The sequence below is a fragment of the Brachyistius frenatus genome, unplaced genomic scaffold (assembly GCF_029030835.1).
Source record: "Brachyistius frenatus isolate BFR_SWC_R1_liver_20210118 unplaced genomic scaffold, ASM2903083v1 Contig_400, whole genome shotgun sequence".
In the NCBI taxonomy this organism is placed as follows: Eukaryota; Metazoa; Chordata; class Actinopteri; family Embiotocidae; genus Brachyistius; species Brachyistius frenatus.
The window spans coordinates 107640-166081 of NW_027210999.1; the positions used below are offsets into that span (position 1 = coordinate 107640).

The 58442-nt window shown below is 43.5% G+C and overlaps 2 protein-coding genes and 1 long non-coding RNA gene across 4 annotated transcripts in view; 2 read left to right on the forward strand and 1 right to left on the reverse strand.

Moving 5' to 3' along the window:
* The window catches only part of cd28 (CD28 molecule), a 5738-nt gene extending 5411 nt beyond the window's left edge, over positions 1–327 (forward strand). For both annotated transcript variants that reach the window (XM_069724856.1, XM_069724857.1), the window contains one exon: positions 1–327. This exon is cut by the window's left edge and continues 7 nt beyond it. In XM_069724856.1, the coding sequence (XP_069580957.1) occupies positions 1–68 (68 nt within the window). In that variant the 3' untranslated portion in view covers positions 69–327.
* A 12991-nt stretch (positions 328–13318) lies between these two features.
* LOC138636710 (uncharacterized) lies at positions 13319–15944 on the forward strand. The gene is made up of 4 exons (XR_011312318.1): positions 13319–13384; positions 13732–13849; positions 15207–15412; positions 15893–15944. It is a non-coding gene; the product is annotated as an uncharacterized lncRNA (long non-coding RNA).
* A 1120-nt stretch (positions 15945–17064) lies between these two features.
* Positions 17065–56335, reverse strand: parp4 (poly (ADP-ribose) polymerase family, member 4). The gene is made up of 36 exons (XM_069724854.1): positions 56230–56335; positions 55179–55306; positions 54842–55076; positions 53538–53652; positions 51951–52029; positions 51759–51863; positions 50049–50207; positions 49398–49535; positions 49089–49256; positions 46139–46284; positions 42836–42967; positions 41651–41749; positions 41308–41491; positions 39869–40010; positions 39376–39515; positions 38641–38772; positions 36346–36432; positions 36078–36242; positions 35829–35875; positions 34016–34097; positions 33737–33874; positions 33458–33659; positions 33275–33345; positions 32153–32340; positions 31529–31628; positions 29820–29990; positions 28010–28090; positions 27608–27688; positions 27424–27519; positions 25383–25547; positions 25163–25219; positions 23411–24036; positions 23159–23225; positions 21640–21742; positions 20973–21105; positions 17065–18904 (listed from the first exon to the last, which is right to left on the reverse strand). The coding sequence occupies exons 2-36, from the start codon at positions 55302–55304 to the stop codon at positions 18667–18669; spliced, it is 4998 nt and encodes a 1665-aa protein (XP_069580955.1). The 5' UTR covers positions 55305–55306; positions 56230–56335; the 3' UTR covers positions 17065–18666.
* Positions 56336–58442: the final 2107 nt, after the last annotated feature.

A 58442-nucleotide genomic window follows, 5' to 3' on the forward strand; every position in this document is an offset into this window, starting at 1 on the left:
CATGTGAGCGGGGGAGGAGGGAGACTGTTGGAGCGACGCCTGGCGAGATTCACATGCAAGCTGTGTGAAAACTGACAAACACACGTGATCACTGATATGACTGAGCTTCTTTTTTTACACCACAGATACTGTGTGTCTGCAGACTTCACTTATTAAGTGTTAAAATAATGTTTACATTGTTGTAAACACCCACTGTGTTAAAAAGCTGCAGCTTTGATTGAGTTTATATTGACTTGATTGTTTCAGGTACCTTTATTAAATACAATGGAAGAAAAAACAATGCTTTGAGTTATAAAGGTACATTACACATGTTTGGAGTTATTTGTCTGTGACTGTAATTACATTACATCTGCATATTTTGCTGATATTATTGCAAATATTCATGTTGGATGTTTTTTTAAATAAAGTTTCTGAACTTTAAATGGTGCCTCATTTCAGAATCAGTCACTTTATTGGAATTGACTCCGGTTATAGCTTCACTCTCAGCATCCAAACCCCCCCCCCCCAAACAGACAGACATAAATAGACATATTTACAGCATGAATGAATATATACATATATACACCTAAACAATGATGAAATTGCGCCTAGTGCAAATTATGCTGATGGTGCTAAGGCTGTTGGGTGTCATGCAAAAAGGTCCAGTGATGTAAAACAACTGTTGAGCAGAGTGACAGCCTGCAGATAAAATCTGGTTTTGCTTCTGGTGGTCTTTGCACACGGTGATCTGTAGCGCCTCCCAGAGGGAAGGAGGTGAAACAGCAAGTGTCCAGGTAGGGATGGACCTGCAGAGATGCTACCGGCCCGTTTCCTGTTAGTGTGGAGGGTGAGTTTAGTGTGGAGGTTGAGTTTGGTGTGGAGGGTGAGTTTAGTGTGGAGGGTGAGTTAGTATGGAGGGTGAGTTTAGTGTGGAGGGTGAGTTAGTGTGGAGGGTGAGTTTAGTGTGGAGGTTGAGTTTGGTGTGGAGGGTGAGTTTAGTGTGGAGGGTGAGTTAGTATGGAGGGTGAGTTTAGTATGGAGGGTGAGTTTGGTGTGGAGGGTGAGTTAGTATGGAGGGTGAGTTTAGTGTGGAGGGTGAGTTTAGTGTGGAGGGTGAGTTAGTATGGAGGGTGAGTTTAGTGTGGAGGGTGAGTTAGTATGGAGGGTGAGTTTAGTGTGGAGGTTGAGTTTAGTGTGGAGGGTGAGTTAGTATGGAGGGTGAGTTTAGTGTGGAGGGTGAGTTAGTATGGAGGGTGAGTTTAGTGTGGAGGGTGAGTTTAGTATGGAGGGTGAGTTTAGTGTGGAGGTTGAATTTAGTGTGGAGTGTGAGTTAGTATGGAGGGTGAGTTTAGTGTGGAGGTTGAGTTTAGTGTGGAGGGTGAGTTAGTATGGAGGATGAGTTTAGTGTGGAGGGTGAGTTAGTGTGGAGGGTGAGTTTAGTGTGGAGGGTGAGTAAGGGTCCAGCAGAGGGTCCACCAGGGGTCCAGCAGCGGGCCTGTAATGTCCTTCAGGTGGGACAATACCAGTCTTTCAAAGGACTTCATGTCTCCAGACGTCATGGCGAAGGGTCTGTACTCATTCAGTCATTTACAAAATGGCAGTCTGGTTCATCCCCACGTAAAAATCAGTTAAGATTTATAAAAACTAACTTGATGGAAAATGTGGCACCTGTAGAGGAGGGACTGATCAGCTGATGAATGCAGGATGATGTTGGGATGTGACAGATTCTGGAAAAAGAAAACTGATCATCATCGTCTTATGTGAAGATCCAAGTTAACTTCCAACAGCATCCGGCTGAAGACCTGCAGAACAGAGCGTCACTTCTCTTTTTCTTTAAGTGTATTTGTGTGTTTTTTCGTATTCTTTCCTGCACTGGTCTCCATTGCTCATCTGCGTTTATGGATGTGCAACTAGTGAGAGTAGTTTTTTGGTTTTTGCTTGTTTGTGGACTTTTAAAGACTTCTTCAGGAACTTTGTTTGGCCCTGGCGCCATTATTTACACTCAGGAACAGCTGTTGGCGCTGCTCGACTCTCGGATACTCTCTGAAGAAAGACCTCAGATCCCCGAAGAATTAAGGAGGTGGAAGCGGGGCTGCAGAGCTGGAGTTAAACAACAGCAGAGGAACAGACGTTATAAACCGTCTATTCTGTCTGTTATTATGGAGAATGTAAGATCTTTCCCTGATAAGATGGAAGAGCTGTTGGCGCTGACCAGCCTGCAGAGGGAGTACTGGGAGTGTAGCATCATGTGCTTCACGGAGACTTGGCTGAACGAACTCACCCCGGACTCACTGGTTTCACTCAACGGATTCTAACTGGTGAGAATGGAGAGGGAATTTAAGGAGAGCGGTAAGAGGAAGGGTGGAGGAGTAGCCATGTCACCCTAGTCCGTCCTGCCCCGTGCCCGTCCTCCGTCCACCTAGGTTTCCCTTCTCGTGTCTTGTGTTGTTGTGGTCCTCCATCCCTCCTCCGGTCCCCCCTCCTCCCATCCGGTCCGGTCCGGTCCAGTCTGGTCACCGAGAGGCTCCCTTTGAGGGGAGATACTGTCAGGATTCCTATTTTCCTCTGTTTGACCCCCGATCACCTCTCCTCCTGTGTCCTGTCATTCCTCTGCTTGTTATTGTCCTCCCATGTGTTCTGTGTCCTCCTCTCCTCACTTCCCATGGCCACGCCCCTCACCGGTCCCAGCAGCTGCTTTCACTCTCCCCAGATCACCACCTGCAGGTGGCTCGTTTACCCGATCACCTCCCCGGACCATATGTACCCTGCCCCTGCACTCTTCTGGTTGTGCATTACAACTAGAGACTTCTGGACTGCGCTTTTCGGCTAAACACCGCAAGGACCGCCAGTCACCTGTCCGTCCTTCGTCCGTCTGTTCCCGTTCCTCCTGCTCCTGCAGCAGAGCTACCAGTCGGGGCGACCAGTCGGTTGAGTTGCCCTCCCAACTCTGAGGAGAATAAACGCTGTAGGTACCACCTTTTGTTACCACCAATCGGTTGAGTTGCTCTCCCGACTGTAAGTGCCACCTTTTGTTTGTTTGTTGGAATAAAGACTGTTTTTGAATTGATACCCGAGTCTGTGAGCCTGAATTTGGGTCCTGTTATACCCCACCACCTAACACCCGTTAACGGAGAACATCCCCCCGTTAATGGTGAACACCCCCGTCTGATCAGGTGAGGAAGGAACTGAGGAGGGTGAAGCTGAGGAAGGCTACAGGCCCGGATGACATCAGCTCCAGGCTGCTCAGGGACTGTGTAGATCAGTTCTGTGAGGTGCTGCTGCACATTTTCAACTTGAGCCTCAGCCTGGAGAGTCCCGGTCCTCTGGAGAACCTCCTCAGCCTGGAGAGTCCCGGTCCTCTGGAGAACCTCCTCAGCCTGGAGAGTCCCAGTCCTTTGGAGAACCTCCTCAGCCTGGAGAGAGTCTCGGTCCTCTGGAGAACCTCCTGTGGTTGCAGTCCCAAAGACTGCACAACCCAAGGAGCTAAACCACTTCAGACCTGGAGCCTTAACCTCTCACCTGATGAAGACGATGGAGAGGATCGTTCTTGGCTCCCTCAGACCCCTGGTGAGCACTTCACTGGACCTCCTGCAGTTCGCCTACAGAGCAGGTGTTGGTGTGGATGACGCAGTGATCTACCTGCTGCACAAATCCCTCTCTCACCTGGAGAACACTGGCAGCACTGTGAGGGTCATGTTCTTTGATTTCCTCAGGGTGTTCACAGCCATCACTGCTGGAGGGAGCTGCAGTGGACGGCTGCCTGACAGCATGGACCATCGACTATCTCACCAACAGACCGCAGTATGTGAGACTTCACAACTGTGTATCTGATGTGGTGATCTGCAGCACAGGGGTCCCGCAGGGCACTGTGCTCTCCCCCTTCCTGTTCTCCCTGTACACCTTAGACTTCAGAAGTAGTCGGACCCTTAGCAACCACCTAGCAACAGAGAGGATTTCTAGTCTCCAACTGAATAAATACAGAACATAGAAACACTAAACTGATCAGCTAGCTCAGTCTGGTTGGAACAAAGATATCTGATGAACAAAGATATGTGATGAACTAAAAGATCTGGTGAACAAAGAGATCTGATGAACAAAGATATCCATGGACTCATGTGTTTTTAACATTTTAGCATTGTATCGTGTGTTCAAATCAAACCGGTCCAGCTAGCCACCGCTAGGATTGTGATTGCGTGACTATCCGTGGTGTTACGGTACGGGTGCTCGGAGCGTGTGTCTGCAGCACGGGGGTCCCGCAGGGCACGGTGCTCTCCCCCTTCCTGTTCTCCCTGAACACCTCAGACTTCAGGTACAACACTAACAGCTGAAACATCCAGATGTTCTCTGATGATACAGCCATCGTTGGACGTGTATCAGAAGGGAACGATCTGGAGTCCAGGGAGGTCATCGCTGACTTCGTCCACTGCTGTTGATCTCAATCACCTCCGGATTAACGCCAGGAAGACGAAGGAGATGCTGATTGATTTCCACAGGAAGGAAACACCAATTCCACCGATGAACATCCAGGGAATGGACATAGACATTGTGGACACATGTAAATTCCTGGGTGTTCACCTCAACAATAAACTGGACCGGTCGGACAACAGGGATGTCCTCTTCAATTAAGAAGGACTAAAGTCGACTCCATCTGCTGAGAAGACTGAGGTCCTTCGGAGTCTGCAGGACTCTGCTGAGGACGTTCTACGACTCTGTGGTGGCGTCGGTCATCTTGTATGCAGCGATCTGCTGGAGCTGTGCAGGAACAGAGAGGGACAGGAGACGACTGAACAAGCTGGTCCAAAGGGCGGCTCTGTCCTGGACAGTCCTCCGGACTCCATAGAGGAGGTGGGGGAGAGGAGGATGTTAGCCAAGCTGACATGGATCATGGACAACATCTCTCATCCTGAATGAGGCTGTAGGAGCTTTAAGCAGCTCCTTCAGACTGCTGCACACTCACTGGAAGGAGCGCCACCTGCAGGTCGTTTGTTCCGATGGCTGTCGGACTTTTCAATACCACAATAAAATAATGCTGCACTGGTCATTTCATTCCACAGCACCTGTCACTTTACATTCATCATTCCAAACTGTATTTATTTATATTCATTTTTATTTGTTTTTGTGTGTGTATTTTTTATTCATTGCTCTTATTTATTTAATTTTTTTTCTAAAATAATTATTTTTTACCTATCTTATTTCCGATTTATAGTGAAGTATTTGTAAATTTGTTCATATTTTGTGCACTTTTTTGGTCTTTTTCTATGCTGCTGTGATGAGTAAATTTCCCCACTGTGGGATTAATAGTCTCAAATTAATGAAGTTAAATCTTCTATCTTCTCACATTGTGTAGTTTACTGCAGGTGTTGTGTGTAGACGTGTTTCCATGGCGACACGGCAGTGGAACTTCTACCACTGCAGCAGCATCACGTCACCATGCTGCATTATATTCTGTTTGGGACCCCACATGACCACCGAACAGTCTGAGCTTCACATCCTCCAGCTGGTCCACAAACACCTCCATCTCTGTCAGAACACTTCTATTTCCTGGTTTCCCTCTCCGTTGACCCGGTTCACCACAGAACCACTGAGCCACATGGATCCTTTTATATGCATCAACCTTCATAATATTCTCTGCGTGGACCGTTGATGGTTGAATGTGGATGTGTTGGAGGCGGATATGAGGCTCATCTACGTGTACATTTCCACCTGGATTGTGATTTATGAAGGGAACACTGCCTGCAGGTGTGTGTGTGCACGGCTTTATACATCGCAGTCATTCTGGGTTTTTGTGCGTACGTTTGGATCCTACCTGGTGTTTTATAAATGAGCCCCCTGTGAGGCTGCAGATTGTTGGCTCAGGATTCGGTGTCAGCAGCAGTTGGACCCAACCGGACTTGTGCCAACAGTCCAGGCTGCTGCTGGTCCTGTAATCATGTGGGAAATGTTTGTCGGTGCTCCTTCCCAAGACAGAAAGCTCTGTCGTCCATCTGGCCAACACTGGGCTGAGCATCAAACTCGATGGCACCAACCTCAGGCACCTCGCCGTCACACTTGACCGAAGCCTAACCTTCAATGCACAAATAAAACAAGTTGCTGCCGAAACCATTGCCCGCATGAACCTCCTAAAGAGACCTGCTGGCACCGGTTTCACCCACCACCTCCACCCTTGCATACTCTGCTGCTGAGTATGCTGCACCTGTAAGGAGTCACAGCAGGCACACGGCCACCGTTGATGTAGTGCTGAACGCCGCCATGATGCTCATCAGTGGAGCCCGTTGAGTTCCTCCCCATCCTGTCCAGCATCCCACATGCAAGAGTCCAGGACTCCCCCGCCTGCTGACTACACCCCTCACAGAGTCACGCAGACACTTCTCTACTGAAGCTGGGCGACTCCCCACCATGAGCCCTCCATTCTCATGTCAGATCCTTGACTCTTGAAATCAAGCAACGGTCCACTTCAACATCCGCACTGAGGAAGGTCATCGACTGTCCACCAAGCCATCGACCCGCCGTGGGATGTCTGGCTCAACCTCAACAGACAAGACCCGACGCTATCTTTATAAGATCGGAGTATCTGCCACGGATCTCTGTGAATGTGGGAAACCACAAACTGTCCAACATGTCGTCGATGAATTCTCAATCTTCAAACACCCCCATGGGGTCAGCTGCCTTCTTTTTTTAAAAATATTTTATTTTTTATTTTCCCCAAATATTTTAACAATGCAAGAGAACGTGCAGAGCATACTGAATACAAAACATTAAACATTACAGAAAATTACATAAATTAAGAAAGGAAAATTCACAAATAAATTAAATAAAATTAAGTAAGCAAAAACAACAACTAATAATAATGATAATAATAATTCCCCCCACCCAAACAAAACAAAAACAAACAAAAAAAGAAAAAGGTCAGTGCATAGAGTGGCACAACACTAAGAGATCCTGCAATGACACAGTGTACATTATCGCGCAAAGCTCCAAATAGTTACAGTCCTATGGCACTGTTAGTGTTGTAATCCAAATAAGGCTGCCAGATTTCCAAAAGTAAATTATGTCTTTTCCTGAGACCGTATGTCATTTTCTCAAAAGGGATACAATTGTTCATTTCCACAGACCATCTGTCGATGAGAAGAGGGGAATCAGACTTCCATGTCATTGCTTTACATTCCCTGGCCACACACAAAGCAATTTCTGCAAGTTTAATTTGGGGCTTCGTTAAAGATCTGTTAAAAGTTGTGAAATTTCCCAGTAGACACAGCTCAGGGTCTAACGGGAAGGTGACCGCTGTGATCGACAGTCAAGGTATTCCAAAAGTCATGCCAGAAGGTTCTCACCTTTGTGCAAAGCCAGGTACAGTGTAGGAAGGAGCCGACTTCTAAACCACATCTGAAACACATTTCTGATAGTTCAGGTTTGGATTTATGTAGCTTCTGAGGAGTGAGGTACAGTTGATGAAGAAAATTATAATGACCAAGTCTGTACCGAGCATTAACCGTAACTGTTCTGACATAAATCTGACCAGAGTTGTTCATCAATTGTTATATTCAAGTCTGACTCCCATCTCATCCTGGATCTGCGTAGTCCTGGCTTTGGGCCCTCATTCAGCCACATGGAGAACATTTTAGAATTACATTTGTACACATTTCCCTCATGAAGCAATTTTTCCACGTTAGTTAAGACAGGTCGAGTCATTCCAGGGTCCAGGTTGGTTCTCAAAAAAGATCTGAACTGGAGGTAACAAAAGAAAGTTCTACTGGACAAGTCATATTTTCTCTTCAATTGTTCAAAAGACATGAGAAGTCCTTTTTCAAATCAATCTTCCAGATGCTGGATTCCTCTATCATGCCAGGTCCCCAGAATCTTGTTATTTAGAGTCATGGATATAAGTTCATTTTGTCTTAGAGGAGTTTTGGGGGACAGTCCCATATTCAATACAAGATTTTTGTGAACTTCATACCATATTTTAATAAAAATGTTTCAAAATAGGATTGTCTGTCCTGTTGGATATGGTTTTAGAGTTCCATTTATAAATAAAATCACTGGAGGTTTCTACTTTCAGAGGATGGAGTGCAATTTGTATCTAAGAGAGGACAAAATCACAGTAGAAAAATAACAAAATAGATCGCATCTGGGCTGATAAATAATATATTTTTTAAATCGGGTAGTCGAAAGCCTCCTCGATATAATCCCATGTTAATTTTTCCATTGATACCCTGGGTATTTTACAGTTCCATAAAAACTGTCTAACGTGTTTGAGGGTTTTAAAAAAGTTTGAGGTAATGGAACGGGTAAGGACCGGAAAAGATACTGCAACCTCGGGAGAATATTCATTTCCACACAGTTTATTCGACCAATTAGAGTAATGGGTAGATTCATCCATCTGTGTAGATTGTCCCCGATTTAACTCAGCAATGGGAGCTAATTAAGTTTGAACAGATTTTTAATATTCTTATCTATAGTTATTCCAAGATATTTAACATTTGGGAGCCACTTATAGCCACAGGGTTGTTTGTTGGTGTTCAGTTTCATCAAAGTTTGTTAGTGGAATAATTTGGTCACCATAGGTGTTTAGTAGCGTCTGTAATTTAGTGAGAGAGTTAACTGGGTCTGTTAGATACAAAATTACATCATCTCACAGGAGATTAATTTTATGATTTATTTGGTCCACTCTGAACCCCTTTATATCTGGATCCCATCTAATTGCTTCAGCAAGTGGTTCTATAGCCAGGACAGAGAGTCCTGGAGACAGAGAGTCCTGCAGACAGAGAGTCCTGGAGTCAGAGAGTCCTGGAGTCAGAGAGTCCTGGAGACAGAGAGTCCTGCAGACAGAGAGTCCTGCAGACAGAGTCCTGGAGACAGAGAGTCCTGCAGACAGAGTCCTGGAAACAGAGAATCCTGCAGACAGAGTCCTGGAGACAGAGAGTCCTGCAGACAGAGAGTCCTGCAGACAGAGTCCTGGAAACAGAGAGTCCTGCAGACAGAGTCCTGGAGACAGAGAGTCCTGCAGACAGAGTCCTGGAAACAGAGAATCCTGCAGACAGAGTCCTGGAGACAGAGAGTCCTGCAGACAGAGAGTCCTGCAGACAGAGTCCTGGAGACAGAGAGTCCTGGAGACAGAGGGCAGCCCTGTCGACTCAATCTACTCAAGGGAAAATGCTGTCGAAGTCTGTCCATTCGTGGTAATTTTCACCCAGTCCATAAACAAATGACCAAATCCAAACTTTTCCAAAACTTTGAATAAATATGGCCACTCTAGCCTATCAAAAGCCTTTTCAGCATCTAATAGATAGATAGATAGATAGATAGATAGATAGATAGATAGATAGATAGATAGATAGATAGATAGATAGATAGATACTTTATTAATCCCCAAGGGGAATTTTTTTTCGCTACAGCAGCATTTATAGATACAGGAAAGAAATAAAACAACAGTAAAATATTAAATATAAAAATGCACAGTATATACAATAAAATAGAATAAAATAAAATAGAATAATTACATTAAATTAAAACTAACTAAACAATAGTGCAAAGATTTAAACAAACAAGAAAACAGACAGACAACGGTTTTATTGTTGTGTGATGGATTTTGCCAGAGGTGAGTTATTGTACAGTCTGATTGCAGTGGGCAGGAATGATCTCCTGTATCAGGAATGATCTCCTGTATCAGGAATGATCTCCTGTATCAGGAATGATCTCCTGTATCAGGAATGATCTCCTGTATCTGGAATGATCTCCTGTATCTGTCCTTGTGACAGCAAAGCTGGAGGAGTCTTTTGGAGAACGTCCTCCTCTGTCCCTGCAGCAGGTGGTGGAGAGGGTGGTCAGGATTATCCAATATGGATAATAGTTTGTTCAGCGTCCTCCTCTCCACCACCTTTTCCAGACTGTCCAGTTTGCAGCCGATGATGGAGCCGACCTTCTTAACCAGTTTGTTAAGTCTGTTGGTGTCTCCGGCTCCAATGCCCCCCCCCCTTTTTCCTCTCCCCCCCAGCAGACTACTAGAAGTACAGTTCACTGGCCACAACAGATGGTAGAACATCCCCAACATCTCGCTGCACACATTGAAGGATCGAAGTTTCCTCAAGAAAAAGAGTCGACTCATCCCCTTCTTGTAGACAGCGTTGATGTTGGTCTTCCAGTTCAGTCTGTTGTCATGGAGACACCCAGGTACTTGTACTCCTCCACCATGTCCACCTCCTCTCCCAGAACTCTCAGCGGTTGTGGAGCCGTCGTCTTCCTCCTGAAGTCGACCACCATCTCTCTGGTCTTGGCCACGTTCAGGAGCAGGTGATTCCTTCCCGCCCACTCCACAAAGTCCTCCACTACTGCCCTGTACTCCTCCTCCCGTCCATCCCTTATACATCCTACCACTGCAGAGTCATCCGAGAACTTCTGCAGATGTCTTGACTCTGAGTTGTTCTGGAAATCAGTTGTGTATAAGGTGAACAGGAAGGAGACAGAACAGTTCCCTGAGGAGCTCCAGTACCACTGACCACCGTATCAGACAGCACACTGCCCAGACGGACAAACTGTGGTCTGCCTGTCAGGTAGTCATTGATCCAGGAGACGGTGGATGTGTCCACCCCCACCACCCGCAGCTTCTCACTCAGCAGCAGTGGTTGGATGGTGTTGAATGCACTGGAGAAATCAAAGAAAGTGATTCTCACAGATTCACCGGTTCCATCCAGGTGAGACTGAGCTCGTTGCAGCAGGTAGATGATGGCGTCGTCCACTCCCACATGAGGCTGGTATGCAAATTACAGAGGGTCCAGAGAAGATTTCACCAGCGGCCTGAGGTGGGCCAAGACCAGCCTCTCCAGCACCTTCATCACATGAGATGTGAGGGCAACCGGTCGGTAGTCGTTGAGACCAGATGGAGTCGTCTTCTTGGGGACAGGAACCAGGCAGGACGTCTTCCACAGCACCGGGACCTCCTCCTGCTTCAGGCTCAGGTTGAAGAGGTGTTGTAGGACCTCAGCCAGCTGGACGGCGCAGGTCTTCAGGACCACGGGGCTGATGCCGTCAGGTCCTGCAGCCTTGCGCTGGTGGAGTCTCTCCAGCTGTCTCCTAACCTGGCCAGTCGTCACAGAGAGGGGGATGGGGTGTGTGTGTGTGTGTGGGGGGTGGGGGGGGTGGGGGGGGGGGGGTCGAGGTGTTGATGGAGGAAGAGCCCTTTGGAGTTGAGGACTCTGTGTCCATGCAGCTCACCAGGGGGGACAGAAGGGGGAGGGGGGAGGCAGCAGAGGTGTTTTGGAGGTGTAAGGTGTGGAGGAGACAGATGAGGGCGGTGAACTAAACCTGTTGAAGAAACAGTTTAGTTCATTTGACCTCTCCAGGTTCCCCCTGGTTGTTCCTCTCCAGGTTCCCCCTGGTTGTTCCTCTCCAGGTTCCCTCTGGTTGTTCCTCTCCAGGTTCCCTCTGGTTGTTCCTCTCCAGGTTGCCCCTGGTTGTTCCTCTCCAGGTTCCCTCTGGTTGTTCCTCTCCAGGTTGCCCCTGGTTGTTCCTCTCCAGGTTGCCCCTGGTTGTTCCTCTCCAGGTTCCCCCTGGTTGTTCCTCTCCAGGTTCCCCCTGGTTGTTCCTCTCCAGGTTCCCCCTGGTTGTCTCTCTCTCCCCTTGAACCCAGTAATCTCCTTCATACCGGTCCACACCTCCCTCACGTTGTTCTGCTGGAGTTTTGCCTCCAGCTTCCTCCTGTAGGAGTCCTTGCACTCCCTCATCTTCTCCTTCAGGTGGCGCTGCACTCTCCTGAGCTCCTCCCTGTCCCCAGACCTGAAGGCTGCTTTCTTCTTATTAAGAAGAACTTTCAGGTCACTGGTGATCCACGGTTTATTGTTGGGGAAGCATTTTACAGTCCGGGATGGTACGGTGGTGTGTTCACAGAATTTAATGTATTCTGTGATACAGTCCGTCCTGCTGTTGATGTCCTCCCCATGTGGTCCACACAGCACGTCCCAGTCCGTGGACTCAAAGCAGTCCTGCAGGGCGTCTTTAGCCTCCTGTGTCCACCTCCTCACAGTCCTGGTGGTCACAGGCTGCCTCTGCACCAGGGGGACATACATGGGAGTCAGCAGGACCAGGTTGTGGTCTGATCTACCAAGGGGGGGAAGGCAGTAGTACTGTATGCATCCATGGCATTAGCATACAGTAGGTCCAGAGTTTTATTGTTCCGTGTGGGGCAGTTCACATACTGGTGAACAGTTGGCAGTACTTTATCCAGACTGGTTAAAGTCTCCAGTAACTAACAAAAATGCACCGGGATGCTTGTCTCAGTGAAACACATGATGCTGCACTCCCGGTACTCTCTCTGGGTCTTTACCAGCACCGAGCTCATCAGTCTTATTGCCCAACAACCTCACGTTCCCCATTAAGATCGCCGGTATCGATGGTTTATATTTCCTCCTTTTCGCCTTCAGTTGAGCTCCAGCTCTGCAACCCCGACGTCTTCTCCGAAGTTCGTCCGGGATTTCAGGCCTCACTCCGGGCAGCAGCAGTAGAGGGCTACTCAGCAAGATCAGCTGATCACGAGAGTAAACAATGGCCCCAGTCCGCTGTGCGTAGCTCTCCGTTACAAAGAAGGAAAAAAGTAGAAGAAGAGCCACCAGAAAAGTGGAAAAGTTACATTGTCTGACCGTCACTTAACACATGTGAAAGAAAAAAACAACTCCGAAGAGGAGAAAGAAAGAAAAATACTTAAAACAAAAGACACTCAGGGGAGCTGCTGTAACAAGCTGCCACTAGCACGGCACCATCTTACTAACTAGTAATAAACTGGCAAAAGTCTGGTCTATGAAGGAGAGTAGGGTTCAGGCGCCATCTATGTTGGTTTGCTGTTTTTTCTGGCACCGAAATAGATCGAGTCAAAGGTGAATGATCAGACAGCGTCCCAGACAAATATTCAGATCCTAGTGTTCTATGAATTAGCTGTATTGACGTTTCAACATGACACCAGGAGCTGAGCGTCAGCATCGTGCCGCTCGGGGTCGTCTGATGACCGGTTAACTACCAGAGTACAACACACACACAACACCTTCTCAGAAAAGTCAACACACCAAAGACGTATAAATGAAAACATGATTATATAGAGAGAAACAACATTTATATTTCCTGCAGTCCAGGATGTGGTGAAACTGAAACTCTATCGGTTTGTGAAAAAAACGAGAAAATAAGTAATTTGCATGAGCAGCAGGAAAGAGATCTGCCCACAGAAACATCACAAAGCCAATGGGGAGGATCGGTTTCATAAAAGAGATGGAGTTTGAACAAGGTGTGATGTGATTGGCTTTTAGAATGTGGCTGTCTTTGTTTTCTTGTCATCATGCAACACAGATCAGAAATGCTGACATGGCAGCTGGCAGCTTCAACATCTTTGTCACCATCCTCAGCTTCATCTTCCACTCGGTTCATGGTAGGACTCCAAAACAACTATTTACTGTTATTTCAAACATTTCACTGTTACACTTGTTTACTACATTGATAACAAGATATTTATTTACTTAATAATCAAAATAATCCTGAATGATGACCAGTTGGTTCACATATGCCTTTTGTACAAAACCTAAAATTAAAATCCTTCGTAGATATTTATATTTCTCACATGAACTCAGTCTGGACATTAGCAAACTGAATAAATATTAAATCGTGACGTTTAACAGGCTAATGAAACAATTCTACTCAAAATGAACAAGCAGAAGAGACATGAACTTTTAAACTGGATGAGATGTTTCTAACTTCAGTTGAATTTTTTTCATCCAGCGGATTTTCAGGTGATCCAGCCAACCAACAGCATTGTAAACCCGTTAGCCTTGATCAGCTGTGAACACAACGCGCAGGTCGGCTCTGTTCAAGATGTTCGACTCAACGCAGTCTCCCCGTGCGTATCCTGCTGTCATTAAACTACTGTTATTCATGTGATGGTAGAAAGGTGGCTTATAAGGTGAAAAAGTCAAGCAGTCAGTCCAGGAAATCATGATCTTGCGATCGCAATAATTAACATTAATTCAAGCAAACTGCACAATTTTTTAGGCAGCTTGCAATTTTTTTTAAATTCCCATGATTTTTTCACAAAAAATGTCATCAGCAAAATCTGTGCTGAAAGTTTTAATGGCATAAAGGAAGTTTTTTGAGACAAAACTCACTTCATTAACAAAAATAACTCCTCATTTACAATCAGAAAGGCTCTGCTCTTGTTTTCTCATCACCAAATGAAACGTTCTGCATTAAAAAAAAAAAAATCACATTTTTCTTTTTGGACTTTTCAAATTCCCGCAATTTTCTGCAAAAAAAAAAAATCCCTTAAAACTGCAAATTACATGCAAAATAATAACAAAAAAATTATCACAAAAGAAACTGAAATCCTGAAGGGACTGATTAAGGGAGTTGATCCTTGATGCCTCTTTTTGTAGTCATCACCATCTTAAACATAATTAGATAAATGTAACTAACAGAACTCAGACCTAATAAAAGGCCTCTTAGGTCGATGTTCATATCGTTATTTGTGAGGTGGTTGAAGAGTTATTGTTAAACATCCAAAAATGCACCTTACTGCCCCACAAAGGTCTGAGACCACCTGTGAAGATACTTTTATGAAAGTCAGCTGAACATTTAGAGTTAAAAGCTGAATCTTTCAGTAACAATGTCGAAAATATTTGGTGCGACTGCTTTAATGAAAACATAACAGTTGTGGCTCTATGTCACTCTGTTCATGATTACCATGGCCACTAGACGGCGTTGTCACAGTGAAGTATAACTATGGCTCCTAATCAAGCGGGAACCATCTGAGGTCAGGCTGTAACCTGAATGCACCACAGGCCTGTCAATCAAACAGACACGCCCCCCAAAACAGGTATTTTTGAATCTTCTTTTCTAATGAATGAGGGATTATTTTCAGATGGACCTCCAGAAAGAAGTAGCACTCGGTGGTATTGCAGCTTAAGACACTTCTGAATCCGCCTCATTTTATAGACCTGGAAGCTACGAACACTTTTATATCCAGTCAATAATCATAATGAGCTGATCACACAACCAACCTATGAGATCAGTTTTTTCACAAGAAAACAGAAAACACAACAAACTGATTTGAAGCTAGCTAGCTCAACCCAAACTGCATGCAGTGTCTAAATAATAACAAGAAAACCAATTTTCCAAACTGTTAAAGTATTACTTATTTACTTACTACTCATATTACAAATTAGACAGTAAAATTGGGTCATATTTGTGTTTACTCCCAGAGACGGCAAATCCCAGATGCTTTGCCAGAAGGGGATGACAGCCTGTGAGAACATCAGCATGCATGAAGAAAATCACAACCGGTACATTTTCATCATAAGCAACATCGGCCCGGAGGCCATGATGGTGACGTATGAGTGTGTGTTCACCGTGAAACAAGGTGATCTGGATCACACCGAAACAGGAGCACCAACCCAACTGCTGCCAGGTACGTGAGCCCGGAGACGTCGGCCAGGTCAACTGGTGATTATATCGTTAGCAACATGCTAAGTTTGAGGATGCTGTCAACTTTATAGTTGGTCAACTGACAGTTGAAGCAGGTTCAGTGAACTTTATGCTGAGAGGAGAAAGACTTGTGTTGTGTTGTCTGTCTTTATATAAACTTATCTCGTGGGCACAAATTAATTAAAATGATGGAACGACTTAATTAAAATGTGGGACCGAGGTAATAAATTGTGGCCTCGGTTTAGTATTAAAATGTTTTTGTCCGGGGCTCTGTACATTTGAAACGTAGTTTTTTGGGGTGGTTTTAATAATTTATCTATCTTATTTTAAATATTCAGTTCTTGGTTATAAAGTGGGATTGCGAGTTGTTCACTTGGTTCATTGTTTAAAAGTGAATGTGTTAAATATAAAGACTCAACATCAAAGTACAAACAGGAAACTACCTCACTGTGCTTATAATTAGGTCAACAGGAAACAAAGGAGTGCGTGCTCCCCCCTCCTCCCCCCACTCCTCCCCCCCCTCCTCCCACTCTCCCCCCCCCTCCCATTCTTCAGCTCAGCTGGATTCTGATTGGTCTGCTGGCCCTGATGTTCCTGTACAGCTGCGTCATCACCTCCATCTACATCAGACTCAAGGTGATTATCTGACTCTCTCTGTCATGTGTCTTGGTGTCACATTGTCTGGTCGTTTCTGTGAAAGCGTCTCGTATCTGTATCGCATATATAAAGATGATCAGTGAAACCTCAAGATCTTCTCCGGCCGCTGACGCCAACACGGCTGACTGGTCAGCAGGTGGCGCTTCTAGATGTCACGATGTTATTCAAACATAACCTGCTTCTGGTTTCCTGACATGATGTCCTGAGCGGCTCTCCGTGTACATTGGAGAACTCATGGTGACAACTGCTCTGTTGTACTTTTCTGCTTTGGCCCCAGTTTACCGTTTCATTTCTTACGTTGGGGCACCAGAACGTGACTTCAGGTACATAACCGATGTACTAAAATATGAATACTATGTTTAAACAATAGCTGCTACAACCGCTGTCTTTCTATGGCCTGTGTGTGAATCAGACAGAAGCAGCGCCGTGTCGCCTCCAGCTGACAGTTGTACCAGTGAGGAGCCGTGTTTTTAACTCACGACTCCAAATATCTCTACGTATATTTACTGCATGTAATATTTACATGGAGCTGTGACGGACGAATGATGAATTTAAAAAAAGGTACAGAAAGCAAAGCAATTTAACAAACTGATGACATCACCACACAAAAAAAACAGCTGCTAATTTAAACCATGTGAATTCCTGTTTTAACTCGTGTTACTTTTGTGATTATGTGTTTCAGAAAAGCACCAAACATCATGAGAACTCCACCTATGTAGAAATGAGGAAAGCTCCTCCGCCAAGGAATCCACATTAGGACATTATTTTGAGCTGATGAGTCGTTTGTCTTCACCATCATGTCGGATGTGACCAAAGATAAACTTGTATTACAGTCTGAAAGTTTCACATTTTATCTCATCATGGTCTACAATACTTAAAAAACACTGTACTGAAGGTAAACAGCAGACACATCGGATCAGCTGTTGTCTATTCTATTCTTTTGAACCATCTTCAATCACACAGCAAACTACCAAACAGTGCAACTCTATTAACTCTTTATTTCATGTTTCATAACATTTAGTGCAAATCAAAAGGTTTCCATCCTCCTTCATCTCAATACATTCTGGTGACGTGAATAAAAATCAAACATGCAATAATAATGCAGACTCGAGAGATTGTTTTAAAGAGAACCCGTTATGTTTTTTTCATATTTTCTGTCATGCGTACAGCACATTTGAGGTTTCTAAGTTTGTAATAATGAGTTGAATGTAACGTGTGACGTGCGACGGTGCAGGGAGGGAAACACTCAGTTGCTTGGCAACAGTAGAATAACATTTTACTAACAACATTTTGCATTTCCCACATGTATATAGAATAAATGTTTGACTATAATGTGTGACTGACAGATTAAAGCCATCGTTAAGTCTCCCAATAGGCAGTTAATGATGGAATATCGACCTAACAGACGTCCGACTGTAATCTTTGTTGCTGCGGATGTTGTTGTTGAACTTTGAACATGTTTGGATGGATTTAATATCCAAATAAAGGATGTGAGCAGGTTTACAGTGTCCTTTAGCGCCCTCCACACTGCTGAGAAGATAAAGAAGAAATGACCATACATGAAAATGAACATAGGAGGTTCCCTTTAAGAACGCCTCAGTAGTACCAACAAGAAATAAAGGTTTCTTCAGAAAGGTCAAGACGAAAAATAGTTCACCCCCCAAAACAGCATCGAACAATAACATCCTCTGAACTTCAAGCCCTCCAACAAATGGAATCACTAATACAAATTGGTTTCGAGCAAAAGATCTTAAAGGGGAGTGGACTCTGACTGAGATCGGCTGGTTGACCTGGGAAGATCGTCTGGAAAGCCAAAGCTGACCAAGCTTCTACCGAGTGGTCCGCTGATTCCATGATGACACTCACACAGTCCAGTTTACGGGTTCCTGCGGCGGCCAAACGTCCCACAACAGGACATCAAGTCATGAATGTGTTACAACCCCGGACACACTGGCATTTGGGTCCCGACAGATTTAGTCTCATCACTCCATAAGACAGACTCTCAGGACTCATACAAGTACAGAGCTGTGCTTCAGGTAGGACCGACAGGCAGCAGGAAAAGTAGTTCCTGTCCGTGTTTAGACTGATAAAACACAGCAGAGCGGACTAAAATAACGTGGTGTTCCCCAAGGTTCAATTCTGGGGCCTCTTCTGTTCAACATCTACATGCTTCCACGAGCTCAGATGATGGAAAACAACAAAGTGTGTTCATAATCATGATCATAATTATGCAGATGACACACATGTTTACATAACTATATCACCAGGGGACTATAATCCCATACAAGGGCTGTAAATGCATTGAACAATTCAACAACTGGATGTGCCAGAGTTAAACAAAGATAAAACAGAAGTCATTGTTTTTGGTGCCGAGGAAGAACGATTGAAAGTCAGCTTCAATCACTAATGCTAAAAACCGCAAACCAACCCAGAAATCTATAGTCATGGACTCAGACCTAAATCTGAACAGCCATATCAAGACAATTACAAAATCAGCCTACTATCACTTGAAGAATATATCAAGGATTAGAGGACTTATGTCTCAACAGGATTTGGAAAAACTTGTCCATGTTTTTATGTTCAGAAGACTAGACTATTGTAACGGTATTGAACCGGGACCGGGCCCAGGGCCCCGGTACTCCTCAGATTCAGACCAGTGAGAGGGGAGTGGGGAGGGAGGCCTTCATAGCCCAGCAGCTGACGGGTGGAGGTCTCCCAGCTCAAACCGAACTCCAGCCGGCTGTAGATACATGGGTAGAGCTGGTCAGCCCGGCGAGCCCAGTCCACTGCCTTCATCACCTCCCGCCACCACCGAGGGCTGGAAGAGAAACTCATTACCAAGTGAACCACTGATGGCTGGGTTTACAAAATCATTCAGAAAATTTCAGGGCAGAAAATTATGATAAATTCTGACACTTTCAAAACCAGGAAAAAACAGTTAAGACATTTAAACAAAATGAAACGCACAAAAAGCCCTCCGTAACCATGGTGACAAACAAGACAGTGAAATTTTAACCCACTGTTTAATTTTGGATGCGCTGTATGGTATTTATACACCTATACGTAGATAGAAATAAAAGCTAAAAATAATCTCTGAAGTTGGAGTTAAATCGCAAAAACGCCAACTTCACTTTGCTGTTAATGAACTGATGGAGGAAACATAGAAGTACCAACACCTGTACACTCTGACAGGTTACTTCCTCTTATGACAGTCATATTTTGACTTTGTGTCTTATTTAAGATGGTGAAAGAAATGCTCCAAAAGCGCAAAACAATTTACAATTTAGACTCTACTGATGTTGTTTTACAACCGCGTTTCCAAAAAAGTTGGAACGCTGTGTGAAATGTCAATAAAAACAGAATGCAATATTTTGCAAATTACAGAAACCAATATTTAATAGAAAATAGACCAAAGACAACATATCAAATGTTGAAACTGAGAAATTGAATTATTTTATGAAAAATACTTGCTCATTTTGAATTTGATGGCAGCAACACTAAAAGGTTGTGACAGGGTCAACAAAAGACTGGAGAAGCTGTGTAAAGATAAAAAAAAAAACATTGAACATCTGACAACTAATCAGGTTACCATGGCAACAGAGCAGTAATATGATTGAATGTAAAAAGATGATTTCAGAGAGGCAGAGTCTATCAGCAGTGAAGATGGGGAGAGGTTCACCACTCTGAAAGACTGTGCTGGAAAATAGTTCAACAATCTAAGAATAATGTTCCTCAAATTAAAACTACAAAGAATTAGTGGATTTCATCGTCTACGGTTCATAATATCATTAAAAGATTCAGAGAATCTGGAGAAATCTCTGAACACAAGGGACAAGGCTGGAAACCAATATTGGATGGTGGTGATCTTCGGGCCCTCAGGCAGCACTGCATTAAAAACACACTATTCTGGAGTGGAAATCACTGCATGGGCTCAGGAACACTTGTGAAAACCATCGTCTGTGAACACAGTTCATCGCTGCGTCCACAAATGATGTTAAAACTCTCCAAAGAAGAAACCAGATAGAAACATGATCCAGAAACACCGCCGCCTTCTCTGGACCGAGATCATTGAAGATGGACTGAGGTGAAGTGGACAACTGTCCTGAGGTCTGATGGATCACAATCTGAGATTCTGTTTGGAAATCATAGACGCTGCATCCTCCAGGTTAAAGAGGAGAGGGACCATCCAGCTTGTTATCAGCTCAGTTCTAAAGCCAGCATCTGTGATGGTACAGGATGCATTAGTGCACATGACATGGGTAGCTTGAACATCTGGAAGGAAGCATTAATGCTGAATGATATATTCAGGTTTTGGAGCAACATATGCTGCCATCCAGACAACGTCTCTTTCAGGGAAGGTCTTGTTTATTTCAGCAGAACAACGTCCAACCACATTCTGCACGTATTCCAACAGCATGGCTCACTAGTAGAAGAGTCCGCTGATAAACTAGCCTCCTGCAGTCCAGACCTGTCAATCATTGAAAACATCTGGAGCATCAGGACATGAACAATACAACAAAGGAGACCCTGAACTGTTGAGCAGCTGAAATCCTCTATCAGGCAAGAATGGGACCATATTTCACTTTCAAAACTCCAGAAACTGGTCTCCTCAGTTCCCAAATGTTTCCAGAGTGTTGTTAAAAGAAGAGGTGATGCAACACAGTGGTGAACATGATCCTGGAACAACTTTATAGAGACCTGTTGCTGCCGTCAGATTCAAAATGAGCAGATATTTTTTATAAAACAAAAAAGTTTGTAATTTTCAACATTTGATATGTTGTCTTTGGCCTATTCTCAAATAAGTATGTCTTTTCATGATTTGGAAATCATCACATTTAGCTTTTATTTACATTTTACACAGGGTGTAACAGGTGACGTATTCAGACCTGAGATCACAAGACTCCTCCAGGCAGAAAAGGGTGCGGAGATATTTGCCTTCTTCCAGCTTTTCCACCCTCATCAGCTGCAGAACCAGAAGAGTTGCCACCAGCCTCAGGATGTCCGCATGGGCCTTCACACCTACACACACACACACACACACACACACACACACACACACACACACACACACACACACACACACACACACACACACACACACACACACACACACACACACACACACACACACACACACACACACAGTCATGTTTTCAGCTGTGGTGACAAACCCAGCTGAGATATTTGGATATTTTGTATTACTTCCAACAAAAGAAGTTCCCACGATAACAAGGACGTTATTTGTGTCAAGAGTGTTACTATTTTTTAACAAGGCTAAAAAGTCCACTGCCACATAATATAATATAATCTCCCATTGACCTCCACAGCAGAGCCATCACGTCACCACTGACCGTGTTTGCTGTTCACAGACCAGCCGATGAACTGGTTCTGTCTATGGTCCTTACAGTACTCTAGGTATTTACATCCTCGAGTTTACTTTGAAGTCAAACATTTTACATTGTGGTGCTTTCACGTATTAGAATCTCGTATCATTGGAAATATAAGAAGGCGGTTCCCCTCTGAAGGTTCTGGACGAGTACAGAGAGTTCTCACCGAGAGAGCGGATGCCTTTGTTCTCCAGGAACACGTTGGCAAACAGGTGGAGGTTGACGTCAATAAGTTCTCCCAGTTCTGTGGTTAACTCCCAGAACCCGTCCTGCAACACAGACACACGTTATCATCACATCACGGTTTCAGTCTGTAGCAAGGTTGGTGCTACCGGGTCTCTCCTGGACACAGATGACACGCTCAGTCGTACCTTCGGGTGTAAAATGCTTTTATTTGCCCGGTCCATACACCAATGTCTCTGTGCAACCGCTTCTCTCCTTCCTCCTTCTCCCTGCTCCCTTTATAGGGGAGAACTCATCAGTCTGTATTCAGCTCAGCTGTGCTCATTACACCGGCCCGGCACCGTTCCCTGAACCACTCCTCCCACTCTCTACCCCCTGCAGCTGAGCTAACCACACCCTGCCACCACACAGTCGAAGACAGGAAACATGATTCAAGAAACAGGACAGGAAACAAGAGAAAACCAGCCGACTAGAAGCTTCACACCAGCAGTTCTGCAATGAAACCGTCCCTCCTATAAAACTATCTTTACGAAGGCTGAAGTTTCCACTGTACAAGTTGACGTCCAGCCTTTGCATGCTTTCTAACAGATACACGGTAGGCAACGATGCAACGATGAAGGCTCATGTAGCTTCCATGACCTCTTAATATCTAGTTCTGGGCTCACACGAAGAGATGCTGGTGAAAAGGCTCGAAAACAGCTCGCAGTGAAAGGCATGAAATGGATTGAACAGAACCACAAAACCCAAACTGTCTCTGCTCATGGACGCCTGCTTTGTTTTAACGATTGACTGAATAAAAAGTGGACGTAGCTTCCGGCTAGGTGAAGTGCCTTAAGCTGCAATACCAGCGAGTGCCACTAGAGGTCGGCTCCAAAAAGCCTCCGGCTCCATAGACTCCCATTCAACTTCTCTCATCAAATCCAAAGTGAATAAAATGTGTCCATCAGTTATCTCAGTGTTGTTAGCTAAAGTCACTCCTTCTTCTTAGTTTTCTGGAGGTCCATCTGAAAATAATCCCTCATTCATTAGAAAAGAAGATTCAAGAAGACCTGTTTTTGGGGGCGTGTCTGTTTGATTGACAGGCCTGAGGTGCAGTCAGGTTACAGCTATCGGTGGGCGGGACGTAGTATCGTCAGGTTTCCAATCAGATTGGTCAGATCCACCGCTGGCTCCTCCCCCAGCTAATCCAAATATGGTCACTTCCTGCTCCAACATAACAAGATGGCGAACTGGAGGCTTCATAATGGCCGTTCACAAACCAACAGGCGATGTCACTGCTGGTCGCTGCTTGTTTTAACGCGGTGCAGCCTGTGAGCCTTCGGGGTACCAAAGATTCATTTAAAAGAAGCAAAGGATGTTTTAATGGAAAAACAAAGGGGTTGAACACCTAATAATAAGCAGCCATCATTGAAGTTTCCAGTCTGAATTGTTAGTTACAGCTAAGTCTGAAGTTTCGTGTGGAAAGGATCACGTAAACCCAATAAAATGTAAAAAGATCTTACCGAATGCTGTATCTGGAAGATCCTGGTCCATTTGAGCTTCAGTATTTCTTCATAAGACGACAGTCTCCTGAGACACAGAGGTCAGTGATGTACATTAAAAACTTAACCACACATACACACACTCGTGGTGACTCGCTCCGCCGTCTACATGCAGGGATGAACCCGAACGTACACATCTGACTTCGTTTAGTCTGTTAACCTTTCAATCATTAAAAGAAAAAAAAAAAGTCTTCACGGATGCTGAATACTCACACAAATGAAGATTTCGCCGGCTGGCAGATGGTTGGTGGTGCGTAACCAACGTGTCGTGCAACAGATAAAGCTTTGAACTGGATCAGTGATGAGGGGGACCATCCTGCTTCTGGACCGTCTGCGAGACGGTTGGAGGCTTTTTTTGCTTCCCAGGTCCTTGGACTTGTACCATCGGTCTCAAGTTGAAGCAACGCGTCGTTTGATGGTGTGGGGAAACTCTCTACAGCTGTGGAGCCGAAAGTTACGGCATTGCTCGACTCAAACGAGAAACCTCGTGCGGCGCCGACCTCGGGCGATGCCGCTCTGGCAGACATGCTCTTCATCCAGCCTGAGTCTCTCATTCCTGCGTCAGGAGAGTCCACAGCCGAGCGAACACCCCTGCTGTACAACAGTGTGGGAAGAAAAGAGCGTCTCGATTTACAGCGGGAGTGGGTGCGATATTTAAAGGCTGAGAACAGCCCAGAGCAAGGAGCATAGGAAAGTGGAGGTGGAGGTGGAGATGGAGATGGAGGAGCTCCTTTTTCCATGAACAGGTCCTGTTCTTCTTCCAAACAGAAGTCCATGTCTCCATCCTCATCATCCACGAGTGACGATGGAGGCGATGAAGAACGTCCTTCACTAGAACTCTACACAAAGAAAACAAAACGAGAATTACGACTCAGTAGTAGTAGTTCAGACACACACACACGTTTCAGAGAAAAAGGTTGTTCATGTTAAAGAAATCTGTTGTTTAAGCAATATTACCGAACACATCACTGTCACGTCAATAATGACATTAAAACAGCCTCCAGTGTAATACTGAGATTATACAACAAGTTACCAACTAAATAAAAGTTGTAATCTACATGTGTTCATATTGTGGAGCAATTCACTCTCTAAATATAAAACTTTTTGTTACAAAGATATCTGATGAACAAAGATATCTGGTGAACAAAGATATCTGATGAACAAAGATATCTGGTGAACAAAGATATCTGGTGAACAAAGATATCTGATGAACAAAGATATCTGATGAACAAAGATATCTGGTGAACAAAGATATCTGGTGAACAAAGATATCTGATGAACAAAGATATCTGATGAACAAAGATATCTGGTGAACAAAGATATCTGGTGAACAAAGATATCTGATGAACAAAGATATCTGATGAACAAAGATATCTGATGAACAAAGATATCTGATAAACAAAGATATCTGATGAACAAAGATATCTAATGAACAAAGATGTCTGATGAACAAAGATATCTGATGAACTAAGATATGTGATGAACAAAGATATCTGATGAACAAAGATATCTGATGAACAAAGATATCCATGAACTCCTGTGTTTTTAACATTTTAGCTCCGTGTCATGTGTTCAAACCAAACCGGTCCAGCTAGCTGCCGCTAGGATTGTAAGTGCGTGACTATCCGTGGTGTTACGGTACGGGTGCTCGGAGCGACCAAAAGAGATCTGACTTCACCAAACGGGTCATTTAATAGGTCAAGTAGAAACTACATTATATTAGATATTATATGAAACTCTATTCTAATCATATTTTCCCATTGAGGAGGTGGAGGGATATTTGTAGTGATGAGCAGGTTGTGATGTCATGATGATTTGACCTCTGGGTCAGAACTACTTGTGAACCTCCTCAGTAACTTTGTGCATCAACGTCAGCTGAGCTCAGCAAATGAGGAGAGTTGTGTATTGCACACAAACGTACAGGGTAGCACATGTTCATCTTCCTTTTGTGTGTGAGTGACTGACCGTGAATGAATAAGATGGAGAGGTCTGGTTCGTCTTCATCCTCATCATCAAATCATCCTGCACCACAGAGACACATGCAGCCGTCAGTAAACCACCAGCTAATGTTTTTGTGCAGGACAGGCAGGCAGAACTGAGCCAGTATAATCAATGCTGCACACTTCACCTATAAGCCCCGCCCCAAAGATATGTGATACTATAGTTACATAACTAACTAACTAACCATGGCTGAATAATATTGAACGTCCACTTCATTCTTTTTGAGAGCAACACGAACTTCTGGTCCTTCCTCGGGACAGATCCAGCTGATGTACGGCAGGAAATCCACGTCTTCCTCTGCTATCAGCTTGGAGATGTCCGTGAAGCCGCGCCCTGCTTCTTCTGAGTCCTGAAACAAGGTCAGTGACACCTTAGTAACATAGATAATCTTAGTAACATAGATAATCTTAGTAACCCAGATCACCTTAGTAACATAGATAATCTTAATAACCCAGATCACCTTAGTAACATAGATAATCTTAGTAACATAGATAATCTTAGTAACCCAGATCACCTTAGTAACATAGATAATCTTAATAACCCAGATCACCTTAGTAACATAGATAATCTTAGTAGCATAGATAATCTTAGTAACATAGATAATCTTTGTAACATAGATCATCTTAATAACCCAGATCACCTTAGTAACCCAGATCACCTTAGTAACATAGATAATCTTAGTAACATAGATAATCTTTGTAACATAGATCATCTTAATAACCCAGATCACCTTAGTAACCCAGATCACCTTAGTAACATAGATAATCTTAGTAACCCAGATCACCTTAGTAACCCAGATCACCTTAGTAACATAGATAATCTTAGTAACATAGATAATCTTAGTAACCCAGATCACCTTAGTAACATAGATAATCTTAGTAACATAGATAATCTTAGTAACCCAGATCACCTTAGTAACATAGATAATCTTAGTAACATAGATAATCTTAATAATCCAGATCACTTTAGTAACCCAGATCACCTTAGTAACATAGATAATCTTAGTAACCCAGATCACCTTAGTAACATAGATCATCTTAGTAACATAGATAATCTTAGTAACCCAGATCACCTTAGTAACCCAGATCACCTTAGTAACATAGATAATCTTAGTAACCCAGATCACCTTAGTAACATAGATAATCTTAGTAACCCAGATCACCTTAGTAACCCAGATCACCTTAGTAACATAGATAATCTTAGTAACATAGATAATCTTAGTAACCCAGATCACCTTAGTAACCCAGATCACTTTAGTAACAGATAATCTTAATAATCCAGATCACTTTAGTAACCCAGATCACCTTAGTAACATAGATAATCTTAGTAACCCAGATCACCTTAGTAACATAGATCATCTTAGTAACATAGATAATCTTAGTAACCCAGATCACCTTAGTAACATAGATAATCTTAATAATCCAGATCACTTTAGTAACCCAGATCACCTTAGTAACAGATAATCTTAGTAACCCAGATCACCTTAGTAGCCCAGATCACCTTAGTAACATAGATAATCTTAGTAACCCAGATCACCTTAGTAACTGATGGAAAAATAATGAACTCATCATACTTGTCAAATGTTTGTCTATCTGTTGCACAACATGGTTCTATAGTCTCAGTTACAACGTCTCTGTACCTTTATATTGTGACCTACGACCTCACTCAGTACTCTCTACAAAATCAGATATACAGAGGAAGTGGTGATGACTGTCAACTGTTTGTCACACTGTATATAAGATGAACTACGGAGAAGAGACTTCGAACAATGCTGGACATCTTTCTTTGAGTGTACATGTATTTGCTCCTTCTTGCAAGAATACATGTCCGATGTTTGATTTTGAATACAGCCTCAGTCATTTTTCTAACAGTAACCCAGGTCACCTTAGTAACATAGATAATCTTAGTAACCCAGATCACCTTAGTAACCCATATCAGATCACCTTAGTAACCCAGATCACCTTAGTAACACAGATCAGATCACCTTAGTAACCCAGATCACAGGCCCCTGAAGCCTGGTTAAAACAGACACCTCTGAATGAAGGCTGTCTGTCTGCCTGTCTGTCTGTCTGCCTGTCTGTCTGTCTGTCTGTCTGTCTGCCTGCCTGCCTGCCAGTCTGTCTGTCTGTCCACCTGCCTGCCTGCCTGCCTGCCTGCCTGCCTGTCTTGGTTTGCAACTTGTCTTGGTTGGAGTGAAGTGGGAGGGAGAGTGAGAGTGAACGAACCCGTTCCTCGATGGCCACAAAGCTGGTGAACTGAGACAGGATGGAGAACTCTTTGCTGAGATCGATGATGAAGGACTTCAGCTCCGCCTTCTTCACCTGTAAAACGTGAACATGTGACGCTCAGAGCGGAAGTGTAAACTGTAGTTCACTGACTCTCTTTGATCTGACTCAGCGACACACACACCTCGTGTCCAGTCTCACTGGTGTCCAGGCTTCCGTCTTCGTAGTCCTTGATGAGGGCCCTCGCTGTGAGCCTGTGAACAAACTGAGCAACCACCTCCGAGTCATCACCATGACAACCGCCCTTGTGTCAACGATGTTACACAGCTTTGCTGTGCTTTTTACTGCGTCTGTTACTGAGCTCCTGACTGAGCAATCAAAGTTACACCACTGGTCGGCTGAACGCAGCAACACCGAGTATCCCTTTCACATTAAAAGCCCTCATTTCAAATTAAAAGCTCACTCAGGTTTCATACTCGGCCCAGGGTTGTGCTGGGTTTTAACTCGGTTTGGCTCATCAATTGACTTTATACACACACACACACTACTGACTGTTGGGAGTGTGTGTAAGTGTGTGTGTTCTTACGGTGCCTCTGGTCTTCTGCAGCTCACTAGTGGACACCATGGTTCTCAGCTCCTGACCACTCAGGTTTCCCAGGAGGGTAGCCTGCACGATGCATCAATAACGTCACAATCACAATCAGTTTATTGGCCAGGTTACAAGGAATTTGACTCCGGTTGTAGCTTCACTCTCAGTGTGCAAAAAACAAAAACAGACAGACATAAATAGACATATAAAACATAAATAGACATATATACAGCATAGAAATTAATATATACATATATACACCTAAACAATGGTGCAATTGCACCTAGTGCAACTGGTGCTGATGCAGTTGGGTGTAGTGAAAAAGGTCCAGTGATGTTGAACATGTTAAGTTAAGTGTTACATGTTAAGTGTTCAGCAGACACGAGAAAGAAAGACATCACGAGAAAAAAAGCTTCATAGCTTTGAATATATGAAGATCTAGTGTGTCCTACTGTAACTTTAATATTTGGCTGCTGGTGAAATAAAACAAGCAACCTGACGATGTAACCTTGACCTCTAGGAAACTGTGATGTACATGATATTATTCATCATAAAAAGTATGCGATAAATCGATTAATGATAAAAGTTAAATAATCTTGTTTGATTAACAATAAAACACAAGCTCACAGTAAACATAGAAATACATTTAAAAACATTTACAAAAACATTTAAATGTCTTCTAGAGAATAGACCCGATGACTGTTTCAAAAATATCTGATCATATGTGCACTATATTATCATAAGAGAAACTCAGCTTTTGTGTTACAACTGTTCACCTCAAACATCTATCACAGAGGGCCGTTACCAAGGTAACGCACACAACACGGTCTGTTCGACTAATGAACGTTCAGTTTGGCACAACGAGCGTCCGCTGCAGATTGCTAAGATGTTGAAAACACGAGTATCATCAGATATCTTAGTTCATCAGATATCTTTGCTCATTGATATCTTTGCTCATCAGATATCTTTGCTCATCAGATATCTTTGTTCATCAGATATCTTTGCTCATCAGATATCTTTGCTCATTGATATCTTTGCTCATCAGATATCTTTGTTCATCAGATATCTTTGCTCATCAGATATCTTTGTTCATCAGATATCTTTGCTCATTGATATCTTTGTTCATCAGATATCTTTGCTCATCAGACATCTTTGCTCATCAGATATCTTTGCTCATCAGATATCTTTGTTCCAACTAGACTGAACTAGCTGATCAGTTTAGTGTTTCTATTTTTCTGTATTTATTCAGTTGGAGACTAGAAATCCTCTCTGTTGCTAGGTGGTTGCTAAGGGTCCGACTACTTCCTGGAGTAGTGAACATTGCACGTTACATAAGAGTTGACTGATGCCACTGTTATATATTTACAGAGTGAATTGCTCCATAACATAAACACATTTAACTTGTATAACTGCAATAATACACTTGAAAATAACCGCCTCAGCCTTGACCGCATCACCGTCGTGCCAATAATGCTGTTAAAGCTCCCTCCAGTGTAATATTGCTTAACTGTAGTGTCAACTAACAGTGTGCATGTGATGTCTTTAGAGGACATCTGTAAAGTGTTGCTGCAGAAAACCACCTGGGTTACACGCTCCCCCTCTAAATACATCGATCTCTGCACGGACATCAGTCACTGCATCACGTACCAACTCGAGTAACAGCAGGAAACTGTCCAATCACGGCTACACTGAGGGTGTCAGAGGGCGCTGGGCAGGAAATACTAAGAATTGAATCCAAGGCACGATCAAAGCAGAGTGGACACCACTGCATCTGCAAACTGTGATGGGGTTTGTATGAGGAACGTACCTGAGTGCAGTGCGGCACAAAGCCATAAACTAGAGTGTGGCAGTCGCTGAACAGAGCGGGCAGCTGCCTGGGGGCTTGCAGAGGAGGAGAGGCTGTTGTGTTGAACTGCTGCCACTTCACTGACACAGAGCTGCAGCCAGGAGACGCCATACGCTTCACCTGACATGCCACCTGCATGCAAAACACACAAGTGAACAGAGGTTATTTCATGTCAACATGTTTCTGTCACATTTTATGACCGTTCGTTGCATCAGAAACGCATCAGGAGAGGAAGAATCCTGCTGGGAAAAGGGTGAAGTCTTGAGATTCTGGGACAGGGTCAAATAAAGACTGGAAAAGTTGTGTAACGCTAAAAAAAACAGAATGCAATATTTTGCAAATTACATAAACCAATATTTAATAGAAAATAGACCAAAGACAACATATCAAATGTTGAAACTGAGAAATTGAATTATTTTATGAAAAATACTTGCTCATTTTGAATTTGATGGCAGCAACACTAAAAGGTTGTGACAGGGTCAACAAAAGACTGGAGAAGTTGTGTAAAGATAAAAAAAAAAAACATTGAACATCTGACAACTAATCAGGTTACCATAGCGACAGATCAGGAACATGATTGGGTATAAAAGATGATTTCAGAGAGGCAGAGTCTCTCAGCAGTGAAGATGGGGAGAGGTTCACCACTCTGAAAGACTGTGTTGGAAAATAGTTCAACAATCTAAGAATAATGTTCCTCAATGTAAAACTATAAAGAATTAGTGGATTTCATCGTCTACGGTTCATAATATCATTAAAAGATTCAGAGAATCTGGAGAAATCTCTGAACACAAGGGACAAGGCTGGAAACCAATATTGGATGGTGGTGATCTTCGGGCCCTCAGGCAGCACTGCATTAAAAACACACTATTCTGGAGTGGAAATCACTGCATGGGCTCAGGAACACTTGTGAAAACCATCGTCTGTGAACACAGTTCATCGCTGCGTCCACAAATGCAGATTAAAACTCTCCAAAGAAGAAACCAGATAGAAACATGATCCAGAAACACCGCCGCCTTCTCTGGACCGAGATCATTGAAGATGGACTGAGGTGAAGTGGAAAACTGTCCTGAGGTCTGATGGATCACAATCTGAGATTCTGTTTGGAAATCATAGACGCTGCATCCTCCAGGTTAAAGAGGAGAGGGACCATCCAGCTTGTTATCAGCTCAGTTCTAAAGCCAGCATCTGTGATGGTACAGGATGCATTAGTGCACATGGCATGGGTAGCTTGAACATCTGGAAGGAAGCATTAATGCTGAATGAAAATACAAAAAGGAGACCCTGAACTGTTGAGCAGCTGAAATCCTCTATCAGGCAAGAATGGGACCACATTTCACTTTCAAAACTCCAGAAACTGGTCTCCTCAGTTGTTAAACGTGGTGAACATGACCCTGTCACAACTTTTTGAGACGTGTTGCTGCCATCAAATTCAAAATGAGCAGACATTGTTCATATAATGGTAAAATTCTTCAATTTGAACATTGGACTGGGATTTATGGGATTTGCAAATCATTGCGGTCTGTTTTTATTTAGATTTCACACAGTGTCCCAACTTTTTTGGAAATGAGGTCGTAGATGTTGAATCCACAGAAAACAATAATGTCTAGCACAAATATCAAATCTGAAATCACAGCTAACTCTGGTTGTCTATGAATGATTAAAGGTCTCACCTTCTCAGCCCAGTTGTGTTTGGTTTTTGTGTCGAAGAACTCGTAAGCTCCGCCCCCTGCCTGGGCCAGGGCTCTCAGCATGTGCCGATTGGCTGTCGGACTGAAATGACAAAGAAACAGAAACACACACTTCTAAAATCTATGATGTGGGAGTCATTAAAGGTGCAATATGTAAGAAATTGCAATTTAAAAATTATCCAAGAGTGTCAAGAAGTAGTACATTATGACACAGAGAAGAAAAATCTATTGAAGGTAGCGGTCTTTAGTGCAGCTTCAAACGCTTCAAACAGCATTACTGTATTTACTGTACTATTTTCCTGTCTTACTAAAAACGGAGATAAGCTAGCTGTAAAAAAGCTAACTACAAACTAACAGCAAACAGCAATACTCTGAGAGACTGCCTCCATGCTACACTGACTCACTGTCGCCTCCTAACGTACAAAGTGGTAATACACAACTTTAAACATTAAACCTGAAAGGCTCATGGAGTTTGGACCTAAAAGCTTTTTCTTTTATTAAATCTGTCTGTCTGACTGAACAAAACAATATGAGAAAGACATTTTAAGGGTTTGTGGTGCTGCTGGACACTTGAACAACCCGCCGGCGCCCTTCGACCCGTCACACCTGAGGCCGCAGGTGAACAGGCGGCTGTGCTGAGCATTGTCTCTGAGTAGCTGCAAGGTGAGCTCTGCGTGTTGGATGTGTCCGTCCGACAGCAGCAGCAGGTTCCTGATGCCGCGTGACGGAGGCAGCAGGCTCAGAGCTCGCAGGGGCCGCCACAGCTCAGTGCTGCCCCCTACTGGAGGCGAACGCTGTGGGGAGGGAGAGACACTGGGAATGATATCTTTGACCACTTGAGAAGTACTGACAGACTGTTGGTGGAAGAGCTGCAGGTGCTGAACACTGACAAACTCCATTAGGATGGTTCAGTAGAGCTTCATCAGTGTCTGTGTGGTGGGATTAAAAAAAAGGAGAAGATTCTGAAGGAGGGCACAAAGCAAGCAGCTGTACGACAATCTAACCTCACAGTTGATCATATAATGCTGCTAGTATGGTGTTTACCTATATATACAGTATATAGTAGTAGTGTTTATCTGTATTTACAGTATATAGTAGTGTTTACCTGTATATACAGTATATAGTAGTAGTGTTTATCTGTATATACAGTATATAGTAGTAGTGTTTACCTGTATTTACAGTATATAGTAGTGTTTACCTGTATATACAGTATATAGTAGTAGTGTTTACCTGTATATACAGTATATAGAGTGTTTACCTGTATATACAGTATATAGTAGTAGTGTTCACCTGTATATACAGCATATAGTAGTATTGTTTACCTGTATATACAGCATACAGTAGTAGTGTTTCCCTGTATATACAGTATATAGTAGTAGTGTTTCCCTGTATATACAGTATATAGTAGTAGTGTTTACCTGTATATACAGTATATAGGAGAGTGTTATAAATCTCGTTGAGATTATCTCCTACATTCACACAGGAAATTCATGACATTGCTTAGAATCTATTTCCTGTGCTTGAAGTGCAGTAAAATGTGTAACGTGCAGTGATGTACAGACTTCAGCATTAAATAACTAATATAGACGTTCTCGAGCTTGTTGGAGGTTCATCATATGAATCATTAGGAATATGGTCAGAAAATGATGAATCATCTGACTGGTATTTTAAAATGCTTCGATGTCAGAGCTGAGCAGCGGCTGCTCGGAGGAACCCGATCTCACTGACCTGGACGAAGCTCTCGGCTGCCTGATGACCTTCAGAGAGCGGCCGCGCTATCAGGAAAGCGTCCGTGTGATCTGACGGCCACAGACACACAAAATTAGAATCTCTGAGGATCGATTGAACATGTGGCGCTCACAACTAGACAGGCTGGACCTCACGGTGTGGTATTCAAAGCAGAAGACGGACCTGTGCCAAACAAAGTGACGTTGAGTCGGAGGTGGTGGTGGAGGTGGAGGTGGAGGTTCTTGAGGACCTGCAGGGCGACTCTCCGCGCTGCGCCAAGGGACGCTCCCTTCATGGACTCAGAGGTGTCCAACAACAGGACGACCTCATCGGTTGCTGAACTGGAGCTGGCCTCAAAGTCCGGATAGAAAACCAGCATGCAGGCCTGGAGGAGAGCAGGAGAGAGCTGAGAGGAGGTGGCGTCAGGAGGAGATGAAGAGACGAGGGCAGACGCACACAGACCTGGCTGTCCTTGTCCGGGTGGTTTTCCACCCACATCCTGGGCAGGTGGACGTCAGACAGAGAGACGGACAGCTGGAAACCATCCGGACCCATCGTCTCCCCCGGCAACACGCTCAGCACCGCCTTACAGGCCGTTTTCTGATTGCACACACAGGGTTGGTGTTAGGGTTAGTATCTCTCTTCTGAAACACAACCCTGAAAGGTAAAGACTTCTCTGTCCCTGCCTCAGCGGGTTGTGGAGGTTTCGTCTGACTTCTACAGGAAGCTGATCAAACCCACCTTGATCTTGACCCTGTGAGTGAAACACTGCAGGCTGCGGATCTCGTGAGGCATCTCCAGGGACATGTCCAGGCTGAACTCTCTGACAGGACACACAACAGCTCATTATATAAGTTTGATCCAATTATATTTTTACCACTTCTGTATTATTACTAAAGAATCATTTCTTATCGCACAGAGAAAAATAATAAATTCAGGACAGCATTAAAACAGATTTATATTTTAAATGGAACAAAGGAGAGTTTCAACAGATGCAACAATAAAATTTAAAACAGTAAAGTCACCACAAACGTATTAATATCTCACTGGAGAGGAATTTAAAAAGGTCAATAAGATCATTATTATTACTGATATATTTCTCCTGTTCTCCTCCTCCTGTCCTCTGTCCTCCAGCGTTTGACTAGCTGTTATAAACATTCCTCCTCTGAACTGGTGATGTCATTAGAAGCTGAGTTTGTTTCCATGGTAACAACATGTGATCTGACTCCCCTTAAACAGGAGTCTCCAGGAGTTTTCTCACGTCTACACTGACAATCAAACTACAGCGCAGCGAGTATTCAGTCCGAATCCACCAAACAACCGGTGGCTCGAAGCGTTACCGAGAAAATCAAAGTGTAAGTTGAGTAGGAATTACATTTCACTGCTTTTTTTATTCTATTGAGGCTTAGAGGTGAAAAAAGCAGTGAAATGTCCCTTTTTAATTTGTACAAATAGAATAAAGGTTTCCTAAAGGGCGGCACGGTGGTGCAGTGGTTAGCACTGTCACCTCACAGCAAAAAAGGTTCCGGGTTCGAATCCGGTCCTGGGCCTTTCTGTGCGGAGTTTGCATGTTCTCCCTGTGCTTGCGTGGGTTCTCTCCGGGTTCTCCGGCTTCCTCCCATCATCCAAAAACATGCACCTCAGGTCAGGTTACCTGGCGCCGCGCTAGTGGCAGCCTGCTGCAGCATCTCCCCCCTGAGAGCCCCCCTGCTGTAGTGAAGACATTTCCCCTCGGGGATTAATAAAGTGTATAAAATAAAAATAAAAAAAAAAATAAAGTAGAAAATGTATTTCAGAGTTCATGTTTCATCTAAAGCGTCTGAGATGCTTTAACAACATTAAGAGGACAATGAGTGGCTCAAAGCTGTCAGTCAGGTTTGCCTTAACCTTTCCCTGAAGTACTGAATCAGAAGCGAACGTCTGCGTCGTGGATGAAACGTAGCAACCGGAACCGAACCAAAGCATGAGACCATGGGACTCAGGCCGTTTCATACAGAGAGATGTCCGAGTTCAAAGATGGATCAGTGCAAAATACTTTGTCCCGGAGAAAAGTTCTGAATGTTCTGCTGCTCGTTTTGATGTCGTCGAGTCATCTGGACTTCGGTCTCGAGGGGTTTGAAAATTGCTGAAGAAGTTAGTAACGATACGACTGTCCTCCCTGCGGCAGTGAAACACTTTCAAACAGTTTGGACGTTTTCTGTCTTCCTCCTCAGACGCTGTCATTTTCATTTCTGCTGTTGTGAAATTATTCTTTAGAATTTTTGGTTCCATCTCTGCTTTCTTCACGATAACGCTGCCAACAAATGGTGTCCTTTGATGGAGAAATGTGGAGGTGGCAACATGTTGACACACGCCTGTCGAATGATTCTCATTCACGAACACACTAAACTGACACAGGGATCAGATAAAAACATTTCTCCACACATATTAGTGAATGAGACCTGGTGGACCTTGAAAATCATTTTTCTCTCCAGCAACTTGCATCACTGCAAAGGTCCAAGTCTGTGATGAATAATTCTGAACAAATCTACGGAGGAGAAGATGAGCATCTCACCTGGTACCTGCAGCCTCGTCGGTCACACACACCTTCTCCACGGAAACCTGTCGGGAGACAGGAGACAAAAAAAAACAACAAGGTACAGTCACGTGTGAATCACAAGACAGAAGAGTCCACCAGTCCCAGCAGGCGTCCTGCTCCTCCACAGGTCTCTGCGGAGCTGATGACAACAAACAGATAAACAGAGCAGCTTCATACGTGCGGCTGTCACAGACATTTGATTTGTTGTAAGGAGGCTCCTCCCACCTGCGTGGTCTGGTTGAGGGCGGCGCTCTGCTGCCACGGGGCCACGCTCCCCGGCAGAGAGAACAGGACGTTACCATCCCGGACAGTCAGCTCAGACACCAGGGTGACTTTGATGAGGACGGAGGCGGCGGGCGGCAGGTTCCCCACACTGATGGTGAACACATCCTGCAGCGGCAATGGAGAGTCGGCTTTTATTTCACGTTCATGTTAATGACATGTTGCTGTGATAACTCATCGGTCGGGGGGCACGAGGGGATGGTTGACATACGGGGGCGTCCTGGTCCATCATGTAGGCGCCGTGGCCGCTCTCGATTGCCTCTTTGTACTCCCTGCGAGCTCGCTCTTTCTCTCTCACCTGAGGTCCAAACAAATAAACACAGTTGGATCGTGCAAATGATCCAAAATGTTTTACACAAAATGTTTCCAGTTGCTGGGCAGCATGTCAGAAAAGAGCAGCAGCGACCGCACACATGGTGTCGCTTCCTGTGTTCAAAATGACGTATTTCCCTCAGGAAATGTGCACTACATTGCACATTTATTTTGCACCTGATTTTACTGAGAGTAACTGTGTCACTGACATCAGGTACTAATCGCTCTGTTTAAATGAGGTGTTTGTGTGTTCAAGTGATTCCAGCCATGAAAAAACAGAACGACCGCCAAAGCAAAAGGAAATCTGATCCCATTGAAATGAAAAAATATGAATATAACAAGAACAAAACTCAAAATGGGAAGATTATCAGTGAGAAAGTCGATTCAGTGGGAAAAACAAAAAGACAAATATAATAACTTAATAATAAAATGTTGGCAAACAAAGCAGGAGGATGAGATCCAGCACCCAGGACAGAGACGCAACCAGGACCCGGGACAGAGACGCATCCCAAGATGCATCCAGGACCCGGGGCAGAGACGCCTGACTAGCGGGACTGGTGGGTGATCCAAGCAGCGATACGCTGGGATGACACAGAAGCAGGAAAATGCTGAGTCGTGAAGTTCTGTCATTGCTAGTATTATATAGCTCCTCCTTGTTGTTGGATGTTAATCATCATTCAGTTCATTCAATAACTCAGAAATCTGATCTCTGGACAAATGACATCAGAAATGTTTAACGGGTGTAAAACCTCGTTCTCTACGTCTTCTCTGGTTTCCTGCGTCTCCTTCACAATAAGAGCAGCCGTCTCTCCTGATGTTCATCTGATTAAAACCTTCAGTCGTACTAAAATACACAACAATCACTTCTCCTGTCAGGTTTACTGTGTAATTCTTGAGTCGTGTTGTTTCAAACAGCACACGTCTGTTTTGCACTGACAGGAAATGACCTCATCATGTGAACACGTCTGCCTCTAAAATATCTGCAGCTTTAATTATTTTAGCCAGAAATCAGCTTGTTTTTGTGTCCTCTGTTTAACACTCAATAAACACACTGATTCTTCTGTCCAGCAGCAGCAGGAACAGCTGCAGCTTCCTCACGCCTTATTTTGAAAATGCTTTCACACTTCTTTTTTTGACTATTTTGAGTGCATCGTCCTGCTCCTCCACAGGTCTCTGCTGAGCTGATGACAACAAACAGATAAACAGAGCAGCTTCATACATACAGCTGTCACACACATTTGATTTGTTGTAAGGAGGCTCCTCCCACCTGCGTGGTCTGGTTGAAGGCGGCGCTCTGCTGCTTTACAAGTACCAACTTGTAGTCAGAAATCACGATCTTGCGATCACAAGAATTAACATAGATTCAAGCAAATGCTGCAATATTTTAAAGAGCTTCCAATTTTTTTTTTAAATTCTCGCAATTTTTCCACAGAAAAAGTCATCATGAGAACCTGTGCTGAAAGTATTAACATAATAAAGAAAGTATTTTAAAACAAAACTCACTTTTCAAACAAAAATAAGTCTGCTCCTGTTTTCATCTCCAAATAAAACTGTTCACCGGAGAAACAGGAACAAGAGGAGAAACAGGAAGTGACGGGGTTTGTGGGAAATGTGTTCTTCACATTAAAATGATGTGATTAAATGTTTGTGATCAAAGGAAGTGATTCCATATTACTGGATGTTAAATGAGTTTTCTCCACACGTCCAGTTGTCAGAGACGTCTCTTTGTTGGTTTCATCCAGCAGGTCTATGTGTTGAATGAACATGAATTAAACAGCATCTAAAGCTCTTATTTTGACAGCTGATGTAGTCCTTGTTTCTATATTCCAGTCACAGACGCTCTGTTCTGGAACTACAATATTTCTGTGATCTGCAGCATGATTATTATCACAGGAACTGATTACATATTTATGTATTATCAGGTAGTGCCTAAAAAATAATCAAATTTTTCTTTCTCGACTTGCAATTTATGCAAAAATCTCACTTAAAATGCGAAAAGATATTACATCCAATTTTGGAGAAATTCCAACAAAAATCAAACATCTTTGATCGCAACAATCAGAAAAACGTGTAGTGACGGTGTAGTGAACAGCATGTTGGTGTGGTGACGGTGTAGTGAACAGCATGTTGGTGTGGTGACGGTGTAGTGAACAGCATGTTGGTGTGGTGACGGTGTGAACGAGGAGAAGCTCACCTGTCCCACCACACGTTTCCCTCCGATGAAAGCTTCAAACCCACAAACCGCTGCGCAGCCGTCCAGCGGGAACACGTACTTGGCCTCGATGGCCACGGCGCACCGGTTGGTGTATTTCTGGAAAATGATGACCTAATGGTGGACAGGAGAGACATTTAATGGACGGATGAGGGACACCGAGCGGTGGACTGGTCTCCAGGGACATCCCCACCTGTTGTCACCTGGAATAACTGCTCTGCAAACAAATACTGTTATTATCACTTCTGTTTGTAACTATAATTATGATCTGCTGAAGTTATAACGTGTTCACTGATATATCATCTGTGTTAGATTAGATTCAGACTGTCGTCCTGATTCGTGTGAGAAGATCCAGAATATTCATCATCATCATCATCATCATCCACGTTTCCTCCTCTCCTCTCCTCTCCTCTCCTCTCCTCTCCTCTCCTCTCCTCTCCTCTCCTCTCCTCTCCTCTCCTCTCCTCTCCTCTCCTCTCCTCTCCTCTCCTGCATAACTTCACTCCCAAAGTCATCAAGAAGCTTGAGAGTAGTTGGTGTCCCACCATTTTTTGTTAACATAGAGAAACATGACTGTCGGTGCTCTACCTGACACATAAATTAGTAACTGACTGGAACATCCCGTCCACATGTCTGATGCACTTCAGGAGCACCAATCCAACTTCAGAAAACTGATCACCAACCTAACTGAGGGAACAAGAGCCATTAATGTTTCACCTGAGAGAGCAGGTCCATCAGTCTGCACTTCACGTGGACGGCCTGCAGGGGGAGCTGCTGACCACAGCTGTCCAACAGTCCAGCAGCAACATCTGCCAGAGGGTTTTTAAAGTATTCAACCCCATCATCTGGACCCAGCTCTACACACACACACACACACACACACACACACACACACACACACACACACACACACACACACACACACACACACACACACACACACACACACACACACACACACACACACACACACACACACAATGAATGCCAATGTTCAGTTATGTGACAGCGTGCAGAGATTTTAGCATTTAAAATCTTTAGTCACACGAAACACTCAAACTCTACTTTGTTTTTATTTTTTTTAAATTTTCCGACAGTGTAAAGTGAAACACTGCAGAATTATATTTGGACTGTATTCTTTAAAAAATACAGCATGTAACAACATCAGCATGTTTAATGTCAGATTGGAGGTGTGCAGGTGTCGGGTCACCTCGGTCAGCAGAGGACACACACTGATCAGCTGACATGTCCAGAGCAGGACTGAAGGTCTTCGGTTGGTCTCCCTCGATGCTGAACTGAACCACATACTTAAGTCTCACCTGATCAGGACTGTAGACCACATACTCATCATCCTGGAGCACACAGACGTGTACATGTGTTAGTGCTGATTACAGTACAACCATAATCAATTTGACAGACTGCCTTAATATTACAAGTGTGACATGACTTGATTATACAACCAGTGGTTCCGACCCAGAGATCTGATTGGTCAAATCATCATGACATCACAACCTGCTCGTCACTAGAAATATCTCTTCACCTCCTCAATGGGAAAATATGATAAGAATAGAATTTCATATAATATGTAATATAATATAGTTTCTACTTGTTCTAGTTCTATTAAATGACCCATTTGGTGAAGTCGGGTCTCTTTTGGTCCTTTTTGGTCGCTCCGAGCACCCGTACCGTAACACCACGGATAGTCACGCACTTACAATCCTAGTGGAGGCTAGCTGGACCGGTTTGGTTTGAACACATGACACGGTGGTAAAATGTTAAAAACACATGAGAACATGGATATCTTTGTTCATCAGATATCTTTGTTCATCAGATATCTTAGTTCATCAGATATTTTAGTTCATCAGATATCTTAGTTCATCAGATATCTTTGTTCATCAGGTATCTTAGTTCATCAGATATCTTAGTTCATCAGATATCTTTGTTCATCAGATATCTTTGTTCATCAGGTATCTTAGTTCATCAGATATCTTTGTTCATCAGGTATCTTAGTTCATCAGATATCTTAGTTCATCAGATATTTTAGTTCATCAGATATCTTTGTTCATCAGATATCTTAGTTCATCAGATATCTTAGTTCATCAGATATCTTTGTTCATCAGATATCTTAGTTCATAAGATATCTTAGTTCATAAGATATCTTTGTTCCAACCAGACTGAGCTAGCTGAGCAGTTTACTGTTTCTATGTTCTGTATTTATTCAGTGGGAGACTAGAAATCCTCTCTGTTGCTAGGTGGTTGCTAAGGGTCCGACTACTTCCTGGAGTAGTAAGCATGGAGTACGTTACATAAGTCTACTGACGCGACTGATTGTTTTCCAGTTGTTAGTCATACCCCATGTGTTGCCATGGAAACTGAGATCGCAGTCACAAAAAGTTTAATATTTAGAGAGTGAACTGCTCCACAACATGAACACATGTAGATGACATGTTTTATTTAGTTGCTAACTTTTTGTATAATAACATTATTACACTGGAGGCTGTTTTAACGTCATTATTATTATGAACTTAAATCACACCCTCTCATGTAATTTTGCTTCATTGCATCATTCGTCATTTTGAGATGGAAAAATTTAAATAAAACATATTTTTACTTTACTTTAGGGACCCATTAACACTCATGGACTCCTACCTCAAACTCAGAGTGAGTGTTCGCAGTGCGTCGCACGCCGTGCACGCTGTGGTGTCCCTCTGGAGGCTGCGTCAGTGTGATGTCCCTCTTGTGGACGTCTTTGCATTGTCCCAACGCCACATCACACACTACCAGCAGCCGAGAACCATCTGTCACGCTGGGTTTGGAGTATTTCAAACTGCCGCTGCATGAAGAATGTAGTAGAAGAAGAATGAGTCCTGGAAATCATCTGAAACAGTTTGTTTTTGATGTTTCACGACAATAAAAGGAAAACGTATAAATCAAGTTACCTCATATAACTCACACAGTGTGATTATTTTTTATAGATTATAAACCCACCTACCTCACAGCATCACTGAAGTAGATTCCACTGCCCAGATTGCCAACATCAGTTCTCTCTATCCCATGATGCTCCACTCCAACACGGGGTAGCAGCAGACCACTAGAGAGGGAATGAAATAAGATCTACTAATAAATCAATTCACATTGATCAATTGATCATTTAGAGTGGAAATCACTGCATGGGCTCAGGAACACTTGTGAAAACCATCGTCTGTGAACACAGTTCATCGCTGTGTCCACAAATGCAGGTTAAAACTCTCCAAAGAAGAAACCAGATAGAAACATGATCCAGAAACACCGCCGCCTTCTCTGGACCGAGATCATTGAAGATGGACTGAGGTGAAGTGGACAACTGTCCTGAGGTCTGATGGATCACAATCTGAGATTCTGTTTGGAAATCATGGACGCTGCATCCTCCAGGTTAAAGAGGAGAGGGACCATCCAGCTTGTTATCAGCTCATTTCTAAAGCCAGCATCTGTGATGGTACAGGATGCATTAGTGCACATGGCATGGGTAGTCCGGCTGATAAACTGGCCTCGTGCAGTCCAGACCTGTCAACCATTGAAAACATCTGGAGCATCATGACATGAAAAATACAACAAAAGAGACCCTGAACTGTTGAGCAGCTGAAATCCTCTATTAGGCAAGAATGGGACCACATTTCACTTTCAAAACTCCAGAAACTGGTCTCCTCAGTTCTCAAATGTTTAGTGTTGTTAAAAAAAAGAGGTGATGCAGCACAGTGGCGAACATGATCATAACACAAGTTTTTTGAGACATTTTGCTGCCATCAAATTCAAAATAAGCACATTTTTCATAAAACAGAACAATTTCGATTCTATTTTCAGTTAAATATGAGTTTACATGATTTGCAAATCATGGCATTCTGTTTTTTTTATTTACATTTACTTCATTACTTCACTTTACTCCCTTAATTCAGACAATTTGGCTTTTAAAAGTCAAAAAGTAAATTTAAAAGGGATTTTATTTGGATTTTGTTTTGTTTTTGTGAACAAATAGAAATAAATATATTACAGCAATGTAAGGATGGACTGGTTGAAATGGGATGCTCATCTTCATGGACACTATGAAGAAAATACAAACGTTCGATACATAAATTATAGTCAATATATTTTCTAAATGAGAGGACAATTTTATCATGAAGATTTAAGTTTGTGATCTCACCGAGATAGGATTCCCACAAAGTTGTTGGGACTGGAGGAATGGAGGAGTGGCTTAATGTTCCCAAACTCGCTCCTAAAGGTCTGAAGCTCCACCCCTCTGTTGATGCGCAGAACCTGCTGGATCTGCACATTGCTGCAACACACAGAAGCATGGCACGTCTGAGAAGCTACATATTTAGAAGTGTGAGGATGGCCACTACGCCTACACAAAGATTAAAAACCTAGACAACACTGTTAGGTGACATACATTATGATTTGGCGATATATAAATAAAACGGAATTATGGGTCGTCCGGCCATCTACTCAGAGTGGTCCGGTTCTGCCACAATCAGAAGAGAGCTGATCCTCTTATCAATGCTGTGGTCCTGAATGATGGCATCTCAACTCAACACAGCTTTATTCATTAAAGGCTGCAGCCCACAGTGCTTCACAGCAGAGCAACACACATAGAAAAGCAAACAAATCAACAGGAAAACAAACAGAACAACAAGATTAAAACTGCAAGCAGTGATATGCGGGCCCTCACATGCGGCACGTTTTTTCTTGTTCTCGTTCCTATTCTTTAAAAAAAATTGCCTTTTTTGGCGGCTTTAACATACTCAAAACACATGAAAGTTGGTGCCTGACGCATGTGCAAAGTTTCGTGAGGTTTGGAGCATCGTTTGACCTTAAACATCAACTTCCTGTGTCATGGCGAAACATCCAACTTTGCTGCATCTTTTAACAACTTTTAATCCCAAAGGTGTTCGGATTTAAAATACATTTAAAGTTAAGTGGCCGGTGTGGAAATTCTCTTGCTTAAATTGCCATAAGTAGCCTACATCAGTACGGCAGCACTTATAAAAGCTTGTAAACATCATTTCCTCTCAGTTTTTCTTTCTTCACCGCAGCAGAAAAGCGATACAAAACTTTGTCAGGAAAATGAAACGCATGAGCCAACCCTCTTTACGTGGAGAGGCCACCAATGACAGCTGGCATACTGAAGATGAAACCGCAGTTACTATTGAACCGGTCCAAGATTTTACGGAGCGGGAATCGGACTCCCCTGAGCCGACCAAAGCAGCCGAGGCTGACACGGCTCAGTCTGAAGACAAGGACGAACTGAGTTTTCACAGTTGCTCTTCAGATATGGTAGTTGGACCATCACCAGATGTCCCCGAGGTCATCGCGCCTCTGACAACTGAGGCGGTAGCTTTTTCTACATCTGTGGACAAACGTGAACAGAAAGCAACAACGAAGAAATACCAGTTCAAACGCTTGGTGAGGGCTCTGGTTAAGACGCTGGTTCTGCGGGGCGCTAGCTGGAGCCTCACTGAAACACAAACTGATGACATCAGTGCACGACTGTTCGACAAAGTCTGGGCTGATGTTCAGAGTGAAAATCCTTTTGTCCCCGAGAAAAGTTAGTCGGCCTCGACGAGGTGATTCCTGACATCGAGTTGAACAATGAAGACACTTCCCTCCCCATTGTTCGTTCAATCAGAGATCGCCTGATGAAGGCAAAATCGGAAGAACCATTCGTCAACTTTTTTGAAACATGAAATTAAGAAAGACCATACTTTTTTTTTTTTTCATAAAACAATACAATTTCTTAGTTTCAACATGTATATGTTGTTTTCAGTCTAGTTTTAATTAAAAATGGGCTTCCAGGATTTCCAAATCATCTTAATTGGTTTATATATACATTTTACACAGTGTCCCAACTTTTTGGAAAACAGGGTTGTGAATAAAGAGACTCAAAACAACCGCTTGCATTTCAAAATAATGTAATTAATGAGATTGAACTGTGACTCTCAAACTATCTGCCAGGCCATGGGCACACCGTTCGACAAAAACAAATTCTTTTGACAACTTTTTATCTCCCAGGTGTTAAGATAGGACAGACAAAATTTCAAGTTGGTCCGACAAAATCTGTAGGAGGAGTTCGCTAAAATACAACATGTGCGAATTGCCAAAAATGGCAAGTAAATTAAAAATGCCGGACTTCCTGTTAAGTTGAGGTCTTGGTGCAGTGGAACTTTTTTGTACATTTAGTGTGATACACGTGTCCACCGAATTTCGTGCATGTAGATAAATGTAGCCGCCATGCTGCAGTTTAGGGGGCGCTATCGAGCCATTTGGCCACGCCCACTCGCGACTCCACTAAAATATGTAAATGTTCACTAGGAGTGATGCGTGTGCCATCTTCCATGAATTTTTGAGCATGTTAAAGCCGCCAAATAGGTAATTTATTTTTGAGGAGAATAGATAATAACGCGTAATAATTCCATGAATAACTCCAGGGCTCCTTTGGTGCTCGGGCCCTAATAAGGTAAAACTAGTCAAAATGGAGGTTAAATAAAATTAAGAACTTAAAATTGCAGCAATAAAACAACGTTGTCAGAATCAATAAATAACATTCTGAAAAGTAAAGAAAAACACCAGGAATGAAAACAATAATTACAATTTAAAATCAGGATGATAAACATCACAGAAGGCCAGATTAAATAGATACGTCTTTAGTTTTATTTTAAAAACACTCGTTCTGATGTCCAGAGTTAATAACAGGAGAAAGCGCTCTCACCACTCCTACTGTGGGACATGAGGAATATTTAAAAGAAAAGCAGAGCAGGACCTCGATGTGGCAGGAACATAAAACGAGCCCAGATCACTGATGTAGGAGGAGCAGGATCATTCAAAGCTTCCTAAACGAATACAAGACATTTAAAATCAATTGTAAAAGACAGGCAGCCGATGCAGAGCTTGGAGGGTTTAATCTGTGGGCTGATGTCTTCCCTTCTCTGGTTCTTGTTAAAACTGGCTGCTGCCTTCTGAACACTCTGTAGTTTCCTTTTTGACTGTTTATTGGTAAACTGGTGAAACAGGAGTTACAATAATCTGAGTGGCTGGAAACAAAAGCGCGAGTGAGTGTTTCGGGTTCTTTCTGAGATGAAAATGAGGAGGAGGAGAACGAGAAGGAGGCAGAGGAGGAAGAGGAGGAAGAGGGAGAAGGATGAGGAGGAGGAAGAGGAGAAGGAGGAGGAGGAAGAGGAGGAAGAGGGAGAAGGAGGAGGAGGAGGAAGAGGAGGAAGAGGAGAAGGAGGAGACCTAACCCTACTTATCCTCATGTAAAAACTTCTCGTATCCAAACTGGAAACATAAACATTGTATTTGTGTTTGATTCAGACTTTCTATCAGGATCCATCCGGTGATTCTGAACCAGGTGGAAGGAGGCGAGTCCTTCGTTTCCTTCAATGTGTGCCGGTCCGACGGAGGACGGCTGCCGTCTCCTCACGAGCTGATGACCTAACGAAGGGGAGCTTACCTGTTGTGCAGCAGGTGGGTCACAGCGTGGAAATCCGAGCTGCCGGGGGGAACTGTTTCAATGCTGCACCTGAGAGCGCGGTACTTCCCCAGACAGGAAGGAGTGCTCTGCGTCACCTCGCTCACATTCAGGACGTCCCGGATTAACTGCACAGAGAGGGAGGTGTTGATGTTAAGGTGGCAGGTAGAGCATCACGGATGGGAGCTTCAATGTTTGTGCTGCACGTTGAATGTATTTTTAAAAAACAAGATCAGTTAGGACGGAATATTTGATAATAGGAGGTCTAATTACCATATAATGAATGTAATGAACACAAATATTTAGAGGTTGAAAGCTTTCACCTCCACGTGGTCATGTGACAATCTTATGTAAAGTACCCACTGTCACTTTAAGAGTGTTCAACACCCCACTAAAATACAGAAGCACCAGACAGCCCGCTGTCTGACAGTTCTGCTGTAGATCACAGCAGAACTGTAGATTTACTTTCAATTGGATAAAATCTTTGTTCATTCAAACACTCAATAATCCAGATGTGGTTGTTTTGGCACTTTTTAAAATCAGCTGCTGAGTCAGGTTTTAGTCTGTGATTTCTGTCGACATGAGCTCATGAATTTTAGATCAAACTGTGTAAACGGTTAACAGAGACCGTCGAAATGCTTCAGAAAGTCTACGGCGATGAAGCGACGAGCCGGGCGAGGTTTTCTGATGACATCACATTTCAAGAGGGGCGGAGCTTCATTGTCCAAGAAGAAGAAGGATTGTCCGGTCAGGAGACACCAGCTGGGTTTTCTTTGTGTCACCGTGAATTCGTCCCCCAGAGTCAGACTGTCAACATCGAGTTCCACTGGGACCTTCTGAGGCGTCTGAGGGGAAACCTTCGCTGCAGACCACCTGAACTGTGGCGCCATGGCAACAGGCTTCTCCAACATGACAACACGTCGCTCACAACATGTTGAAAATGCACAAATTTCTCGCTCACAACAACACAATTGTCGCTCCCCACCACTCCTATTCATCAGATCGTCTCTTTCCTGCTTCTCTGTTCATTTCTTCATCTGGATCCTCTAGCTGTCTGTTAGATCTCATCCCAACTAAATTTTTTAAGGAAGTCTTCCCTTTAATTAATACTTCCATATTAGATCAGATCAACCTATCTATTGTAACTGGTTATGTACCGCAGGCTTTTAAAGTGGCTGTAATTAAACCTTTACTTAAAAAGTTGACTCTTAATCAGCTGTTTTAGGAAACTACAGACCAATTTACAACCTGACGTTTATTTCTAAAATCCTTGAAAAAGTTGTTGCAAATCAACTTTGTGATTATTTACAAAGGAATGATCTGTTTGAAGATTTTCAGTCTTTAGAGTTCATCATGGCACAGAAACAGCTCTGGTGAAAGTTACTAATGACCTTTTATTAGCCTCAGATAATGGACTCGTCTCTGTACTTGTTCTTCTGGGCCTCAGTGCTGCTTTTGATACGATTGATCATACGATCTTATTACAGAGATTAGAAGATGTTACGAGGATTAAAGGAACTGCATTAGACTGGTTCAAATCCTACTTATCAGATAGATTTCAGTTTGTCCATGTCAACAATGAGTCTTCCAGACAAACAAGAGTTAGTTATGGAGTTCCACAAGGCGCAGTGTTAGGCCCAATACTTTTTACTTTGTACATGCTTCCATTAGGAGATGTCATCAGGAAGCACTGCATCAACTTCCATTGTTATGCAGATGACACTCAGCTATATCTTTCTATAAAACCAGATGAAACTAATCAGTTAGTAAAACTTGAAGCCTGTCTAAAAGACATAAAGGCCTGGATGACCAAAAACTTCCTGCTTCTAAATTCAGACAAAACAGAAGTTCTTGTACTTGGTCCTAAACACCTCAGAAACTCTTTCTGTAATCACTTAGTTACTCTAGATGACGTTGTCTTGGCCTCCAGCACCACTGTGAGGAACCTTGGAGTCATCTTTGATGAGGATTTGTCCTTTAGACACCATATAGAGCAAATCTCCAGAACTGCCTTCTTTCATCTACGTAATATTAATAAAATCAGGAAAATCCTTCCTCAGCATGACACAGAAAAACTCATTCATGCGTTTGTTACTTCTAGACTAGATTATTGTAATTCCTTGTTGTCAGGATGTCCAAATTACTCATTAAAAACCTGCAGCTGATCCAAAATGCTGCAGCAAGAGTACTGACGGGATTTAGCAAGAGACATCATATTTCTGCTGTTTTAGCATCTCTTCATCGACTTCCTGTTAAATTAAGCTGCATGTCTCTGCTGTGTGATTGTCGGCCCCACAAACAGCTCATGTTTTGGATCTCTATGCTGTCCTTTTCTGTCTCTGCTCTCCTGGCCGTCCACCTCTGAGTCTGGTTCTGTTGGTGGTTTCTTCCTGTTAAGAGGGAGTTTTTCCTTCCTTCTGTTGGAGGTTTTTCTCCCTTAAAGAGGAGTCAGGTGCTGATTTTTATCAGGTGATGAAACTTGCAGAACTTTCTCAAAGGTTACAGCTTTTTTTTTTTTAAGCTGGAAACAGCTTCTTTGTTTGTGTTGCATTGTGGGATGTCAGTGTCCACCAGCAGCAGAGGTTGTCCCGTTTATGCCAGCTGACTGTGTTGAACATGGCTGATTTGGTGACAGCACCAGACATGTGAACCTGCTCAGAGGCAGTGTGTTGTGTGGGCTTACAGCAGTATTTCTTTCTTTGGGTTTGAACGTGTGGATCTGAAGGCTTCGGACGGGGCCGTTGCCCCGACTGATGATGAGGTGAACTGTAGTGCATTTAAGAAAGCAGCATGTAGCAGCAGGAGCGTCCTGAGCTTGTGTCCTCCATTATGTTTTAGGAATGCAGGCTTTTCTTCCCTCTGACAGACTGAATTATATCAGACGTAAACATAAAGCCCAGGCTGCACAGTGAGCCTCCATGTGTTCTGTTACCTGACAGAGGTCCAGTTTCTGAGAGACGCCCCGGGCATCGAGGAGGGAGGCTGGTTCTCTGTGCGGCAGCAGGACGTAGACCTCGTTAAGGAGGGACAGCACCTCGGCAGCATTTTGCTCTCTTAGTTTCTTCTGAGCCTGAAGCAGCAAGGCCTCCACCCTGGTCACCTACACACACACACACACACACACACACACACACACACACACACACACACACACACACACACACACACACACACAAAGCGCAGACATCAGTGGAGTGAGTGTAGATGAGCCGGCTGGCGGTCCAGACTGAGAGCATCTTACGTCGTTCAGACTGAGCCTGCTGATGGGAACCGTCAGGATGCCGTTGAGGCGACCGAGCGCTTCGGTCCACAGCAGCTCCACAAACACGCCCACTTCCTGCGACACGCTTCCTGTGTTCAGCTTCTCCTCCAGCAGCAGCTGCCAATCAAATGGACTTCATGTCAGTCAGTTGATCCGAGGCGGGGGGGCAGTGATCTGACTACTACACTTTTACACAATTTGATACTTTTACCAAGACAATATTTATATAAAAATGCATTTTTACCAATTTACCATTTACCAATTAACTCAAAAAAACATTAATTCAAAATGAGCAGATATTTTTCCTAAAACAATAGAATTATTACGTTTCAGAATTTTACACAGTGTCGCAATTTATTTGTAAATGGGGTTGAATTAAATACACCATAATATCTACTTTATATTGTCATCATATGATGGATCACTATGAGGCCTAAACAATGCGTATCATATTGATCAAATTCATAGACTGGACATGAATTATTGGAAAATAAAACCTAAAAACATCTTGAAAAATGAAATGTTGGCCACTAATAATGCCCCCCATGTCTGAACTCTGTGTTCTACAGCGATGTGAGCGTGTGCTTCACGGATGAGTGACGAGTACAACATGCAGCAAGTGTTTGAGACCTGCTGCAGGGGGGCGGAGCCTAGGTCCCGGACCAGCGGGGGGGCAGTGCTCCTACTCTGCAGACCTGAAGCCTCCAGAGTGTCCCTGAGGGCCTGGTAGACCTGCAGAGCGTCCTCTGAGGTGGACAGGAACACCAGCACGTCCTTCACCGCCGGCTGCTGTGAGCACAAACACACGGACCGACTTATTCTTCTGTTTAAAACGACTTGTTGCGCTGATGGAGATGAAAACGGATCACTGTCTGGTTTCCTTGGACAGATCAGTGTCCTGTGATGGTGTACATGTTTAAACTGGAGTCAACACTCGGCCTGATTCACTGAAGGTGTGTGTGTGTGTGTGTGTGTGTGTGTGTGTGTGTGTGTGTGTGTGTGTGTGTGTGTGTGTGTGTAATATCACGTGCAAACTTCACATCATCAGCAGATAAATGTCCAGCTGATCTACTAACGATGTGCAGTTTAACACGCGTGTCCATTCTGCGTGTTTGAATGAACACGTCATATTGGGCGTTTCTACTTGAAGGTGTAAAATACTGAGAGGAGAAATGTAAACAGATAAATGAATCAGCTGTGATGATATTTACTAACCCTGGAAGTAGAATCAGGAGAAGTGATTGTTGTGTATTTTAGTACGACTGAAGGTTTTAATCAGATGAACATCAGGAGAGAGAGACAGCTGCTCTTATTGTGAAGGAGACGCAGGAAAGCAGAGAATATGTAGAGAACGAGGTTTTACACCCGTTAAACATTTCTGATGTCAGAGGGAAACATTATTCAGACATGTCGTCTGTCCAGAGATGATATTTTAGAGTTATTGAATGAACTGAATGATGATTGACAGCCAGCAGCGTACTGCAGGTACCACTGATGGGGTATCAGTCCTGTTCTTCAGGGGAGCTGTCCGTGGTCCTGAATGTGTCCCACACAGTTCACAGGTAAACTTAATAAGGTTTATAGCACTTGCGAGGCACTGAATGAAACCAAGTCAGCTGCTCATCACAGAGATCTTGGACCTGCTGCTCAGTGTTTGTTAGAAGATCTCATCCACCGTCTTCCTCTTTTATTTACCCACATTTTATTATTAAACCTTTTTTTTTCTCCAATATCTTTCCATCTTCTCTTAATTTGATCGATTGATCTTTGTGTTTTTCCCACATAGACTTCCTTGTTGATAATCTCCTGAATAGCGTTTTAATCTTGTTATATTTATATTTCTTAATTTCAATGGGATGAGATTTCCTGTCATTCTGCGGTTGTTCTGTTTTTCCATGTTAAATCACTTGAACACACAAACACCTCATTTAAATGCAGCGATTTGCACCTGATATCAGTGACACAGTTACTCTCAGTAAATCACCTGCAAATTAAATGTGCAGACTTTTAGAATAAACACGCAATTTAGTGCCCTTCATGAGAGATGTTAGCAAATCAGGTCCTAGGAGTTACTCTTACAAACATGTCCACTTTGATTTAACGCTGCTTTTAAACTTTTTAACCAGAGTTTGTTTCTACAGCAGATGTTAACAGAAAGCACGTTTAAAGACATCATTTACAAACACGAACAGCTCAACTCAAGGTCTCGCAGTTCACTCTTTAACGTGGGAGTTTTTGAAGCAACGTGACACAATCGACTGTGCAACAGTGAAACACAACAACATCTCTATATCTGTAGAGAGACACTAAACAAGCAGGAAGATAAAGGCGACTTCTTACCGGGGCTCCTGCATCATCCTTCCAGTAGCTGACCACACGATACCGCCGTCCTCCCTCCGCTTGGACACTCTGCAGCTCCAGCACACACCAGGAGCTGCTGCTCATCTGCACACGCAGGAGAACACCAGGAGTTGCAGCCACCGCTACGCTAACAGCGCTAGTAGCAGGCTTAGAAGTAAACTGCTGCTTTACCTTCTCAAAGATCAAATACTTGGCCACTTGAAAATGATCAGGATATGTTGGAAGATCCGAATCCGCTTCCTTATAAATTCTGTGAAATTTAAAAACAACACATTGGTGAATACATGACGATCATTTTATTTTGAGACACAGGAGCAGAGGTGTGTGAGGTGCTGCTGCTTATTTCACTGGAAAATATTTTGATTCCTAAAAAATGAGGAAAAAAAAATCCTAAATATTCACAAGGTGGGCTGCATCCTCCGCTGGAAAGCTTTTAATGTAACGTTAGCATCAGCAGAAAGTACAACTTCCTGTATCCATTTCAAAATAAAAGCTCAGTCCAGCCTTACAGAAGGTTTTGACACAGTCTTGTTGCTCTAAGGACTGAAACGGTTTTCCAAATGATTGAAAAAACGCACGCTGTGAACATCTGCAATATCTTCCAGTATTTTACTGTAGAAATCAGAATGGAATCCTTCCTGGTTTGCTGACAGCAGCTGATCAACATATTTACATGAGAATAAGGAGAACAGCTCTTCAGAAGGCGTGTGGCTGGATACCGATGACACCAAAAAAAATAACAAACTCAAGATTTGTCCTGTCGTCTATCATCTCTTGGACGGTACCCGGCCTAGACGTCTGCTTCCTGTTGAAAATGTAAGGAGCATCACGAGAATCAAACAACAGCCAATGAAAAGAGCTGAAGTCTCGTATCCAGAGTGGACCAAAGTCCCGCCGACAAACCTGCAACACTTTTATCCTCAGATCTCAAAAGATTAGAAAGTCCAATTTAAAGAAAGGAGATTAATGCAGTGGTCAACATGCCTCCGTCTTTAGAGGAGAAACTCCGGGACCGACACCGGACAGGAAAACACACTGCACACATCTCTGTTCAAAACAGGCTGACACGCCCCTCCGCTTCATTTGATATTAGAATAAATGAAAGTCTAAATACCGGCTCCAGAGTCACAGAATGCATCTAACAATAACAGTAATTAGCTCGTAGCCTAATAAGCTGCATTTACTGTCACAGAGCATTAAAGCTACCAAACATTCACACTGATGATAACCAGCTAACTAATGTTATAGATACAGACATGGAAAATATTACAGTTTGATCAATGGAAACTCAAATTTATACACGCAAACAAAACTCCCTGATCATCCAAAACATGATCAAATAAACTCTGACGGGAGGAGAGCTTTTAAAGTTCCCTGAAATCTGCTGACCGTCGGAAACCTGCGTTTATGTTGCAGAAATTAAATTCTAGATTTGGTTAAATTCACAAAATACAACTCAGCTGGTCAGTGAAAACAGAGATCTTTTCTTTCTTCTTTCATCAGTGAAATAAAAATGGGCATTTTACAAAATATTCCAACTTGATGTGACAAAGTCCCAAAAAAATGTGCCTGAGTGACCCTGGGAGGAGAAGGAGTGGCAGGACTCGGTCTGTTTGTGGTTACTGCTGAAGGCGTCGGAGTTGTTTTTGTTAAAAAAAAATAGATTATAATGTCATCAGACTTTGACCTGCTTAAATGAGGGCTGTAATGAAAAGAGTGTGAACAGCGTTATAACTGCAGGATGTAGGATGTCCACACCTGAACTTTTCCAGGACGAGTCCGGTCGGGTTTGGAGTCTCTGCAGGTGAGTCCGCAGGCCGAGTCCACTCTTTGGGCCGCTCGGCAGCTGCTTGGCTCGTTGGTGCTCCGGATGCTGCAGTGCACACACACACACACACACACACACACACACACACACACACACACACACACACACACACAAAAACATGCACACGGATGCTGCACACACACACACGCGCGCACACACACACACACACACATGCACACGTACACCCGCGCACACACACACACACACACACACACACACACACACACACACACACACACACACACACACGTTCTGCTGTTCAGAACCGATCTGCACTCTGACTGCTTATGCAAGGTGACGAATACACTGCACACAGCCGACCTCGGCACGTAGTTCAACCTGCTGACTGAGGGAAGTCAACTCTTAAACTGAACTTCCATAAATCAGTGTGTGGGAGGACACGGCTGTTGGACGGTGTTGTCTGTACAAAGTGCAAAATAAACCAAAGACTCATGAATCATGGTGCTGGAAGTGGGAGGAGTCCTGGTCTGTCTGCTGGAACTGACTGAGACAATAAATACAAACCAACCAGCAACCATCAGTGATGTCATCATCCATCAGTGATGTCATCAACCATCAACGTTATGAATCCTCCAGTTCAGATTCTGTCACCATCTTGCTAGTTCGGAGCGGTTTGGAGCAGGAAGTGACCATATTTGGACGAGCTGGGGGAGGAGCCAGCAGTGGATCTGACTGATCTGATTGGAAACCTGACGATACTACGTCCCGCCCACCGATAGCTGTAACCTGACTGCACCACAGGCCTGTCAATCAAACAGACACGCCCCCCAAAAACAGGTCTTCTTGAATCTTCTTTTCTAATGAATGAGGGATTATTTTCAGATGGACCTCCAGAAAACTAAGAAGAAGGAGTGACTTTAGCTAACAACACCGAGATAACTGATGGACACATTTTATTCACTTTGGATTTGATGAGAGAAGTTGAATGGGAGTCTATGGAGCCGGAGGCTTTTTGGAGCCGACCTCTAGTGGCACTCGCTGGTATTGCAGCTGAAGACACTTCTGGATCAGAAACATTTTATAGACCTGAAGCTACGGAGGGGCGGGACTTATATATCCAGTCTGTGATACAGTTACCACAGAAACCATGACAGCGTACAAACCCGACAGATTTCTACAGACCAGCTGAATAAATCTGACTTATTTCAAAGAGACGATCATAAATACAGCAGCTGTTTGGTGTCTGTGATGATGTTTGGGAGACCGTTCCTACCTGTGAGGATAATACCCTGATGTGGCGTCCGGCTCGGTGGAGAGGGAGGAGGAGGGAGTGATGCAGCAGAGGAAGACAATGTGTCCAGCTTGTATTCGTCCACAGGCAGAAGACGGCCGCCGTTCACACAGCTGTACACGTAATCCAGGCCGACCACGGGGGTGTGGTACTTCCTGATGCTGCGCAGCCTGTTGGTGCTCAGGTTGCACACATCGCTGGTCACTACCAGAGAGCACTGTGGGAAATGTAGTCAGAAACAAGAGAGGGAGATGTTTCTGTTACTGCACGACGACAGTTCGTCCGTCCTGAAGCCGACCGACCTGCCAGACTTTCTCACCTGTTTGTTGACCACGAAGGAGATGTTGCCTCCGTTCTCTATCACCGCCGACTTCACCTCCTTCTTCTCCTTGAAGGACAGATGCTTCAGCTCCAGCAGCACCGCGCAGTTCTCAAACACAGCCATGCCTGGAAGAACATGGAACATTAGAACATGGAAGAACTGGAAGACATTGGTTTCTGATCGGGGTGATTAATCAAGCTGTTGGCCCGGTCTGGAGAAGGCCAGCTGCCCAGAATAAATCTCCATGGTAACTGATGATCTTCTGCTTTCATGAAACTGAGTCACGGCATATTTCAGTCGGGATCGCTGGGAAATCCTAGCCTGGTGCGAACCCGACCAATGTAACTTTAGTGTGAATATCTGGGTCCGGTCATCCTCCATAGAGAACCGTTTGCAGTCGTTCCTTCCTCGTGGGCGTCGACCTCCGGTTCATTTGAACCAATCAGAATGAACCGAAACGTCCGTCTCTGCCACCGCTGCTTCGACCTACCGAGACCAACGAGTTGTTTTTCTGAGTACAGAGTGTTTTTTAAAGTTGTTTTGAACAGACGTCAGCAGCTTGTCTGAGCGTTTAAGTTGAGAAATTTTTTTCCCGTCACAAAGTTGCGCTCGTCACGTTCACCAGCCGTCCAATCACAGTGAAGGAGGGGCGGGACAAACACAGTCAACCACGACACCGGTCTGTGATTGGTCCGCCCTTCAACACGACTGTTCAGTCAAATACAACACAAGTCAGAGCGGTTTGATGGCTGATGCGGCCGGACATCCCAGATATAATTACCCTCCCTTTGAGTTTGTGTTCCCTGTGGCGCCCCCTGCTGGTTAGGATTCCCTTTAACAAATGCGGCAGTAAACGTGGTGAAGAAGTGAGTAAAACGTTAAAGAGCAGATTGTGACAGTATGTGAACACAAAGCTGCGTCACAGCTGTTGTTTTCATCCAGCCAAGACACACAACAACCAGAATGAGTTGACAGAATAAAGAGCAGGACTATATTTAAACACTGGTCGGACAATAAATGACTCATAATAAGACCGAGCTTCACTTACTATCCGCAGACGATCCTCCTGCGGTTGTTGTCGGAGAGTTTCGGTCGAAATCGTTGACCACCTCCAGAGAAACACGGAAACTGCGTCTCCCAGGTTCATTAGCACGAAGCTGGTAGCAGCAGGGCAGTGTTTCCGGTTTGATTAAGATTTCAAAATAAAGGCCGTGACGTATGAAGGCGCACTCTCACTGTCCTAATGAACAACTGTTGAACCGTTATATTATTTTAAATCATCGTTTTAATGCTGGATTTTAATTAAATTTATTGAAGAATGAGTTGTTATCATCATGTAAAATATCACCTGCGTACACAGGTTTGTAACTCTGAGGTCCCAGAGGATAAAAAACTGAAGATGAAGTTCATACCACGATCATGTCTGTCTGTCTGACGGTCTGCCTGTCTAACTGTCTGCCTACCTGTCTGTCTGTCTGTCTGTCTGTCTGTGTTTTTTACAAATGGAGCTATATGATCAAATATTTACAGGGAGGTATTGCAGCTTTAAAACAAACTAAGAATAACACGTTTAAAAAAGAGACGAATGTTATTTGATGTAGTAAAATTGCAGAATAATCGACATTGAATTATCACTTTGAAACTTAGTTAGATTAAAGGAAATGAAGAGGAGTGGTTGTAGTGGAGCTGTCAATCATTGCACCCTGACAAGGTGAGGAAACGGTCCTCCTGACTGCTCTCTGACAGCACGGCCACGGCCTCATGCTGCCCTCCTCTGGATGAGGAGGTGTATTACAAGCAAAGCACCAGCAGCAAAACCTGAGTTGCTATGTAATCTGAAGGGCATATTTGAAGTGTTAAGTTTTGATAGAGCCGTGCACAGCCAAGGGCCCAAGCATTATGATGCTCCAGTGATGATGAGGAACAGGCCCCATACCGATATTTCTCACTGTTTCTTATTGATACTGCTGCTGAATATTAAAATTTTACATATTTCTGTACTCATGTATAAAAAGTGTGGTGGTGCAAAGCCGTCAGTGGCAGACACCTGTTGGTGTGTTGTAAGTTTCACAGGTATCATGGTTGATCCACCTGTCTACCTCAAGCTTCACACCATCGTTAAGCACCGTCCTTGAGAGTTTCCTGTTGCTGCAGAAAGGACGGTGTACAATATATCCTCGTTTTATCATATGAACAGCAGTAAAGTGTGTGAAGGCCAATAAAGCATAGCTGCTCACCCAAGCCGTGTGACAATGTTTTGGATCCTCGTCCTCTAAAATCATGGTGGTGAAACAGCAGAGTTCTCTTAACTTAGTTTTTAAATGCTAAATGTAAATATGAGGGCATTTTCTTTATGATTTTCTTTTTTTTAAAGAATTATTTAAAGTGTAAATAAAGTGCTCTGACTGTTGTTTTTGTAGTTCATTGTTAGTGTCGGTGTAAAAACGATGTGATAATGTGGATCATTTGGTTATAAAGTATATTTGGTTAAATAATGAAACGGTCATTAAGTTGATACATTATTATGAATTTCAAACAAACAGGCTTTATGAATATTGAAAATGTAAAACTGGTTATTGTGTATATAAAACACATTGGCTTTATTAGTGTTATTACATACATGTTAGTCTTACTTGTTTCATCTGTCTGACAGCATCCATCACATTAAATTAATTCATTTGTTTATAATTAAACTGTGTAATCATAATGAAAAAAAAAAACCTACTTTACATACATCTAAAATACATAAATCCAAATGATTAAACCAACATTTTTTGGTGTGCTCTGGGAAACATCCATAGACACAGTAGTGTGGTCACAGCCGGAGGCCCGTGTGATCCGGGCTCTAATCTCTTCACCCTGACATTCCACCGGGAGAACCCCAGGAGGAGAACAACCCCCTCCGCCTTCCCTTTCTGCATGAAACCAGCCTTTAATACCAAGCGCCTCGTGCTCCGTCCAGTCCTCCAGCTGCAAAGGTTTAACTGTATCCCAGGTTCAGATGACCTGCAGAAATCAGGCTCCGCCGGAATGCTGCGTTTCGCTGAGAGCAACACGAGCTTCCCGTGTGCAGCCTAATTAAATCCCGCGCGCACCGCGGGGACCGGGATGTTCTGCCGAGCCGCTCTGTTCGCTGATCCCTCCAATCAATCCTCGGGTGAGGTTGCAAGTGTGCATTTGTGTGTGCGGATGTGTGTCAGGTGAAATGAATGAAGTGGAAATAAGTCTACGTAGATTAAATGAAATGGTAAAACTAAAAAT

What these genes read in the sequence shown, in the direction of transcription:
- parp4 (XM_069724854.1), bottom strand. Translation starts at nt 55,304, where the DNA reads ATGGCTGTGTTTGAGAACTGCGCGGTGCTGCTGGAGCTGAAGCATCTG. An exon ending in CTCGTCCTGGAAAAGTTCAG is followed by an intron (nt 52,030 to 53,537) that starts GTGTGGACATCC and finishes TAAATTTCACAG; the next exon opens with AATTTATAAGGAAGCGGATT. An exon ending in GCTCCGCCCCCCTGCAGCAG is followed by an intron (nt 49,536 to 50,048) that starts GTCTCAAACACT and finishes TTTGATTGGCAG; the next exon opens with CTGCTGCTGGAGGAGAAGCT.